This window comes from Mastigoproctus giganteus, chromosome 6 (genome assembly GCF_048544385.1).
Source record: "Mastigoproctus giganteus isolate SK-2022 chromosome 6, ASM4854438v1, whole genome shotgun sequence".
Lineage (NCBI taxonomy): Eukaryota > Metazoa > Arthropoda > Arachnida > Uropygi > Thelyphonidae > Mastigoproctus > Mastigoproctus giganteus.
The window spans coordinates 216,181,409-216,242,356 of record NC_143580.1 but is presented as its reverse complement, the minus strand read 5'-3'; the positions used below and the strand labels follow the sequence as shown (position 1 = coordinate 216,242,356).

At 36.5% G+C, this 60,948-nt stretch overlaps 1 protein-coding gene across 1 annotated transcript; it reads right to left on the bottom strand.

Moving 5' to 3' along the window:
- Positions 1-4,124: 4,124 nt before the first annotated feature.
- On the bottom strand, positions 4,125-36,906 carry LOC150084963 (signal recognition particle 14 kDa protein-like). The gene is made up of 5 exons (XM_090375672.1): positions 36,451-36,906; positions 35,364-35,436; positions 24,923-25,044; positions 18,931-18,963; positions 4,125-4,446 (listed from the first exon to the last, which is right to left on the bottom strand). The coding sequence occupies exons 1-5, from the start codon at positions 36,472-36,474 to the stop codon at positions 4,363-4,365; spliced, it is 336 nt and encodes a 111-aa protein (XP_090231798.1). The 5' UTR covers positions 36,475-36,906; the 3' UTR covers positions 4,125-4,362.
- Positions 36,907-60,948: the final 24,042 nt, after the last annotated feature.

Below are 60,948 nucleotides of genomic sequence, written 5' to 3'. Positions count from 1 at the left end.
AATGTATGAAGAATGCTAGGCATTTGTGAACTAAATGTTCACATGTTGGCAACACTGCTTTTAGTAATTTGTTTCTTGACCTTGAGAGCCCCGTGCAGTAGTGCAATATTTCCCAAACTGGGGTCTGCAGACCAATTCCAGGGATCCGCGAAATGGACCGTCTGTAACTGGTCAAATTATGTGTATAGCAAATTGATAAGGTTATTACACACTGGTGGACAAAAAACTGCATCACTTTTTTGAATTTTGCAAATAATGTTTTGTGCTGCATTGTGGGTTGCAGAAATGTTCGAAATGCATTTGTTATTGAATATATATCTCTGAATGAAATCCAATAAAAAGACTCCACCTGATATACCTAAGAGGCATATCTTCCCAAAGGGTAAAATGCGTAATTAATAGAAATATGAGAAATCATGCAAATGGCAATCAACCAAACAAATTTTATTTATGTTTGATTGACTGCCATTTGACAAAACCCCAATGTTTTGTTGTTCCTCCTCAAACTGCAATTACAGCCTTGCAACGATCTGGCATAGAATTAATCAACTTCTGGATACACAGTTGCCCGATTTTGTGGTACCACACCCTTACAATGCTCTCCTGTAGCTGAATCTTACTTGTTGGCTTCTGAGCAATTTTAGACGATATTATGTACCAGCAATTTTCCAAAGGGTTCAAATGTGAACTGTTGCCAGGCCAGTCCAACACTAATGCCAGCATTTCTGAGGTATGACTGCACCTTAAGGGAGAAAAACGAGGGAAAACATTGGTGTAAGTATGTTTTAAGTGAGACAAGAAGATAAACTCATCGTCAAATCTAAATAGCATAAGACTTACCAATTTTGCTGAGTCCTGTTGAAAAATGCAGTTTTGGATGTCTGTGGTGATCCCTAATAATGGGTTTCAGGCACTCCTCCAAGATAGCAGTGTAGGTTTCTGCGTTCACTGTTCCATTAATAAACTTAATTTGCCCTACCCCTTTGCTTGTTATGCATCCCAAACCATCTGACCGGCGGGCAGGGAACTTTACAGTCTGTGTTATGCAGTCAGGATTTCATGCCTCCAATTTTTGTCTTCTGACATTGCTTCCCACCCAAGCAATGCAGGTTGAATTTCTATTCGTCAGAAAAGATGACTGTCCCATTGCTCTTTTGTCCATGAAATGTGTTTTAGCCCGGCAAGTCACTTCTTCCTCATTTGTTGGGTCAACAAAGGCTCCTTCTTGGGCCAATAGGAATGCAGACCACATTCCGAAAGCCATCTTTCAATAGTTCGTGCACTTGTTTCAACACCAGAGGCCATCTCAAAGTCCAGTTTTAGATCAGGAGCAGTAGCATGGCATAGCCGTTTCAAATATTGATCTTGGGAAGGCATAGTCACTCTCTTACGGCCTGATCTAGGTCTTCTCCTCACATCACCGGTTTCATGCTTTAATTTCAGCACACGAGATACTATTGACCGGTGGCAGCCTATTTTATCAGCGATAGCACAAGCATAGAACAGAGCAGCAGCTACACTTTTTCTTGGTGTCAACAACGTATGGAGCCATGCTTACACCTCTGCAACACAGGATACTAATGAGCATGTATACCTTACAACACTATTTATAGAAACAGCTGATGCAATACCTTGCAATTACTCTCCGATGCAATAGAAGTGTTATCTGACACAATATCTTTGTTTTGCAACAAATAAAATGACTAATAAAACAATATCTTATACATTTAACTACAAATGTTACTTTTTTTAAGGTGATGCAGTTTTTTTTTGTCCACTATTGTATATTTAAGTAAAAATAATAAAACAGTTGCTTTAAACATAAAACTTGGAATTTTCTTTTCAGAAAATCCACTGTTCATATCTCACACACAGAGAGAGAGAGAGAGAGAGAGAGAGAGAGAGAGAGAGAGAGAGAGAGAGAGAGAGAAATATGCATATATATATATATATATATATATATATATATATGCATATAACGTGCATATGTTATATATAGGGGCCTGCAAACTTTGATTTTTGAAAGGATCTGTAGATCTCAATAGTTTGGGAACCACTGCAGTAGTGTTTATCAGAATGAGCTCAGTTTATTTTTGAGGTTATGTCAAACTTGTGCTGTAAAGACTTCACATGAGTGTTTGAACAATCCAAACTTATTTTGTTATATTTGTAGAAGTTATGTCCTGTAGCAAAGATGACGTTACATAATTTGTAAAAAAAAATGTATTTTGGAGTGAAATTCTGTGATCAAAATAAACAATGGGCTCCACAAAGTTTGCCAAACCTATGTTGAAGCATTGAAATTGTGTAAAAAGGCTATGCAATTCCAATGCCTACAGATCACTATGATGATTGTTACATTTATTTAGTTAATGTAGAGGGATACAATGCAAAGAGTAAAAAGGGCATTGTGTATCCTAATATTCCATCTGCCATTAGACCAGTCCCACATGTAAATAACCTGCTGATTCCATGCCCTCCATTTACATTGGCAAATGCAGCAGCAGAGAGTGCTGAAAGTGAAGCTTCTGAATATGAAACAAGTCTACACATCTGGAGACAGTCCAGCCCTCAACTGTTTTCACAGCATGAACTCAATGATCTATAAGAGATTTAAATTTACCAAAAGAATCTATAGAACTCCTTGGTTCTAGGCTTAAGTCAAAAAAATCTAGCACATGGGATGTTTTTCTCATGGTGCAGGGAACAAGAACTAGTCCCTTTTCTGAGGATTATTCTATCATTTTTTTGCAGTAATATAAATGATTTAATGAGCTATTTAGGAATTAGTTACAATCCTACATAGTGGAGATTTTATTGAGGAGTCTCAAGGATGTGTTGCTCCACAATGGAAATAAATATGGGTCAATTCCAGTAGCTCACCCTGTGCATTTGAAAGAAACATACTTGACAAATATAAAGTATAAACATGGCTGGTTGGTCTGAGCTTGACTTTAAAGTGATAGGCATGTTACTTGGATAGTAATCTGGCTACAAAATTGCCTTGTTTTTTGTGGAGTGGAACATGCAAGGAATAAGCATTGGGATGTCAAGGTTTGGCCAAAGAGGGGGCAGTTTGTTTGGATCAAAGAACATAATTTATGAACCACTGGTAGACTCCAAAACTGTCCTACTTCCACATCAAACTGGGTTTGATGAAACAGTTTGTGAAAGCAAGAAGGTCCCTTCTTCAACTACCTTTGTATTAAATTCCCATCGATCATCCAAGAGAAGCTAAAACAAGATATTTTGTTGGACCTAAAATTTGCAAACTGATGAGGGAACTATGAATAAATGAAAAACAGACATGGATTAACTTCGGGTCTGTTGAGAACTCAGGGAATAACCAGGATCCAGACTACAAGAATATAATTGAAAATATGTTGGGAAACTTCAAGAAGTTGGGCTACAACATGAGCGTCAAGGTACATTTTTTACACTCCCATGTTGACGACTACTTTCTGGGAAGTTAGTGAAGAATTGCTTTCTTACATCATATGCCTCTAATGCTATTGCTAAGAACAGGGTGAGAAGTTTCACCAGGACATTAAAGACATGGGGATGAGGTACCAAGGGAGGTGATATGTCAATGTGATGGATGACTTGCTGGATGCTGAAGTACTGAAAAGTAGGATCTGCAAGAAAATCAAAGAAACAAAAATCTGACCCATCACAGATCAGTTCTTAAAATGAGAGAGAAGTGTTTGATGAACTTTTCACCACACTGCCCTTTTTAACAGTTTTCAACATGTATTTAAATATAAAAGTCTGGTAAAAGTAGCATTTTGTTATAATTTCAGTGTACAAATTCTGCCAAAATTGATAAAAATTTGTGAAAACTCATTTTCTTTGGTGATTTTTAAAGAAACCTAATGTGATGGAAACATACTGAAGTCATTTTGAAATCAGCATTAGAAAATGATTCAGAAACGCCCTTTTCTGAAAAAACTGAATTTTTTTTCAAAATGCAGAGTAGTGATATGTCACTTCAGTGAAATTGTCAATTAGGGAAAGAATTATAGATGCATTGTAGAAAGGTGAAATACTTATGTTCTACATAAGGATTCCAGTGGAGGATGTTGAACTGTATATTGAATTATTGCATCAAAATAGAATATTCAAACTACAGTTCCCATTGGTTTATTTAATAGATGTAGAACAATTTACAAAATATGGCTTCATTTAGTTCAGTACAAGGATTAAAATGCTTATGAGAAAACTGGATTTCGTTATAGAGAATGCTCATATGAGAGATATTTAGGCTGTATTAATTATTTACATCACAAATCTCCACTTCCAATTTATAAGATTTAAAAACAGGTCTGCCAGAGAGAGAGAGAGAGAGATATAAGCCTCCATGTTTTATTGTGTAGCTTTTGTCTTTGCAGCTTTCTTTTTATCTCGTTTCAAACCATCGATATTTCCTTTCAAGACACTGGCATATGCCTGCAACAGAATTAGATATACAATAATTAAATACTAATAGAATGAAAGACATAAAAAAAAAAGAAATTGTTTATGGCAGAATACTAATTTCAATAGAGGGTAAACCAGCTGGGTGGGGGGACGTCATTAATGGAGTTTGGAAACAACTGAACTACTGTATTCTTTTATGCAGTATTTTCAGTTATAACAATTACAGTGATTATTTAAATTTAATTAAATATGTCTTTTGTACTTCTTTGCATCTACCTTGAAACTAAGTTTCAAGGTAGATGCAAAAGAATACACAAAGGTCTGGAGATATTAGGAAACCCTCGATAACAGCCACATATGAACAGCTGCTTAAAAATTGAATGAGAAAAGTTTGCCGAAAGTACTTATAGCCATACAATCTATCATAATGAACCTTTTATCTATATCAGGGGTGGCCAACAAGTCGAACGCGGCTTTAATTTCAGTCGATCACAACGAATTTTAAATACAGTATATATAAAAAATAGATTAGTCAAAATCTAAATGTTATTATGCGCCCCACTGTTATTAAAATCTGTTGAACCACATGACTACGCTAGGCTTGTGTACATTGTGGAGAGCATAGTGTATGCGTCGAATTCTTATTTACCTTAATATTAATAACTGGACGGTACTTATACGTTAATTTAATACCCTTTGATTTAAAATGAATAGTACGAAAAAGAGTAAAACGTATCATTTAATGATAAAAGAAACATTTTTGATTTCCAATGCTTCCGTGGCTATACCCAAAAAAGGAAATTTAGAAAAGCACTTCAACACACTCCGTGGTAAATACCAATTGGATTTTCCACCGAATAGTGACCTTAGAAAAAATAAATTACAACTTAAATCCAGATTATTCGCACAATTTCTTCATGAAACCTAATTAAAGCAGTAACAGTAGCATCATTTAAAGTGAGTCATCTTGCAAAAAAATGCAAATCATTTGTTGATGGTTAATTCATCAAAGATGCATTTTTAGAAATAAGATTCTCTTTTTGAAAATTTTAAGAACAAAAATGAAATTAAAAGTGCCCTTCAAGATCTGCAATTATCTCGAAATACTGTGATGCGATACATCGAAAAAAATGAGTAAAAATGTGAGCGAACAATTGTGTGCTCACATTGCTAATTGTGTCCTTTTCTTTACAACCAGATGAATCTACAGACATCAGTGATACAGCTCAATTGCTTGTTTTTTTGATGATTCTGCCACTAGAGAAGAACTGTTGAGTGTGGTTTTGTTAAAAGAAAACTTGAGGTCTTGATATCTTTAACGCATTCAAAAATTTTATTGAAAAAATTAAATTACCACTAGCTTGTATCAATAACAATAGCTGGAACTAAAGCGATAACAGAGAATCTTAACAGATTCATCACATTGTGCCAAAATTATGATGAACTCCCAGATTATTTTGAGTTACCACCGTATCATCCACCAACAAGTGTTAGCCAGCAAAGATTAAATACTAAAAGTGTTATGGACATAGTTTTCAAAATCATGAATTCCATCAGAGGACAATCTCTCCAAAGGAGACTTTTCAAAATGCAACTCAATGAAAATTAACCAGATCTGACATTACACACAGATGTGAGGTGGCCGAGTCATAGTAAGTTTCTACAGAGATTTAGAAATTTGCTGAACGAAACTAAAAAATTTGTTGATCAAAGGGGAGATGATTATCAGCAGCTATAATTTGCAGCAAATATATTTGGAATTACAAGGAAAATATAAAAATGTGGGTGACATGATTAGTAGTATTTCTGCATATAAATATCAATTTTTGGCAATGGCTAAGGATCTAAAAGAATATTCGATTATGGGTAAGTTGCTACAATTGATAAAGGGGTGGTTGAGTGGAAGATGACGGGAGTGGTAATCAATGGACACTGCTCTTCGTGGATAAATGTTGTTAGTGGAATTCTCTAGGGTTCGGTGTTGGGTCCATTGTTGTTTTGTATATTTATCAATAATATTGATGAAGGTATATCAAGTTTAATGTCCAAGTCAGCAGATGATAAAGGTTGGCCGGGTTATTAACAACAGTCAAAACGGTATGCTACTCCAACTGGATCTAGATAAGTTTGGAAAATGGGCTGAGAAGTGGCAACTGAAGTTTAACATTGACAAATGCAAAGTACTGCATATGGGTAGCGATAACCGAAGAGAAATGGAAGCGGAAAGTGAAAAAGACCTGGGCATAATTGTGCAGCCAAATATGAAGTTCGCTGAGCAATGCAGATGGGCTGCCAGTACAGGTCATAGAGTCTTGTCAATGATATATAGGAATTTTGCTAGCAGGGATAGGAAGGTGATTATCCCGTTATACAAGGCAATGGTCAGGCCACACCTAAAGTACTGTGTACAGGTCTGGAGGATTCATTTTAAGAAGGTTGTAGAGTTGCTAGAACGAGTACAAAGGGCAACAAGATTGGTGAAGGGAACAAAAGGGGTGCTCTTATCAAGAAAGGCTTAAGTTCTGCAAATTTCAGTGCCTGGAAAGTAGGCACCTGTGAGGTGATCTGATTGAGGTGTATAAGGCCTTGAATGGGTTGAGCAAGCTGAATGCTGTTGGGATTCTTCTTCTTGCTCAGACTAAGAACCTGAGGGGGCACAGTTTCAAATTGAGGAAAGATAGTTGTAGAATAGATGTGCGGAAATTTGCCTTTAGCCAGCAGGTAATTGACTGGTGGAACAGGCTTCCATCTTTTGTTGTGGAAGCTAATAGCCTAAACAAATATAAGGCTGAGCTGGACAGGCATTTGGAACGAATGGAGGGGTGAAATAGGAGTGTTTTTTTTTTTTGTCTGATGCTGTATAAGCTTGCTTTCTTGCATTGTATGCCTCTATTAATGCTAAGTTTGGGTGCCTTTTTATGGGAGATTAACTTACCATTCACTGATTGCAAGTCACTGGTAATGTACAGAAAATTGTGTGGATAGCATATCTGTCAGAAAGAGTCAAGGGATGCAAAAAATATCAAAAATAACAGTATCTAATAGCGGATGTTGAGAAATGAAATTTTAGTATATAGTAATGGTTTAATTTCAGAAAAAGGATTACTTGGACTGAGGAGCTTCTTGAAACCTATCAAGAAGAAAGAGTTCAAGAAGACTACCAGGGAAAGGGAAAATACAATTGAATTATGGACAATTTAAGGCATAAAACTAAAAGTGCATTCACAAGGATGAAAAGTTGATAGAGGGGAGGAAGAATCTTGTTAAAAATAAACTATTAGACAGGTGAAGTCCGAGTATCAGAAATCATATTAGCCATAAGAGCCAAGCACTAGGACACTGTAAATATGAAGGAAAAAAAAAAAAAAAAAATGGGGGAAACGAATAGAACCTTTGCTTGTTGGAAATGACACAATCATGGCTAATTAGTGGTGAGCTAAACAGATTTTTTGCATCAATCCTAACAGTAGAAAATCCCTTTTATCATGGGGGATGGGAAGAAAAGGGGGATACTACACTAATAGAACTGAGCACCACAGGATATGAGATATTGATATACAAGTGTCTGGGGGGGGGGAGAAATTCAGCCAATACACATAGGGGAACCAAGGAGGAAATATAACTATAGACCAATGTTTAATCTCAGTTGTAAGGAAAGTTATGGGCAAATGTGCTTTACAAGCTCATCCTGTGGATATATAATATACTGAATGAATTACAATATGGCTTTTCTAAGGAGAAATATTGACCAATCTGATTAAAAAAAAGCTACAGCAAACTTTTCAGAGAACTGCTCGGATATAATGACGTGTGGCACACAGTTTGCCAGCATTATCTTGTGGTCAGCTCCATCGAAAGTGTGCAACTGTGAGCACAGTAAACTGATCAATTGCACTTAACAATATCATTTAACTGAAAGAGTTTGGGCCTTAATCTACATAAAGATTTCACTTAACAAAAAGGTTAGTGCAATTGCATTATGCTTTTTCATAAGTGAATTACCAAATTGGTAAGATGGCATCGTTTTTTCACATATTGTGAATACCTTCACGAATTGTCTGCTATTGTCAATAAGTTCAGCTTTTTCTGAGAAATACAGAAGATAGGTGTATTAAATTCCTTTGATAGGAAGTTAGATAAAAATAAGTATTAATAAACAGTTAAAATAAACATACATTGATAGCTGTCAGGCATAGGTTGCCTTCAGTCAAAAAAGAGCAACCTATGCCTGAAAGCTATCAATGTATGTTTATTTTAACTGTTTATTATAACTTATTTTTATTCGTCTTCCTATCAAAGGAATTTAATACACCTATCTTTTGTATTTCTCAGAAAAAGCTGAACTTATTGACATTAGGAACTCTGAGACCATAGGCCTTTTCCATTTCATTCCCTGGTATTGCACTACCTCGAATAAGTAACGCTTCACCAATGGAGAAGACTACCGTTACTTATTCTCAGCAGATACCCAGAATGGCCATTTCAAGGCTATTTGGCCTATCATCGGTGGGTGGGTACCCTGTGTTATTATAGTGACAACCCAGTTATGAAGTATAAACTCCACAATATGAGAGATGCCAGATGGTGTGTCTCAGATTTCACTTAACAAAACGGTTAGTGCAATTGTATCATGTTTTTTCATAAGTGAATTACCAAATTTTGGTTGTCACTATTACAACCCCAGGGTACCTACCCAAACCGGTGATAGGCCAAATAGCCTTGAAACAGCTGTCTGGGTGGTGGTGGTATCCGCCGAGAATAAGTATCAATAGTCTTCTCCATTGGTGAAGCGTTACTTATTCAAGGTAGTGCAATACCAGACAACTCATGAAGGTATTCACAATATGAGCATTGATAAAAACGATGCCATTTTACCAATTTTGGTAATTCACTTATGAAAAAACATGATGCAATTGCACTAACCTTTTCATTAAGCAATATCATTTATAAATAAAAAAAAACAAAAACATAAGACTCAAAATATGCTTATCATGCTACCAAGAATCAAAACTGTTGCCATCAATTTAAGGAAAAAAGTAGGTATCCCATTCATCGGTGGCATTGTACATTGAACTCATCAGGAGCAGGCTCTGGTAAACATGGAATCCCAGGTACTTACTTCGAAGAAGCAGAGTTGGGCTTTGGTAATTGCAATTTCTGCTTAATATTTTAAAGTATTCAATAAAAGTCTGATTCGTTCCAAAATGTGTCCTATTGCTACTACTTTGGTTATTGAAAAACTCTCCATTCACAGACTATTCAATTATTTTTAATTGAGCGCAGAAAGAGGAACTATAGGAAATTTTGGAATTAGTGAAAGAAATAAAAGAGGTGAAAGACTTGTGGAATTTGCAGAATCTCAAGGAATGTCAGTAATGAACACTTTTTTCAAGAAAAGGGTGAACAGAAAGTGGACATGGAAGAGTCCAAATGGATTAACAACTAATGAAATCGATTTCATCCTCACTAACAGAAGATATATTGTGAATGATGTTACCGTCCTGAATAAGGTAAATGTTGGAAGTGATCACAGAATGGTAAGATGTACACTTGATATAGATGTAGGAAAGGAAAGGAAAAAACTGACTCGAGTAAATAATACAAAGGTATTTGAGATAACAGAGGAGGAGAAAAAGCAGTATGTACTGGAACTTAAGAACAAGTTTGAGCTTCAGCAGACTGCTCAAGACCAAGATATCGACGAGGAATATTACAACTTTCTGAAAGTGATAAAGCCCAAGAAACCTATAGGGAAACAGAAATCCAAAGAAGAAAAAATTAGTCAAGAAACACTTGTCATGATGAACCAAAGACGACAAATGAAGAGCAAGAAAAACACTGACAGGGAGAAAATTGAGTATACTGAGTTATGCAAAGCCATTAGAAAGAGACTCAGAGAGGACATAAGATTTAACACAAGAAAAGTAGAATAAGCATTAAGGGAAAACAAAGGATTTAAATCAGCAGCCATGAGGAGTAATACAGAAAGACAAATGATACTGAAACTGAAGAATAGCGATTGTGTACTTATAAACAGCAGAGAAGGCATAATTCAAATAGCAGAAGACTACTATAGAGAATTATACAAGGAGCGAGGGAATGATACCAGCAGTGGGGAACATGGATTGCAAAGTAGCAACACATACGACATACCCGATATTCTTCCTGATGAGGTAGAACATGCATTGAAGAAAATGAAGAATCGGAAAGCCCCGGGGGAAGATGAAGTTACTGTAGAGTTGTTAAAATTGGAAGGAAGAGACATAACATAAAAACTGGCAAGGCTCTTCACAAAGTGCATTAGAAAAGGTGTGATGCCTAAGCAGTGGAATAATGCAATCATAGTTTTGCTGCATAAGAAAGGAGATAAATCAGAAATTGGAAATTATAGACCAATTAGCTTGTTATCCCATATCTACAAGTTGTTCACAAAGGTCATTACTAACAGATTAGAAAGAATACTTGATGAGAATCAACCGAAAGAGCAAGCTGGCTTTAGGACAGGATTCTCAACTATGGATCACCTTCACGTAATATCACAGCTAATGGAGAAAGCAAATGAATATAAAACACCATTATGCCTGGCATTTGTGGATTATGAAAAGGCATTTTCATAATCCACAATTTGGCTCCTTGTCTTTTCATAATCCCAATGTGGATTATGAAAAGACAAGGAGACACAATATCTCCGAAGCTGTTTACTGCTGCCCTTGAGGAAGCTTTCAGAAGATTAGACTGGTCGCAGAAAGGAGTCAATGTGAACGGAGAGTACCTAAACCATTTACGATTTGCAGATGACATTGTGGTCATAAGCCACGATCCCAAAGAATTAGAGGAAAATCTTAATCAGTTATGCACAGTTAGTAAGGATTTTGGACTAAAGATGAACATGGCTAAAACAAAAGTAATGATGAACAAGTATGCCACAGAAAGGGGAATAATGATTGAAGGAGCAGTAATTGAAAAGGTGGAGTCATATACTTATCTGGGACAAGTTATTAGCTGTAATAATGATAAATGGCTGGAAGTCAAGAGAAGAATAAATTTTGGATGGATAGCATTCAGGAAATATAGTCACATACTGAAGAGCAATATCCCAGTTTGTCTGAAACGTAAAATAATGAACCAATGTATACTCCCCACCATGACTTATGGAAGTGAAACTTGGGCACTCACCAAAAGAATGGAAGAGAAGCTAAGAACTACACAGCGAAGAATGGAACGAATTATATTGGGAATCAGACTGTTAGATAAGAAGAGAAACACATGGATTAGGCAGCAAACTCAAGTAAAGGACATTCTGATCAAAACTAAAGAACTAAAATGGTCTTGGGCAGGACACATAGCTCGAAGACATGATGACAGATGGACTAAGAAAATAACAGAATGGTACCCAAGAGGAGCTAGAAGAAAACCTGGAAGACAAAGGCGGAGATGGATAGATGAAATTCATGAGTTTTTGAGTAGTAAATGGATGGCCAGTGCTCAAAACAGAAGGAACTGGAAAGTTGCTGGAGAGGCCTTCATCCTGCAGTGGATTGAAAATGGCTGATGATGATGATGATGTATCATTTTGTTAAGAGCTTCAAAAAATGTTCTAAAAGGTACTTGTCAAACTCTGCCCCCTCACTCCCACTTAAAATCACAGCAAGAGTATCTATTTTGAGAAAAGTATATTATGTTCTTTTCGAAAATAAAGTTGAAATGGGAGACATACAACTATCGATCATGATTAACAGTAAGAGGGTTGCTTTTCTTGCCATACCTCGGCACAATTCTCAAAAGGTCTCCCTGTAATGTACCATGTTACAGGGAGGTTACACAGGAGCCGGAACAAGAAACAATTTTGATATTACCTACCTAGACTTCAGCAAAGCATTTGCCAGTTCTACACGAGTGATGGCTGTGCAAGCTACAATGTACTGAGATTACAGATAAGATCCTGAGATGGATTGAGAGATGGCTTAAACACAGGAGGGCAGAAGATTGTAGTCATTCTTAAGTGGGCCAGAGTTATTAGTAGGGTTCCTTATACCAGTAACCCTGGTTCAAGAGTGCTAGGGTCACTCTCATTTCTGACCATTTATCTTGAGTGATAGTGATGAGGGAGTGATTCAAATTTGTAATGAAACAATTGAAAGAGTGGTCAACAATGAAAGCCGAAATAATATTCAGAATGATTTCGGATAGTCGAAAAAATGGCAGTTACAATTTAGAGTCACCAATTGTAACATTCTACATTTGGGAAATAACCTAAGAATAACATACGCTAGGTTGGCAGGGCCAAATGGGGAAAAATAATTTGGTATTATGACATATGAAGGTAAGCAAACAAGCTTCTCAACCATTGCATCTAGGAGAAGGTAGATTATAGTTCCATAGCTGCCAAATATCCAGATTTTTCTCTCTCTCTCTCTCAGGGTAACTTGGAAATTTTTTTTTTTTTGGCTGGTGCAGCATAAGCCTCAGGCTTCCTTGCACTATATGGCTAATAATAATAATAATTTATGATGGAAAATCAATAAGATTTTTCTGCCTTTTTTTCACAAAAAAAATAGCAAAACTGTTAAACTTGGAATTTTTTTATTTTCATTAACAAAATGGTTGTCAGTTGTGCTAATCTACATTGCAAAACTGGAACATGCTCTCTGTGATGTGTGACCATTTCATTGTACTTGTGTGGTTTGAAGCTAATTATCTTTTAGTAGGATGCCAAAGAAATATGAAAAAATTTCAGAAGACATACACAAGATTTTCCATATATTGTAATGTCTGGGAAAGATAGCAACTTTTGTGTACTATATGAGGTATGGCAATAAAATTCCCGGACTGGTGAAATAAATAATACACAAAGTATGAAGGAGCTCAGAAATGGTTTTATTATTATTCAAATTAATTACCACCTGATCAAATGCACTTATTACACCATTTTAAAAGTTTCTAAAAAGAGTCAGTGAAGGCATCCAAAAATATGATGTTCAGTTTGGCAGTTATGTTATGTTTTTCTTTTTTTTTCAACATCCTGAAATCTCTTCTTTGAGGGCAGTTTTCATCTTCACAAAGAGGAAGAAGTCTGCTGGTGCTAAATTGGGAGAGTAGGGTGGATGGTTGATCTGTACAAAGCTACATTTTGTCAGAAATGTCTTCACAACAAATGTGAATGGATGGTGGCACTGTTGTGCAACAAGAACCAGTTGCTTTTCTCTCCAAATTGTGGACTCACCCAGGAAATGCACTATAGTAGTCTTTGAAGCCTGTACATAGAACAGCACTGATTCTCTCCCTTCAAGTACAAATTGCCTGTGAATCACACCATGTGTGTGTGTGGAAAAACACGATCAGCACTGTCTTGATCCTGAACTTCTGTAAACAAACCTTTTTGGGTCTTGATGATTTTGAAGTCCACTGCATGCTCTAACACTTCATCTCTGGATCGTACTGAAACACCAAAAACTCATCTCCAGTGACAATACACTCAAGGAAATTAGGATTATCTTGACAAGTCTGGATGAAGTCTTTGCACAATGACATTCTTTGTTGCTTCTGTTCATCTGTGAGGCTTTGCAGCGCAAATTTTGTGCAGACCTTCCTTTTCCCTAAAACTTCATGCAAATATGAAGAATTGTCTTACTCACATCCAACTCATCAGCCATCATTCTGAGGGTCAAATGATGATTTCTTGCCACAATTTTCCAAACTTTTAGAACTCCTCATTTTGAGAGGTGGACAGATTCCCACTTCTTGGATTATCACAAACATCCTCACGTCTGTCCGTCTGAACCACTTATACCATTCAAAAAACACGCAGGTATGACAATGTTTCATCATCATAACCAGTGTTTAATATTTCATATATTTCTATTGCAGATTTTTCCACTTTAAAACAAAATTTGATATTCATTCATCATTCCACTGAAAAATTGTGACATTGAACATTAATGCTACTAATGAAACTAGTTGTTACTTGAAGACTGTCAGCCTGCTGGACAATCTACGTACCATATCTGTTGGAGGAAGTAAAAAATGCAACATACCACATCAATTTACTTTCAAACCCATCGAACATGACATATTGATTAAGAAATATTGTTCAAGGTTTAGGTCTAAATGGACGTCAGATGAACTAATTACACTCATGGCAGAGAAAAAAACTGCATGGGATGAATATAAATTATCAGGTGACACAGAAGCCTATGGCAGATATAAGCTAGTCTGTAATCAAGTCATACAGGAAGTTAGGCAAGCAAAGGCAGATTATGAGAAATCTTTGGCAAACAATGCTTAAAAAAAACAGCAAGGAGTTTTTTACTTATATAAACTCTAGAAGGAAGGGAATGAATCAGATTGGTCCATTTGCTATCGATTGTTCAACTGTTGATGATCCTACTCAGATAGCTGATAAACTGAATGCGTATTTTGCATCTACATTCACACATGAGGAATTATTAAGGGAGGAAAATGCAAGAAGTTTATCAAACTGTAAGAGGGTGCATAATGATTTCATAATAACTGAGAGTAAAGTGGAGGAGAAATTGTTCAAGTTAAACATAAGAAAGGCACCTGGGGTGGATGGGATCTATCCAGTTATATTAAAGGAAACTGGCAAAGGAAGTAAGCAAACCCTTAGCCATAATTATGACAGCTTCTTTGGACTCAGGGGAGGTTCCCATGGACTTGAAGTGTGCAAATGTATCCCCAGTTCACAAAGGGAATCTAAGGGTGACACGAGTAATTACAGACCAGTTAGTTTAACTTCTGTTCTGGGGAAAATAATGGCGTCACTTGTTAAACATGCATTGCAGAATCATCTAGACAAGAGTGCAGTAATAATTCAGACAGCATGGGGTTTGTTAAGGGAAAGTCTTGTCTGAAAAATTTCACTGGGTACTATGATATGGTTACAAAGGAACTGGATGCCAAAAATAATTTTGATATCATATACTTGGGTTTATGGGAGAGTTTCCTTGGACTCAGGGGAGGTACCTATAGACTGGAGTGTGCAAATGTGACCCCAATTCACAAAGGAGGATCAAAGGCTGACACAAGTGATTATAGACCTGTGAGTTTAACTTCCATTCCAGGAAAATTAATGGAAGCACTGGTTAAAGAAGCACTGCAGCATCATCTAGACAAGACTTCAGTTATAGCTTGGATACAGCATGGTTCTGTTAAGGAAAGTCATGCCTGACCAATTTGATTGGATACTATGATGCAGTCACAAAAGAACTGGATGCAAGGAATAACTTTGATGTTATATATTTGGATCTCAGAAAGGCTTTTGATACTGTTCCACATGGAAGACTGCCGCACAAATTGGAGCAGAGTGAATTGGAGGCAAATTGCTGCTATGGATAAAGGGATGGTTGAGGGAAAGAAGACAGAGAGTGGTAATCAATGGACACTGCTCATCGTGGACTAATGTTATTAGTGGAGTCCCTCAGGGTTCAGTGTTGGGTCCATTATTGTTTTCTGTGTTTATAAATGATACTGATGATGGTATATCAAGCTTAATGTCCAAGTTTGCAGACAACACAAAGGTTGGCAGGGTTGTTAAGGACACTGCTGACGGTATGCTGCTGCAACAGGATCTGGAAAGGTTGAGCAGATGGGCTGAGAGATGGCAAATGAAGTTTAACATTGACAAGTGTAAAGTACTACATATGGGAAACAGCAACCCCAGAGCAACGTATCAACTCTGTGGTACTACACTGACAGTGGTAGAGAATGAAAAGGACCTGGGGGTAATTGTGCAGGCAGATATGAAGTTCTCTGAGCAGTGCAGACGGGCTGCAAGAGTAGCTCATGGTACCTTGTCAATGATATACAGGAATTTTTCTAGCAGTGATAAGGAGGTGATTATTCCCTTGTATAAGGCAATGGCCAGGCCACACCTTGAGTACTGTATACAGGTCTGGAGGCCTCATTTCAGGAAGGATATAGAGCTGCTGGAACGAGTGCAGAGAAGGGCAACAAGATTAGTGAATGGAACAAAGGGTTGCTCTTATGAAGAAAGGCTTAAGTTTTGCAAATTATAGTGTCTGAAGACTAGGCACCGGCGAGGTGATCTGATAGAGGTGTATAAAGCCTTTAAAGGTTTGAGCATGCCCAAAGCCGATGGGATTCTTCCTCTTGCTCAGAATAATCACCTGAGAGGGCATAAATTCAGATTGAGGAAAGACAGATGTAGGATAGACGTGCAGAAATTTGCCTTTAGCCAGCGGGTAGTTGGTTGGTGGAACAGACTTCCATCCCTTGTTGTGGAAGTTGATAGCCTAAATAAATTTAAGGCTCAGCTGGACAGGTATTTCGAACAAACAGACGGGTGAAATGGAAGTGTTTTTTTTTTTGGCTGATGCTGCATATGCTTGCTTTCTTGCATCATATGCCTCTACTAATGCCAATGCTAATTTCAGGAAAGCTTTTGACACTGTTATGCATGGGAGACTACTGTACAAATTGGAGCAGTGTGGTATTAAGGGTAAGGTGCTAAAATGGATAAAAGGGTGGTTGAGTGGGAGAAGACAGAGTGATAAGGAGATACTCAATGGATGCTGCTCTTCGTGGACCAATGTTATTAGTGGAGTCCTCCAAGGTTCGGCCCACTGTTGTTTTGTGTATTTATCAATGATATTGACGAAGGTATATCAGGTTTAATGTCAAAGATTGCAGATGATGCAAAGGTTGGCAGGGTTGTTAATGACATGGCAGTGTGCCACTGCAACAGGATCTAGAAAATTTGGGCAGATGGGCTGAAAAGTGGCAAGTGAACTTTAACATTGACAAATGCAAAGTACTGCATACAAGTAGAAGTAATGTACCAACTGTGTGGTACTACACTTAGGGTAGTAGAAAATGAAAAATATCTGGGAGTAATTGTGCAGTCAGATATAAAGTTTTCTGAGCAATGCAGACAGGCTGCCAGAGCAAGTCATTTGGTATTGTCAATGATATACACGATTTTGCTAGTAGGGAAAAGGAGGTGATTATTCCTTTGTATAAGGCAATGGTCAGGCCATATCTTGAGTACTGCATACAGGTCTGGAGGCCTCATTTTAGGAAGGATGTAGAGTTTCTTGAGCATGTACAGAGAAGGGAAACAAGTATGGTGAGGGGAACAAAGGGGTCCTCTTACCAAGAAAGGCTTAAGTTTTGCAAATTACAGTAGCTGGAGACTAGGCACGTGCGAGATGATCTGATTGATGTGTATAAGGCCTTGAATACATTGAGCACACTGAATTCTGATGGGATTCTTTCGCTTGCTCAGATTATGAACCGGAAGGGGCATAAATTCAAATTGAGGAAAGACAGTTATAGAATAGATGTGCAGAAATTTTCCTTTAGCTAGCAAGTGATTAATTGCTTGAACAAATTTCCATCTGTCGTTGTGGAATTTGATAGCTTAAATAAATTCAAGGAAGAACTGGACAAAGGTTTAGAAATTGGGTTCTTTTTTTTTTTTGGCTGATGCTACATAAGCTCGTGTGGTTGCTTTCTTGCATTACATGCCTCCATTACTATTATTACTATGACCAGAGCAGCAGCAGTCCATGGAATTCATTGCCACACCTCACATCTATCTGTGATTTTTCAGTATGAAGTGATGGAAAATGCAGTGTAATCAGACATTTGTAAAGAGATGAACATAAGACAATGTGCACATAAAGAAATGTAACACTGGATGTAGTATGTCAGAGTGGTAGTGATGTGTGTCAATGTTTTTTGAATGTTTTATCATAAGAGCATAATCTTCCTCTGAGTTGTTCCTCTCATACAAATGCATTACTCAGAATTATGTTTTATTTTTTTTTTGTGATAGAACATAAACAGCAGGCACTGCAAGTGTCTGTTGTTTGTGGGAAAAAAGAGGTAATGGCTCTTTAAAATGCTATAGAGAGTTTTAAAGAGCTTTAAAATGCTATATCTTTAAAATGGCTCTTTAAAATACTATTTTTGAATGCTATAGACAGCATTAATTAAAAATTATTCCAAGATGTGGACTTAACTTTAAAAAAAAAAGAAGTCAAATCAAAAGTGACTATACAGGATGCAACATTTTGTTTCTTCAGAAAACCTGAAAGCATGAGGGATTCTTTTAAAAAATTTCTTGTACTTAGCGCTGAATCAAAATTACAAGACCCTAATCATGACTTTAAATGAGTCCTTATCTTTGCAGGTTAATTCCAAAATATAACTACAGTTAAAAAAACACTGTTACTCCGCAATATTTACCTGAATGAAGAGCATCATTTTCAGGGAACTATACCAACCCCTTGATGACATGCAAACTCTTTCAACATTTCCTTATATCTGAACAAGAGGAGTCAGATATCAAAGCTTTTTTATTATTATTATTATTATTATTATTGTTATTGTTGTAGTTATATCCTAATAAAATTACACAAGTTTGCATGTGGAGGAATACAGGAAATCAGAATAACCATTATATAATATTCTAAACATAAAAAAAAAAAAAAAAAAGATATATATATTTGTCTGAGCTCTGAAGAATCTTACCATTTGAAACTTGTTGATATCTTTACTTGATACCTATTCAAGAAATAACAATCATATGCTTTTTATCTTTCGTACAAATTAACTATTAATCAAATTTTTGATGTATCACTCTAATATTTTACCACCCCATTGAACAGTTAAAATATGAAGGAATACATGTATCAGTGATATTGATAATGAAAATGGCAACTGAAATTTAATATTGATAAATGCAAGGTACTGCATTTTGGGGAGTAATGCTGGAATAAGATACTATTTGAGCAGCACTAAACTCAAGGGTGTTGCTAAGAACAAAAGGCCTATGAGTAAATGTACACTTAAATAGAAAGAATGCAAGAATATTTGCTGATACTATTGAGGCAATGTTAGGTGGGTCAAAAAACTGCAAGTTTGGAGGGATTCACAGACTAAAAGATTAACGGTAGCCACAGGCAGAAGCGAAAGTGATTCTTGCACTGCTTCTATTGTAATGAGCAGCAGCCTAGAGAGCAAGTTGCTGGGGATTTCAAGAGCTGCTGGGAGTCATCATGGAGAGTAAATACATGATCTGAATGTTAGGGTAACTAAGAGTAAGAACAAGGGCATGTATACTTGCATGTACACTAATGCTAGAAGTACAGTAAATAAAATTGATGAATTTGAAGTGCTGATCAGAAGATCAAAGGCAGATATTGTTGGGATATCAGAGACATGGTGTCACACAGGTATAAGCAGTGCAGAATTGGAATTTGGGGAGTACAGAATTGGAATATGTGTACAGAAAGGACAGACAGGGTAGGAAGGGAGGAGAGGATATGCTGTTAGTTAAGAAACACAAAATCTAAGGAAATGCATCCAGTTGACACTGGTGGACAGTGCAATGTTGAGTCTGTTTGGTGTGACAAACACTGGAAAAGGGAAAATGAGAGTAGGAGTATGTTATAGGCCTAATGATGCTGAAGAGTACAATGAACAGTTGTGCAGAGAAATAGAGGGCCAGTAAATCAGAATGCCTTGTAATGGGGGATTTTAAGTCCAGATATTGACTGGAACTTTAGTTGGTCACTCACACTCTAGCAAGACTTGTGGATTTATTGGAGGATTGTTTTCTACGGCAACATGTTTAAGGGACAACCAGAGGGAGTAATACCCTTGATATGATTACCAGCAGTGATGACGCATGCATTAGGAATTTGCAGATAAAGGAACCACTAGTTGACAGTAATCACAATGTACTGATGTGGGATTTACTTAAAGATGTAACTACAATCAAGGGTAAAGGGAAGGGTTTTTGTTTTCATAAAGGTGACTACAGAGGTCTCAGACAGTTTTTAAATTCTATGGAGTGGGATGAACTGATGATGTTACCTACGTTGAATTCTAAATGGGATGCCTTCAGGGACTTAATTTTGGAGGCTACTAGGTTTTTCATACCAACTAAGAAATACTGTTCAAGATTCTTCCGCATCGTCCGTATTTGGGTGACTGGCTCGAACCCCGGTCAAATCAAGAAACGTGTGCTACGCACTGCTGCTCCTTCCCACCTGGCTATGGAGGCACAATGGATGTCGGATGAATTAATGAGGCTCATGGCAGAGAAGAAAAATGCATGGGATGCATATAAATTATCAGGCGACACATAAGCCTATGACAGATATAAGGTAGTCTCTAATAAAGTCACAAAGGAGGTTAGGCAGGCAAAGGCAGATTACGAGAAATCTTTGGCAAAGGACAAAGAAAAACAGCAAAGAGTTCTTTACTTATGTAAAGGTGCCTCCGTAGCCAGGTGGGCAAGAGCAGCAGTGCATAGCACACGCTTCTTGATTAGACTGGGGTTCAAGCCCATGACCACCAAATACGGAGGATGCGGAAAGATCAGGGAATGACCACCGCATATCCCCGGAGCAATATGGCCTTAGCTGCTAATGCTCTTAAAAACCAAATAACAAACAAACAAACTTATATAAACTCTAGAAGGGGATGAATTAGATTGGTCCACTTAACGTAGATGGTTCGATTATTGATGATCCTGCTCAAGTAGCTGATAAACTGAATGAGTATTTTGCATCTACATTCACACATGAGGGGTTATTCAAGGAGGGGAATGCCAGAAGTTTATCAAACTCTAACATGGAGCTAAGTGATTTTGTGATAATTGGGAGCAAAGTGGAGGAGAAATTGTTGAAGTTAAACATAAAAAAGGCACCTGGGGATGATGGAATCTATCCATTTATAATGAAGGAGGTAGTAGCAAGGGAAGTAAGCAAACCCTTAGCCATAATTATGAGCATCCTTAGAGTCAGGGGATGTTCCCATGGACTGGAGATGTGCAAATGTATCCCAAATTCACAAAGGGTGAAACAAATAATTATAGACCTGTTAATTTAACTTCTGTTCCGGGGAAAGCAATGGAGTCACTGGTTAAAAGGTGATACAGGATCACCTAGAAAAGATATCAACAATAGTTCAGACACAGCATGGGTTTGTTAAGGGGAAGTCTTTTCTGACCAATTTGACTGGATACTATGATGTGGTCACAAAGGAACTGAATGCAAAAAATAATTTTGATATCATATACTTGGATTTCAGGAAAGCTTTTGATAATGTTGCACATGGAAGACTGCTGTACAAATTGGAGTGGTATGGCATTAAGGGAAAGTTACTGCAATGGATAAAGGGATGGTTGAGTGGGAGACGGCAGAGAGTTGTAATAAATGGACACTGCTCTACATGGACTAGTGTTATTAGCAGAGTCCCACAGGGTTCGGTGCTGGGCCCATTGTTGTTTTGTGTATTTATCAATGATATTGATGAATGTATATCAGGCTTAATATCCAAGTTTACAGATGATATAAAGGTTGGCAGGGTTGCTAATGACACTAAAGATAGTATGCTACTGCAACAGGATCTAGTTGATTGATTGATTTTATTGACACAAAAACAGGATCTAGAAAAGTTAGGCAGAGGGGCAGAGAAGTGACAACTGAAGTTTAACATTGACAAATGCAAAGTACTGCATATGGGTAGCAGTAACCCAAGAGAAAAGTATGAACTCTGTGATACAAAACTTAGGGAAGTGGAGAATGAGAAAGACCTGGAGGTGATTGTGCAGTTCTATGTGATGTAGAGTTGCTAGAATGAGTACAGAGAAGGACAACAAGATTGGTGAGAGGAACAAAGGGGTGCAATTATGAAGAAAGGCTGAAGTTCTACAAGTTGCAGCATCTCGAAACTAGGCACCTGCCAGGTGATCTGATTGAGGTGTATAAAGCCTTGAATGGGTTGAGCAAGCTGAATGCTGATGGGTTTCTTCCTCAGCTTAAGAACCTGAGGGCACACAGATTCAAACTGAGGAAAGACAGTTGTAGAATAGATGTCTGGAAATTTGCCTTTAGCCAGCAGGTAGTTGATTGCTGGAACAGACTTACATCTGTTGTTGTGGAGGTCGATAGCTTAAATAAATTTAAGGCTGAACTAGACAAACATTTGGAGTGACCAGATAGGTGAAATGGGAAGGGTTTTTTTTTTTTTTTTGGCTGATGCTGTATAAACTTGCTTTCTTGCATCATATGCCTCAATTAATGCTTAACGTATAGTATAATACAAGGTTTTCTGAAGTGCAAAAAAGGCTGCTAGAACAGTTCATTGTGTTCTGTCAATAATATACAGGAACTTTGCCAACAAGAAAAAAAATGAGGTGACTGTCCTGTTGTATAATGCAAACTGGTTAGGGCACATCTGAAACAGTGCATACAGTTTAGGAAACCTCATTTTAGGAAAATGCATATCAATCTATTGGAAAGGTTGCGGAGAAGAGATAAATCTGGATATAAATAAAGCAAATGGAATAACTGATAATGTTATTTAAGTCTAAATGTTTGTAATTTGTTTATAAATATCTCAAATGGTTTCTTGAGAATCGAAGCATTTAGTTTTTGTGTTAAAAGCCATCTAGTTATAAAATGTAGTTATAACAGAACAGCTATGTAAGAATTGATGAATTCCCTGTCTAAATTTCATTCATAATCGAAGGATAATTTTGGTGTGTTTGTGCATTCATAGCAAGCCTGAGATATTAGAAAACTACGTGGAAGCAAGGACAATTACACTTGCCCACCTGGCTATGTATTATTCTCATGGTATACCCTACCCTCCAAAAAGTTCCCAGATGTGGCAGTTTTGTGTTGATGTCACAACTTACCTTAACAGCATACGAGTTCTACCTGTGACCATTACAACACACTCCACCCTCCTAGGCAGGCTTTCCACCAACAAACAATAGGCTCTAGCAGATGTCCTCTTGCAGAACAGTGGCCAGTTGAACTACCAATGTGGAATATGTTGGTCTAGTCCTCACCAACAATTTAAGTTAATTCCATAGGGTTCAAACTGGAAGTCTGCTGGCTATTACAACTTTTGTACATTCGTGTCTATGGAGCATTCTCAAATAGCACCAATGACCATTATCCCATTGAAACAAATGTGGGTCTGTACCAAAGAATTGCCACATCATAAGGAACATGGAACTGTCCAAAGTGTTAGGGTGCATCTGTGTTCATGGTTCCCAACACAACTAGAAAAGATTCCAAGCCATACCATGAGAAGCAGCCCACACCATCTCCTCCAAACTTCACAGTTGACACAATGCACTCTGGCAGCAGACATTTTTCAGGCCCCCCTCTATACCTGCCTGTCTGATCGAAATGGGATGCAATGAGATTCAATCACTCCACAGAACCAAGTTCCACTGCTGTATGGACCAATTACAGCATTTGCTGCATCATGCAATGAATGAAGCTCTCTCTCCCAGCAGTCACATGGAGAGAATTTCCGTGGTCTTCCTGTGTTCGTATTGTCATACTTTTATTGATAATATCATTGATAGTCAACTTCTAGTGGTAGAGGCCTATTTTAAGATATATACTAATCTGAGTCACTTGTTCATTCGGGAATTCCCACTGGATTATAAAAAAAATAACTTGTGTTAGTAATAAATAACACAAGTCATTTACAGTAAACAATACTATGAGAAAGGATAAATTCATTAGTGGTTTTGAAATTGATGCTGTTGAGAAAAAAAAAAACTGAGTTCAGAAGAAGCCATTAATCAAGAAGACTACTGTAGAAATATAAATACCAATTATCACAAAACATTTGTGGCAAATATAACTAATTGTGGCAACACAATTAGGGTTATATTTGGCGAGGGTGCGATTCTGCTACCTGAATATACCAAGATACCCAAATATTCAAAATAATTTTCTGCAACTGTTTTGTGCTAATTGGTACTTATTTTTCTATAGTAGTCTTGGACACATAGCCATGTTTATCTTTATGGTAAAACAATTTTTTTTTTTAAATATTAATCTAAGAAAGAAGTTTTTTAAAAATTGTTAGAAAAATATTTATAACATTACTCTATTTTTAGTAATTCTACTGTAACATGTACTGTACTGTAATATGAAAACTATACCATTGCAGTATTATTATTTTCAAATTATATTTAAATGAAAAAAAAAAAAAAAAAAAAAAATATATATATATATATATAGTATTTTTTTTAAAAGTACTATTTTCTGATAATTTATAAAATTGTAAACTTCTGAATGGAATCCTCTATTTATTTATTTATTTATTTTTTTTTTGGTATGTGCATAACCTGTTTGAAAATGCAAATTAGCACAAATTTTTCTTGTGAAATTTCTCATATGAAGTATGTACTGGAATATGTTACTTCCTGGTTCACCAAAATATCTGAACCCACTTGCATGTAGGTACATTTATTTTCTTGCTTGCAGCTAGTTAGTCTAAATTTTAAATAGCTGAATTTTAAAAATGCTTACACAAGACAAGAATATAATAAATATACTAAGCTTTACACACACACACACATTAGAAAAATATATATAAAATTTAGCTATAATAGGCCTTTTTATTTTAAATAATTAGATTCAAAACAGTAAATAAAGCACTATGAACTACTTTATTACTACAGGTAATGAATTCTGCATACCACTGTACTGATTTTTCTGTTTTTAACCTGGGCTCGAATCAGACATTTATATTCTGTCGGCTGTGGAAGTGTAGCAGAAATATCCTTAGACGGATGTGGCTTAGGTTTTGTCCTCCCATCATCTATTCACAAAAAAAAAAGTACAAACATATAATGAATATGCCAAAGGATATTATAATGAATTGAATTTTAAGTAAATTTCTTTATTCAAGAAAAAAAAAAGTCTTATTAAAGCATAGATGTAATGTCTACTATAGGATGTACTCATTTTCTCTTATGATGAACACATCAAATATGCAATGACATTCATTAATTCATTCTATATTTTGCAAAATATCAAAAAACAAAGGAAAAAATTATTGTTGTTAACTGGAACAGCCAATACAAAACTTCCAACAATTTAATGGGACATAAAAACAGTAACAAAACCACTTCATATCTGACTGTATCCACCAGTTTCAAAGCATGAATAAGGCAAATGAAAACAAGATTTCAAATCTCTCAATGTAAATTACATTGCTATCTATACTATATATTTAATACGGAAGCCATTTTCTTTTGACAGTCAGTGTGAACAATAGGCTTAACCGATCGAGCTGGAAGTGGTCTCAAATTGAAGATATTTCTTGCTAGGTGTGCAGAAAGTTGTTAAAATTTAAAAATTCCGAATAGTTTTATTTTACAGAGCAGGCCAGTTTTGTACTACAAACAAGAATAGTTCAACATTCACTTCATAGATGGAGCCACAGGAAAATGTTAACTGTTAAACAGTTGTCTAAGTTGATAAGGCATTTTTTTCTGATTAAACAATTTTCACTTAACTATTTAACAATTTGCACATTTGTGTCCTTTGTTCCAAAAAAAAAAAAATAAAATAATAATAAAACTCTGCTACCAATTGTGAAATTTTTGCACTGGATTATAAAAAAAATAACTTGTGTTAGTAATAAATAACACAAGTCATTTACAGTAAATGACTGTAAATGACTTGTGTTATTTATGGGTACATTAGTAAATTAGTACCCATTAGTAAATGGGTACAGCTAGCTGTAGCCATTGTGTATGATAGGCCTAACTGATTTGGTTTCAAACTGATATTTCTTCCTAGGTGTGCAGAAACATGGGAAAATATAAAAATTCCAAATATTAAAAAATCCGAATAGTTTTATTTTACAGAACAGGCCAATTTTCTCTACTAGCACTGACTACCTTAAAATAAAGAATAGTTTTATTTTACAGAAATAAGAAAGGATTCGATATGTACTGGCTTACCTGCTTACGACCAAACACGGTCTACATTTCTTTAGGCCAGCTAGAGAAAAACTGCTACCAATTGCAAAATTTTCAAGGGGTACTAGTACTACTAGTATGGGTATAAATTTAGGGTAATAGTAACTATATTCTTCAGCTTCTACTGAATGTCTTGTATGTAGAGGGAGTGCTGTACCACGAATGATGTGATAAAGGGCAGATGCAGCTGTGGGCACAATGGGCATGGACCCTCCCAACTCTGACCTTATTTATGTAGCAGTGGGTGAGAGTTGGATTGTGAGAATAGTATCCTGACATTTCTTCTTATCTTCATATTTCCTGATAAAAAGTATACAATTTATTAAAATGCACATAAGCACTGTAAAAATAAACTATTCTCATAGTAATGCCAACAGTTACAGTAGCTTCCCAATTATCTGGGTTAGTTGAGAAATAAATATGCCCAGATAACCTGTAAAATGGAAAATTCCTACAAAATGGAAAATGGTAAAATGGAGTATTGTTAAACAACATAACAAGTGATTAGTACATAATAATGCAAGTCTGCTTCAATTTAAAATAACAAATAGACAGGAACGACCATTTGGCCTTAAAGCGGGGACCCTGTCCCCACCCCCACCACAAGTTACCATCCCCACCATGAGGAGGTAGGTCATCCTATCTAGTGAAATGGTCAACATTCATAAATGCCTTTTATGAATTTGACAAATATGTGAAATATCAATGGATCTTGACATAAGTCCACCACTGTGGACTGTGAAATGGTGAGCTTCCCTCCCTCTAGCCTTGCTCAGAGATCATACAAGGCATACTCAAACACAATGTGAAGGCCAGTTTCTGGCTCTCCACAAGGGAAGAGATCTGTGGTAGCAAGCCCCAAATGGAGCAACCACAACCCTCAGGCCATGTCCGGTCAGGACAGAGCAGACAGCCAGTCCAAAAAGGAGCCAAGGCCTTTGCTTGCTCAAGGTACAGACAGAGGGAATAAAGGCATGCAAATAGTGTCTTTTCTCAGTAGTCCATTGAGTATGATCTCTAATTCATCACTGATCTGCCTCCACTCAGCTGTTATTTTAAAGGCTTCATCCGTCCACCCAACTGGGCATGACCAGATGCCGAATACCAGTTTGGGAATTCCTCTCTCAGTACCTTAGGTGGGCCTGAGCAACCTGCAGATCAGCTGGCTTTTTTTTTTTTTTTTTTTTTGGTTTTTAGGAGCATTAGCAACTAAGGCCATATTGCTCCGGGGATATGCGGTAGTCATTCCGTGACCTTTCCACATCCATCCTCCATATTTGGTGGTGACAGGCTCGAACCCCGGTCTGATCAAGAAGCGTGTGCTACGCACTGCTGCTCCTTCCCACCTGGCTACGGAGGCGCCCAGATCACTGGCATCTTGCCAGCTAATACACAAAGCATCAGTTGCAACAGTTCTACAGGCCTTGGTTATACCAAAAAGAGTAGGTCTCTGTGCTGAGAGAAGGATCCATTGGACATGAGTGTTAAACTTTCTCTCCCCAAGCTCCAGCCATGTAAGTCAGGATCAGGACAAAGATGTTGTCATAAAGGAGAAGAAGGGCCCTCCCTTTATGCCCCAATCCACATGGGTGATACGCTGGAGCTTGGCATATGTCCGCTTCACCATTCTCCCACAAATAATTAGCAATACATTCATAAAAAAATAATTTTTTTTATGACTGTATTTTTAATCTCTTGTTCAATAATATGCCCTAATGGTGAAAAAAGGTTAGGTTACCTCCACTTGAATCCCATGGGAGCTTGAACCCCTCCCAAAATGGAGGGGGTAACCTAACCTTTTTTCTTTAGAATCATGTAGACTAGCGCATAAATTGTTTATTAACAAAATATTATTTTTTTTATTTTACTGTACTTTTATTTTTAAAGACACTTGTGCGAATACACACGTATCATAACGTCAATCAACACTTCAACAGCTATTCACTATATATATATATACATAGAAGCTTTCTTTCTTTTCTTATATTATTTCCTAACCTACCATTTAAGGTCAGGTTACGAAATATAACGAAAAATAAAGAAACCTTTTCCTTTTTTTTTTTCGTAACCAAACCTAAATCAACAGTATAGTAAAAACACTAATGAACTCCAAAAATCTGCTTTTAATAATGAGAAAAAAACATAACGAAGAACATAAAAATGAACAGAACAAAACTTTTATTTAGTTTCCATCAAAAAATCAACCAACATTTTATTTTCCCTACAAATTTCTTCCATCTTTAAAAGATTCATCGTTACTATTACCTGTTTACCATTCATTACAAAACTATTATGCACTGTTCTTTACTCATAAATACACATTATAATGCCAACCAATGACTACACAGTAGCTTGTCCTCTGTCACGCCCACCACCAATCATTTCATCATTTGCCATGCCTACCTGTCAATCAATATATCCTTCTCGATTTCGGCTCGAGACCGATAGCACCTACCGTCTGTTTACCGAGCGAGCAGCGCTACAGTCCGGTGTCAGGAAACTAATTTTCCGTGTAAGTTATCTGACGTTTCTCGTCGTTCTCGTGTTGGCTTTCTTTACCTTAGCCCAGTTCCAGTATAATCATATTTGTGATGTTATCTGAGTCACTAGTGATGACTAAATCAAGATTATTCCTGTCCCTTTTACTCTGTCCTTTCTGTCCACATGCTGATTTAACTCTGGGCTATTAGCATCAATGATTCGTTTTTGTTTACAGCTTGGTATACATATTTATTTGTTTTTTTTGCTGGTGTTGAGGTTAGCTTATGTGCATATGGCACCACCTTTCAATAAAATTTTGGGTGTTGTTCTGATTTACAGCTCAGCCCAAAAGTAAGTGTTTGCTTTTAGCTATGAATTTCAGTTCTACTTTTCAACCATTGTTTATGAATTTTCTGAATGTTTAGGATTTTGGCATGTTGTTATTTCTGAAGATTTTCAAATTGTGGCACATTGATGGGTTCTTGCAAATATAGGTGGTAACAAACAAGTTAGGAAGATAACTGCTTAAGATTTTAGAGCATCTTGTCCCAAAAATAGCCTGTAAGCTTAATGTATTTTAATCATTTAATGGAATTTTCTGTTTCTCATTTTTATCACTAAATAACCAACATTTTACATGTATATTATGCTTTCACTACACAGCAATCACAACATTGCCATCTGTTTCTGCCATCTTCTGAATAATTGAACATATAAAATATATACTATACTTTTCTTATTCTAGGCTAACAACAACCAGAAGTATCATACTAGAAAGGGAAAATAAAAATTTTTTTCTGCAACAGCATAGATCTCTTATGCAGAACCAGTGAGACATTAGGTGACAAAAAAAAAGGGTGACAAAAAAAAAAAAAAAAGTATGAAAATAAATATATACAGGGGTATTTCTATTTTTATAGTTATGACAAAATTCGGGTGTGCCTTAGAGAAAAAAATACCTGGAGTCGTCACTGTGCAGAGCACTTGACAACTTCATAAATTGCCTTAGTATTGCACTACTTAATGAATAGTATGTCTCTACTGAGATACAGACAGAGCATTTTTGTTTTTTAATAAAAAAAAGCTTGGTTTTTATTTGAAGTATTAGTACTAGCCATATGGTGCAAAGCTAGGCTTTTGCTGCATTGGCTGAAAAAAGTAATGTAATACCAAAAACTATAAATTCTGGGGATCCCCTGCTAGATTTTCATATGGCTTTCACATATTTTAACAATACCAAACCAGTCACCAAGCCCCCAAACCCCTTGTGTCTCCCCATTTGAATGTGAAACACTTCTACCTTTGCGAGTTGCATTGATATTGCCCTGTTTGAAACAGCATTTCCTGAGACAGAGAAATGCTGTTTTAAGTAATGCAAGATCAACAAAATTTATGCCTTTTAAATTTTTTTTTTTTTTGTTTCCTAAGACAAACCTTGGCTTTTATTTGAAGTATTAGCCATATTAGTATTAGTAATGGCCGCATGGTGCAAGAAAGCCTTCCCTCACCCAAAGGTACTATCCAGATGACCTTTGAATTTCCCCAAACTGTCAGCCTCTACCACCTATGTAGGCAACCTATTCCAGTAATTTACAACTCGCTGGCTAAAATAAAACTTTCTGCAGTCCAATCTAAACATTTACCCCTGTAACTTGAATTTATGTCCCCTAGTTCTAGAATCATTTATAATCTTGAAAATTTCGTCTTCATTCATTTTACTGATGCCTCTCAGAGCCTTAAACACCTCAATCAAATCTCCTCTGTTTCCAAACTCTGCAACCCACATATTCGATTCGAAGTCTTTCTTCATAAGGACGCCCTTTTGCCGATCTCACCAGGTGAGATACCTGTCTTTGCACCCTTTCAAGAAGCTCGATGTCTTTCTTTAGGTGCGGTCTCCATACTTGAACATAGTATTCCAAGTGTGGTCTAACAAAAGCCTTATATAATGGGATTATCACGTACCTATCTCTACTTGCAAAAGTTTGATAGGACATCATGGGCCTTCCTTGCAGCCTGTTTACAATGCTCAGAGAATTTCATGTTTGACCGTATAGTAACACCCAAGTCTCTTTCCTCCAGTACTGGGTTTAGTTGAACTCCACCAAGTGAATAAGTTATTTTGGGATTACTGTTTCCCAGGTGTAATACCTTACACTTTGTTGGATTAAACATAGCTGCCATTTTTTTGACTATTCCTGAAGTCTATCTAGGTCTCTCTGAAGAAGCTCAGCTTGACAGTGATCATTAACTACTCTACCAATTTTAACATCATCTGCAAATTTAGATATCACACCCTCTATCCCCTCATCAATGTCGTTTATGAAAATTTAAAAACAACAGTGGTCCTAATACTGATCCTTGGGGAACCCCACTTCTTACATCAACCCAATCTGAGCAATAGCCATTTATCACAACCCTCTGCCTCCTGCCCAAAGCCATCCTGCTATCCATCTAAGGATTTTCCTAGTGATTCCAACCTGTTCCAACTTATAAAGCAACCGCTCATGTGGGACTGAGTCAAAAGCTTTGCTGAAATCTAAATAAACAATGTTGAAATTATTCCCTAAATCCAGCTCGTTAGTGACCCTTTCAAAATAGCGAACCAGATTTGTTAAACATGATTTTCCCTTTACAAAACCATGCTGAGTATCCTTGAGAATTTCAATTCGATCCAAATGATCCTGAATTCCACCCTTGATCATTGCCTCCATGATTTTCCCTACAACTGAAGTCAGACTGACAGTTCGATAATTTCCCACTTCACTCTTAAAGCCGCCCTCATGTATGGGAGATACATTGGCACTTTTCCAATCCAAGGGAATCTCCTCAGAGTCTAGTGATGCTCGCATAATTAGCCTCAATGGTTCAATGCATTTGCAGCCTCCCTTTAAGATTATAGGGTATATTCCATCAACTCCAGGAGCCTTTCTGGCCTGTAGGCTTGAAAGTTTTTTCATTAAATTATCTTGCGAAATTTCAATATCATTAATTACATATTTTTCAACTTCACTCCCACAATTTCTCATTGCTACAAAAGGTTTTCCATTTGTAAATATCGATGCAAAATAACTATTGAGTTCATCTACAGCGGCAGCTGGTGTATTTAATATATCCCCTTTCCCTTACGTAAAGGTCCGATCTGGTTTGTCCTTCTCTTCTTGGCATTTATATATGTGAAGAATTCCTTATCTCCCCTCTTTGCTCTGTTTGCTAGTGATTTCTTATAAACTGCCTTTGCCTGTCAAACCTTTCCTGTGGCTCTATTACAGATAATCTTGTAGCTGTTATAGGCTTCAGTACTTTTTATTGCTCTGTAACCTTTCCATGCCACCTTTTTCTGCTTAAGTAATGTGGCAACTTCACTATTCATCCAACTTGTAACCCTCCTCGTGGAGTATTTTTTTAATGGTAAATACGCATTCAAGGCATCTGTGATTAATGTTTTAAAAGCATACCACAGTTCAATTGTATTCATTCTCTGTGCGATATCTACCCAGTTAATAGAGGCCATGTAGTACCTTAAGGCATTGTAATTTCCTTTTCTGAAATTAAAACCCATTCCTTTGCCTTTTACTACTGCTACCTCTCTCATCATCATCATCCACCGTAGAACTCCATGATCACGTCCTGCTACTGGTTCCTCTACTGTCAGCCCTGTTATGTCATCTGATTCATGGGTGATGATGAGGTCTAGGATATTCTTTTCTCTAGTACTTTCACTGACATGTTGATACGAATAACAGTCATCTGGTGCAAGGGAGCCCTAGGCTTTTGCTGCACAGGCTGAAAAAAAAAATAAACAATAAAATAAAATAGTAATGTTATATGAAAATGACTTGTATAGACATTGAAGTGCTAACCACATGGGGGTTTATGCATGGTTCAAAATAGAAAATTTTACAAAAGACAATGTATGTTAGGATAATAGAATTCATGCCATATGAGAGATCAGAGATTATTCCACTTACAGAAAGATTTCTTCAAAAAGACACACTTGGTTTAGATGGACTTCTTAAAATATATTAGGCACTATAAAGGTAAGCAGCAGCCATTATCAATCCACTGCAGGATGGAAGCGTCCTCAACAATTCATGTTGTGGGAAATGAACCATAATCTGCCAAGCTGATCCAGTGCAGGTTGGCAGATCGACCATATTTGAGTAGACAGGGGCTTGAACCCCAGTCTACTCAAAGAGCATGTGCTACTGCACTCCTTCTCATGACCACTCAGCTGTGGAGGCCTTCTTAGGCACTATACTAGAGTCCATCCATTTATTTCTACTATTGTGCAATAACAATCTATCTTTTTGATTCAGAATGTGTTTAAAAAAATTAGGTACTTTACCTTTGGCCAACAAGTTGCTTTATTACACTGAATAAATTATGTGTGCTGATGACTAGATACATCCAATTGCTTCTCTCACATGACCATTCAAAGAGTGTAAACATTATTTCATGCGACCAGTGTGGGTTAATTTCCAGTCACTATTTTAAATAATAAATAAATTTCTATTTTATGTTCAGGATGGCAGAGGCCAGAAGAGTTTACAGCTTCATTTTAACTTTCTATTTTAGCTAATTTACCAGCAAAATGGCTAACAATGGGCTGTGAACTTTCTGTGGCAATATATGGGGTTGATCTTACAATGACATCTACATGTGACCCCAAGGACCACAGGTAGCCCCTTACATCACTTAAAGAAGTGAGCAGTGAAGTTCTCAATAGTTATTAGCACAAGGTTTGTGTCAAGAATCTATTTTTTTAAATTTTTTTCTAGAGCTTTCTAATAAATTCTCTGCAATCCCAGCCTTCCAAACAGGCAAAATTCCTGCTACATTTCCTAGTGCAGCAATGCTGAACCTTTCCCCTGGCATGTGCCAAAACAAAAATATAACAATTTTTATGTGGCATAGAGAACCGGCTAAAATTAGTAATATAAAACAGACTTTAATGATATTTAAAAGGCTGATACTCAAAAAAGTTTTAATGAGACTTTCGTTGCTGCATAATTTTGCACATGATTACACCTTTTTACTACTATATGTGGTTCAGAGGTCATGCAAAAAAAAAAATGGGTGTGTAATAAAATTTGATGACAGATTTAAGGCTTTGAATGGATTGGGCAAGTTCAATGTTGATGGAATTCTTCTTGCTTAGACTATACACAGGGCCAGCCACAAACGTGTTCAACGGGTTCTGTCAAACAGGACCCTGTGTCAAATGGTCTAAATAATAATATCATCTGAATCTTTTTCATATTTCTATCAACGAATCAAACCTTCTACCGTCTTAATGTCTAGTTACCCACATTATCATCAATCCAAGAGCCCTTGTGCTAGTCAACTTCAAAATCGCTAGGAGCATAGCATATACGTCTTTCTCAATGTGTATGTTTCGTTTTAAATCAAACATCAGACGTTATTAAAAAATGTGTAATTTTTATATTATACTCACTTTCAGTAATATCTATATTGTTTTTAACTTCTGGAGGTAAGGGCCCCACAAATTTTGGGGCCGGCCCTGTACACACATGAGGGGGCATATATTCAAATTGAGGAAGGAGCATTTCAGGATAGATGTGTGGAATTTTGCCTTCAGCTAACAGGTAGTTGATTGTTGGAACAAACTTATATCTAGTGTTGTGGAAGTGGGTAGTTTGAATAAACTCAAGGAAGAAAAGAACTAGACAAATTATTGGAGGGGATGGAGAGGTGATATGCAAAGTGTGGGATTTTTTTTTTTTTTTTTTGGCTGATGCTGTATAAGCTTGTTTTATTGCATCATTTGCCTCTACTAATTGGAATTGCTTTATTACCTTTTGAGATGTTTTGCTGGAGAACATCGATCAACTGATCATCATTCTTCTCTTTCTTGGTGATTCCTCTCTCCCTCTCCCTCTCTCTCTCAGGGAATTTTTGGCTGGTGCAACATAAGCCTCAGGCTTCCTTGCACCATACGGCTAATAATAACTGAAGAGAAAAAGAATGAAGTCCTCAGAGTAGCTGAAAAACAAAGAACAATCAAGAAAACCAACCATAATAAAGAGGAAGATGTGGTTCCTAGGACATCTCTGGAGACACGATGATTGGATAGTAAGCATACTAGGACAGCTCGAAGAGAAAAAAAGCAGAGGGCGACCAAGAATAAGACCGCTTGATGACATGCTCCAACTCTCAAGAATGAACTATAGGGAAGCAAAACGAAAAGCCCCAATTCGGGTTGAGTGGAAAAAAAAAAACATCTCTATGGTGGCAGGCAGGGCTTGGCCCTTAGAATGACGATATTACTTTTTAATTGGGGTTCTTACAATTCTGGAAGAAAATCAGAATGAGATTATTGTAAAACATTTTGGGTTATCTTTGGAGGGTTTAAAATGTTAATAATTTATAGCCATTCAACAATTTTTATATTCTCATATCCTCCTACACACTATTTTCTACGCAATACAATAGTTTCATACTTAGCAGGTGAAATGTGGAAAAATGAAGAGTGTCTCAGCCAAAAAAAAAAAAGATGTCTCTATTCTCCATGCAAATGAGATGGAAGTGAAACTACAATTTTAATTGTAGTAATATTAATAAATATGTATTTAATCTGTTAAGATGAATTTAATTTACATCTTTAAATTATTCCCGCCACCAATCCTCATAAACTAAGAGCGCTTACATCTCTTCATTGTCATGTACAAGGTCCCATTATTTCTGCTACTTATAAACATTCTCGTCAGCTCACTTAGAAACTGAAAATGAAAAGTATAAAATCTAAATCTTAAAACAATAAGCAATCTTAAATTTCCCAATTTAAGATTGCTAATATTTATAAAAATATTTCTAACAATTTTAGTAAAATAATTTAGCAAAATTTTATTTCAATATTACACATTCACAAATAAAAATTAAACATTCCTGCATTCAAAAAGAAATAACTTTGAATGCCATTTAAATCTTGTTTCTATATTACAAGAGTATATTTAATAGCAACTACAAATATTTATTTATAAATGGAAATAATACTTCTGAGTAGGCAAAAGTTGTTTATTTTGCAATTTTGCTGTTCTGAGATAACTTGGGAAGATAACTTGTTCATATTATAAATCAACTTCATTACAGACACCCCCCCCCCCAATGCAACTTTGATTTATAAAAACTTGTTTTGCATTTTGTTTTCTTTAATATGGTATTTTAAGCTCTTTTATTTTAAATATAATGTAATTATTATTATTAGACTATTATTGTTAGCAGATTATTAGTAGGTTGTTTGTAATTGAAGCCTAGGCTTACTTTTATAAATTTATATAAAAATATACACCTCTGACGCTTGAAATTTTAATATTTTAGAAATTTTTTATGTATTTGTATGAAAAATGCTAAAAATTAAATTGGATAAAATTTTAAATAAAAACCATAAATATCAAATTAAAATATGGCTTTAAAAATCTGTACAATTTATTTTACAATTATGATTAGAACTTGATATAGTAGTTAAAAAGGACATATTATTTATGATTTGCATCACCGAATATTGAATTCTTAAATTAAGTTTTCGTTATTTATTTGGAGGGGGGGGGGGGGGAAGTAGTTATATGTTTGCCAGTTTTGACCAAATAACCTAGATCATTTGGTCAAATTATTTGATATTATATTTTGTTTTGATAACTTTATTATTATTTAAGTAGACTGGTTATAACTGAAGTGCAGATTTATTTTTATTTTTATATATTTATTATTTAGCAATTAAAATGCTATTTACTTACAGAGTCATTCTCCAAAAGGACCATTTCATAGCTTAGTCAAGAATACGGATAACAGATGTTAGGTTAACTATCTTCTCAACGAGGTGACTTAAAACTAGTGTACAAAAAAATACACCTAATAAAAAACGAACATCCCTTTAATCAACCAGCCATCCGCCTTTTAATTAAATAAACCTTATTGCTACAAACTCTTTGACGCCAACGTCCACCTGTACCAACGATACCAACTACGCCTATAATAAACAAGGTCACCATAACAACGTGTAGTAACCCTGATACGTTATTCAAATAACATCACGTAGACAAAAGCAATACGTTTTCTAAGTACGTGGGGCAAGAGTTAAGTCTTTTAGTAATTGTACCAACTGTACAATTACTAAAATCCGTGAAGAAGAAAGTAAGATACAGTAAAATCCCGATATAACGAACTTCTCGAGTGCACGACAGGTCAGTCACTGCTACTCGCAACTTTGAATCAGAAGGGGTAACAGATTCCAAAGACTGATCAACACCCCCCCCCCCAAAAAAAAAAAAAAAAAACAACACTCGGGACAACTCCAAAGGAAGTAAAAAATCCAGAAATGAGCCAAAAAAATTTTGGTTCATTTGGTTCATCATAACCCAATACATGTATTAAAGTGTCCAGATTGCCAGAAAATCTAATATTTCTAAGGGGTCGGTACTGACTGTCCTCTATGAACACTTAGCCATGTAAAAGGTCAGATCTTGCTAAATGAATGCTCACAATCCTTCAGAAACGGTGCAGGGCTCTCAAATAGTACGGAAAATTTATACATGCATGATGCAGATCTGCAAGAGTTTCAAGAATTATAAACGCAGATTCATCAATGGGAACAGAAAAGAAAACAGGAGCCCGTGAATTGGAACACCGTGGGCCATAACTGTCCAAAAATTTCAATATATATATATATATACACACACACACACAACCCCAGGGATTCATATCTAGTGAGTATGGGCTTGGCACACCCAGGGTACTGAGCTGGATATCATCATTCTTCTCCTTTTCTCTTTCTTGGTGATTCCCTTCTACCTCTCTCTCTCTCTCTCTCTCTCTCTCTCTCTCTGGGTAACTCAGGAATTTTATTATTTCTTTTTTTAATAATAAAAGGGAAAGTTACCACTATTGATAAACAGATATTTGGGTGGGAGAAGACAGAGAGCGGTTATCAACGGGCACTGCTCTTCGTGGACTAATGTTAATAGTGGAGTCGCTCAGAGTTCAGTGCTGGGCCCACTGTTGTTTTCAGTATTTATTATTGATGTGAATGAAGATATATCAAGTTTAATGTCTAAGTATGCTGATGATACAAAGATTGGCAGGGGGTTATAGACGGTAATCAATGTAAGTACTCCAAGAAGATCTAGAAAAAATAGGCTGATGCACTGAGAAATGGCAGCTGAAGTTTAAAATTCACAAATTTAAGGTTCTGAATATGGGTAGCAGTAATCCCAGATTAACGTACCAAGTGTGTGTGTGTGTGTGTGTGTGTGTGTGTGTGTGCGTGCGCGTGCGCGCGCGAGTAGCACAGTGGTATCGTCACTGTCCTCCCCACACCAGGTGGAAAAGGCCCGGGTTCGAATTCCGTCGATGACGCGAGGAACTTTAATGGGCTTTTTTCATTCCGTGGCTGAGTTAGTCGGTCTCAGGCGTAGATAGCAAGGTTTTCCCCCATAAACTGGGGTTTTTCGCCCAGCAAAACAGGCAAATCGACCAGAGAACAGACGCGATTTGCAGACATAACACATAAACGGGTATATGTAATCATTTACGGGAAGCCCTAATATAATAATTGGAATTTGATTTTATACCAACTGTGTGATACTACTACACCCAAGGTATTGGAAAATTAAAAAAAAAAAAAAAAAAAAAAAATAGTGGGGTAGTTGCGCAGTCGGATATGAAGTTCTCTGACCAACGCATACAGACTGCCAGGACGACTCATTTCAATGATATACAAGAATTTTGCTAGCAGGGATAAGGAGGTGATTATCCCATTGTAGAAGGAAACTATCAGGCCACATCTTGAGTGCTGCATATACCAGGGGCTCACATCTGGCTTGGCACACCCAGGGTCCTTAGCCAAATATCATCATTCTTCTCTTTCTTTGTGATTCCCTCTCTCTCTCTCTCTCTCTCTCTCTCTCTCTCTCTCTCTCTCTCTCTCTCTCTCTCTCTCTCTCTCAGGGTAACTCAGAATTTTTTTTTTTTTGGCTGGTGCAGCATAAGCCTCAGGCTTCCTTGCACCATATGGATAATGAAATTATCGTTGTTATTATAGACTTTTTGCTTTTCTGCTTTTACTAACCCCTGGCATTGCTGCTGTGAAGGGTCTATTGTATATACCACGTTTGTATACAATAAAGATTATATATACTTGTCGTAAAAAACAATTTATCACAATATATTTTTGGTTATTTTTATAACGTGCGCCTATTTTTGGAATCAATAAAATGCGAATGTGCAAATGGTAAGCGTCAAATTGGAGATTGTTTACTTACTTGTAGGGGCAAGTGGGGCAAAAACCGGGTACCTAATCTTATATCAGACAGTTTGCTTTCAGTGTTTTATGTTAATATGTATGTGTGATCTTGCAAGACTTTAAAGAATAGCTTAACAATAATATACATATTATTACAAAAATATTATTTAATGAAATAATTATCTTTATTTAAATTGTGAGGTGAGTTAGAAACATTTTATGTAACATAATTTACAGTTAAAAATAATCTATCGACAATAATAAAATAATCAATTTAATAATCTAAAAAAATAATTAATTCGCATAATGTCATTTGCAATATTGTAATAAAAGCAACAGTCAATAATTATTATTTACTAAAATTTCAAAATTTTCGTTTTTACATTTTTTTTTACTTATCTGAAATAAATTTTGCTTAGGATTAAAAATGAAGAGAATTTTTGAATGCGGATATCAAATGAGAAAAAAATAAGAAGTTATTACAGGCTCATTTATCTAGTTTACATAAAGTTTACACGAATTTTAAATCCTCCAATCAGGGAGAAATAATATAAGAGCAACAATAATAATAATAATAATTACACAACACGAGAATTCAACTGATCATAGAGCAGCTTTGATCACATATTTATCAAGAAAAGGTGGATCCAGTTTAGATTCAAAATTAGATAAACAAATTATATTTTGGCAGAATGAGGATTGCCATTTCGAGGCGATGACGAGGAATTCAATTCACCTCGAAATGGAAATAAATTTTCTCGGATTATTAGAACTAATTGCTCAATTTGATCCTTTTCTCGCTGATCATAGTCTTTATGGCAATTCTGGATCTGGAAAGCCATCATATTTGTTTAAAACGAGATGTGACGAAATTATTAATGGCTAAAAAGTTAGAAAATCTATTTTTGAAGATTTAAAAGAAGCTGGTTATTTTAGTTTGCCTGTTGATTCTACGCCTGATCTGTCACATATTGATCAATTAGCTGTTATTTCAAAACATGTATGTCCTCGCGATGGTCGTCCCGTTGAACGATTTTTAACATTCATTCCGATAGAAAGCTATTCTGAAAAAAATTTAGCCAATTTGATACTTGGTTATACACTGAGTGGAGAGAAATTATGGGACACCTACCTAGTAACGAGTAGTAGTAGTAGTAGTAGCAGTAGTGGCATGTGATGCAAGAAAGCATGTGTATGAGCTTATGCAGCATCAGCCAAAAAAAAAAAAAAAAAAATCACACCATTCCCTCCACCTTTCGCCCGGATAAGGGTAGTCACACGGCGAAGCATTGAGTCTACTATTTCACAAAAGAGTTCCACAGGTATTTCCATTCATGCTTGCTGCACCGCTGTCCATAATTCCGTCGCATTCCTGGGTGGAAGATCCAATGCTCGAACGGACCTTTCCACAGCATCCCAAAGATGCTCCACAGGGTTCATGTCTGGTGAACGGGGAGGCCATTCCACGGTGGTAAAATCTGTGGAATGCTCTTCGAACCATGTTCTAGTCACCACGGCTCTGTGCGGAGGAGCATTGTCCTGTTGGAAGAGTTCATTGCCCTGTGGGTGCAAATTGACCATGAAGGGATGCAGATGATCTGCAAGGATGAATGCGTAACTTGGACCGTTCAGAGATGCGTCTAGACGTACCATAGGTCCCAACGTGTGCTAGTTGAACACGTCCCAGACGATTACCGATCGTCCACCTGCCTGAACCGTTCCTTGTTGACATGACGGGCGCATAGTTTCCGCCAGATACTCACCCTTTCTTCCGCTCGAAATAACTGGAAACAGGACTCATCAGACCAGGAGACCCGTCTCCAATCATCCAAGGTACAGTGTCGATGTTCCTTCGTCCAGTTGAGGCGTAGAGTCCTGTGTCGTGGTGTTAGCAATGGGACTCTGGTGGATCGGCAACTCCCATAACCTATTGCGGTTAAAGATCGCGTGATGGTCTTGTTTGAGACGTTTCTGGCACCTCCCTCGTTGAAGTCGGCGGTAATTTATGCCACTGTCGCTCTCCAGTTGGCAGACAGACGTCGACGGCCACGTTCATCCACCACCTTTTGCCCACAGCGCTGTCCACGATGAGACGTTATTCCGGAAATGACGTATTCCCGATACACTCTTGATACTGTCGAACGGGAACAGTGCATTTCTGTACTACGTCCGCGATACAGTGACCCCTGCGTCGGGCACCCACTATCATCCCTCTTTTAAAGTCGGTTAACTCACGACGTTTATCAATACTGACATCGAATTGCCGTCTACGTGAATGCAGTGTACCTATATACCTGCCAAACGGTGGGTTCGTCTACTAGCGAGAGGGGTGACAGAGCTGCATTGCCAGGGAACCAGGTATCCCATGAATTCTGTCCTTTCAGTGTAAGTGTATAAAACTGACAGATGAAAAAAACTAGGAGCGTATATTTAAACTGGAAAAGGATGGTTTTAGAATAGATATGTGGAAATTCACATTTAGTGAAAGGTTTAAGGAAGGTTTGGGCAAATTATTGAATGTAATGGGGATTTTATAGGATTTTATTTATTTATTATTATTATTATTTTGTTTATTTTTTGTTGTTGTTGCTGGTGTCACCTTTGCTTTCTTGGATCATGTTACTAATGCTAATACTAATACTAAAATTTATTAAGATGCTAATAATTCATTAGTTTTTAATGAACGAATATTTAACAAATTAAACTCAAATACAGTAATCAAGGAAAGCTGGCGGGGAGGGGGAAGCTAATACAGTTTAATGGAGAATGAAGAGGTAGAGATGCGTTACTGAATCATTTATTCGATCTGCATTCAAGTGAATAATTATCACAGAAATCTTTACCGTAATGTTTTTTTTTCCATACAAATAACATATGACGATTTGATTTTTTGTTATAAAATAAATTACAGAAAACATTTATTTTCTTACCTAAAAAAAATAACGAAAAGAAATTTCACCTCACAAATATTCAGGAGTCTACCATGTTTCTCCTGACCACCATCTGGCCTTCAGGAAGATTTTTTTTTTTTTTTTTTTTTTTGTTTAGCTGCCATGTAGAGGTCGCTACTCTCTGAAATTTTTTGGGGTTACAGGTTTGCGATTTACATATGTGTCTAGTACTGTTGCTATAGGATGCATTGTACAGCTTTAACATGTGCGAATTGTTCTAAATTAAAGAAAAAGGTATCTTTCTTTCGATTTCCTCTGGATGAGAAAAGGTAACTCTCCTCAGGACACTTTTAATAAAGAAATACTTTATGAATGAAATAATTACATCACGAAATAATTACATCATCTGTCAAACATGAATGTGTCCTGAGCTGGATATCATCATTCTTCTCTTTCTTGGTGATTCCCTTCTACTTTTGACTCTCTCTCTGTCTCTCAGGGTATTTTTTTTTTTTTTTTGGCTGGTGCAGCATAAGCCATAGGCTTCCTTGCACCACGTAGCTAATAATAATGAGCGGAAAAAGTGTCTGATCAGAAACGCATAACACATCTATAATCTAATACAGTTATGAGGGAGAGGAGTTACCATTTGTAGAACAGATGTTAGTAGTACTGATCGTTCTCTTAGTTAATGAACATTCTGATTTTATTAGACTAGATCATTGTAATAGCAATATCAAATGATGTATTGGAACAATCTTACAGCTGGGCATGATGTGGATAAGATGAAAAAAAAAAAAAAAAAAATCCCTACCAACATCATCTCCATCCTCCCAAAATTTCGCACATTCAATCGAAAAACATGATCGGAGCAAAAATACACAGATACTTGGAGTACATGTAGCATTGAGCTTTTAGACTTTTTTTTTTATAATACAAGTACAAAATATGTAATTCTTGATGACTAAACCAGAAAGTAACCTTTATCCAAATTATTCTAAGATAATAAAATAAACAAGATGGAAAAAAGCAAAGATGTATACTATATGTAGTAAACACAGGAAGTTATTTGTTCTGTGTTATTGCAATTAATGAATATAAAAAAAATGCTTTGAGCAGCTAGATGAATGGATGGCTCTAACCATCCAATACATGACAAGTTGACAACTGTGGTAAAACTACCATAATGTCAGCTATGCCAGCATGAAGTAATGCTGGCATAGCTGACATTATGGTAGTCTTACTTGGTATAATTGTTAAACCAGGAATGCAAGTGATTTTCTTTTCCTCATACATGTACTTGCCAATGTTTGTAATTTGGTTTTTAGGAGCATTAGCAACTAAGGCCATATTGCTCCGGGGATATGCGGTGGTCATTCCCTGACCTTTCCGTATTTGGTGATCACGGGCTCGAACCCCGGCCTAATCAAGAAGCACATGCTACACACTGCTGCTCCTGTCCGGCGCCTCTGTAGCCTGGTGGGAAGGAGCAGCAGTGTATAGCACACGCTTCTTGATTAGACCGGGGTTCGAGCCCCTCACCACTAAATACGGAGGATGCGGAAAGGTCAGGGAATGACCACCGCATATGGAGCAATATGGCCTTAGTTGCTAATGCTCCTAAAAACCAAATAACAACAACAACAGCTGCTCCTGTCCACCTGGCTATGAAGGCACCGCTTGCTAATGTGGTTAAAGGTTACCCTATTTATAACTTTAAAAATTGACAAAATATAATTCAAAATTATTCACTTTTTTATGCTGCCTTTGTTTTTAATCTTTTTTGAATGCAAGTGCAAAAAATTTTATTTTTTTTATAATAAAACAAGTTAAACTTTTTTTTTTGAAAATAAAATGCCTCAGTACTTTAGATATGTTTTTAGGTACTTGATGTTTTTTATTCTTCTGCCATGGTGAAGTAATTAGTTATGTTATGTATATTTAACTAAATTGTTATTTATATTTATGTATATGTACTCTTATAGTTCATATTATAAAATGTAACTATTGACAGGAGGATACCAAACAAGTACTGTTTTTTTAAGAAAAACTTGTGCTTTAAGAAAAGCACAAGTCATCAAAGCTAGCACTCTTTTTCTTAAAGAAAAAGAGTGCTAACTTTGATGATTGGATGCAAGAGGTAGGCACTAATTTTAAATTCACATGCATATATAAGGTGCAGCAATCAAGTTCCTGGACTAGTGCTGTTGTGGTCATGTTCAATGAATTTGAAATTAAATGGAAGTTGTATTTGTAGTTCAAACTTCCTACAACAGATAGTGGTACAAAGATTGTCAGTAAGCTGACAGGTTGCAAGTAACAACCAATTTCATTAGTAGCATTAATGTTCTGTGTCATTATTACTCAATGGAGCAACAAGTGAATATCAAATTTTGCTTTAAGCTGGGAAAATCTGCAAGAAATGTAATGATGAAACATTAATGTTATACCATTCAACCATTGTGTTTGAATTGTATAAGCGGTTCAAAGGCAGATGTGTGGATGGCCATGATGACCCAAGAACTGGGTATCCATCAACCTCTCAAAATGAGGAGAGAGAGTTGCAAGAGTTCGGCAAATTGTGGCAAGGGATCGTTGTTTGATCCTCAGAATGATGGCTAATATAAATAAGGAAACGATTTGTTAAATTCTGCATGAAGATTTAGGGAAAGGGAAGGTCTGTGCAAAATTTGTTCCACACACAGCTTCACTATTGACTAGAAGCAATGAAGAGTGTTATCATGTAAAGACTTTATCCAGATTTGTCAAGAGAGTCCTAATTTTCTCAACTGTATTGTCATTGAAGATGAGTGTTGGGTGTTTCAGTACAACTGTGAGGTGAAATATCAGAGCATACAGTGGATATCAAAATCATCACCAAGGCCTAAAAAGTTTTGTTTACAGTAGGCCAGGATCAAGACAATGCTGATAATGTTTTTCAACAAACAGATTCACACGTAATTTCTATCAGGAGTGAGTCAATGCTCAGGTACCTTAAAGACTATTGAAGTGCATTTCCCGGTGTGATTAGCAATTTTGAGAGAAAGGCAGCTGGTTTTTGTTGCATGACAATGCCTCTGTCCATTCCACACTTGTTAGGACATTTATGATGAAACATGGCATTGTGCAGATCAATCATCTATCCTATTCTCCCATTCTAGCACCATCAGACTTTTTCCTCTTTTCCAAGATGAAAACTGCCCTCAAAGGAAAGAGATTTCAGGATGTTGAGGACACAAAGGAAAAAAAGGCCAGGGGCTCATATCTGGTGAGTATGGGCTTTGCACACCCAGGTTCCTGAGTTGGATATCATCATTCTTCTCTTTCTTGGTGATTCCCTTCTACTTCTTTTACTCTCTCTCTCTCTATCTGTGGGTAACTCAGAATTTTTTTTTTTTTTTTGGCTGGTGCAGCATAAGCCTCAGGTTTCCTTGCACCATATGGCTAATAATAATAATAATAATAATAATAATAATAATAAGTAATCACTAAACTTAATACCTTCTCTGGATGCCTTTGCTCTCTCTTTTCAGAAACTTTTAGAATGGTTAATAAGTGCATTCAATCAGGTGATGAATACTTTCAATAAAAATAAGAGATAACTACCATCAGGGGTAGAGGGAAGGGTTTTTGCTTTTGTAAAGGCGACTACAGTGGTCTGAGACAGTATTTAAATTCTATACAATGGGACCAACTGATGATGTTACCAACAGCAAATTCAAAATGGAAAGCATTCAAAGAATTTATCTTGGAAGCTACTAGGCTTTACATACCAACTAAGAAATATTGTTCAAGGTTTAAATGGATGTCAGATGAACTAATGAGACATATGGCAGAGAAGAAAAATGCATGGGATACATATAAATTAATGGAAACCTATGATAGATATAAGCTGGTCTGTAACCAAGTCACAAAGGAGACTAGGCAAATAAAGGCAGATTATGAGACATTTTTGGCAAAGTATGCAAAGAAAAACAGCAAAGAGTTCTTTACCTATGAAAACTCTAAAAGGAAAGGGATGAATCAGATTGGTCCACTGGATATTGATGGTTCAACAGTTGAGGATACTGCTCAGGTGGCTAACAAACTAAATGAGTATTTTGCATCTACATTCACACATGAGGAGTTATTCAGGGAGGGGAATGCCAGAGGTGAATCAAACTCTGACAGTGAGCTAGATGATTTTGTAATACTGAGAAGAAAGTGGAGGAGAAATTGTTGAAGATAAACATAAAAAAGTCACCCAAGGTGAATGGGATCTATTCAGTTATATTAAAGGAGGCAGCAAAGGAAGTAAGCAAACCTTTAGCCATAATTATGAGAACTTCTTTGGACTCAGGGGAGGTACCCATGGATTGGAGATGTGCAAATGTGACCCTAATTCACAAAGGAGGATCAAAGTGTGACACAAGTAATTATAGACCTGTTAGTTTAACTTCTGTTCCAGGAAAATTAATGGAGGCACTGGCTAAAGAAGCACTGCAGGATTATCTAGACAAGACTTCAGTTATAGCTCGGACACAGCATGGTTTTGTTAAGTGGAAGTCTTGCTTGACCAATTTGATTGGATACTATGATGTGGTCACAAAGGAACTGGATGCAGGGTATGACTTTGATATCATCTATTTGGATCTTAGAAAGGCTTTTGATACTGTTGCACATGGAAGACTACTGAACAGATTGGAGCATTATGGCATTGGATGCAAATTGCTGCTATTGATAAAGGGATGGTTGAGTGGGAGAAGACAGAGAGTAATAATCAATGGACACTACTCATCGTGGACTAATGTTATTAGTGAAGTCCTTCAGGGTTCAGTGTTGGGTGCATTGTTGTTTTCTGTATTTATAAATGATATTGATGATGGTATATCAAGCTTAATGTCCATGTTTGCAGACGATACGAAGGTTGGCAGGGTTGTTAAGGACACAAATGACAGTACGCTGCTGCAACACGATCTAGAAAAGTTGAGCAGATGGGCTGAGAGGTGGCAAAATATTGACAAATGTAAAGTATTATTACATTATTACATCAGGCAAGACTTCCACTTAACAAAACCATGCTGTGTCCGAGCTATAACTGAAGTCTTGTCTAGATGATTCTGCAGTGCTTCTTTAAATGACAGTACGCTGCTGTAACATGATCTAGAAAAGTTGAGCAGATAAGCTGAGAGGTGGCAAAACATTGACAAATGTAAAGTATTACATATGGGAAGCAGTAACCCCAGAGTAACGTATCAACTCTGTGGTACTACACTGAAAGTGGTAGAAAACGAAAAGGACCTGGTGGTAATTGTTCAGGCAGATATGAAGTTTTCTGAGCATTGCAGACGGTCTGCAAGAATAGCTCATGGTGTCTTGTCAATGATATACAGGAATTTTTCTAGCAGGGATGAGGAGGTGATTATCCCCTTGTATAAGGCAATGGTCAGGCCACACCTTGAATACTGTATACAGGTCTGGAGGCCTCATTTTAAGAAGGATGTAGAGCTGTTGGAATGAGTACAGAGAAGGGCTACAAGATTAGTGAATGGAACAAAGGGTTGCTCTTACGAAGAAAGGCTTAAGTTTTGCAAATTACAGTGTCTGGAGACTAGGCACCTGTGAGGGTTTTTTTTTTTTTTTTTTGTTAGTTGTTGGCACATCAGCTTCTGTGGCTATAATGCACCTCCCAAAGTTTTTGTATTTTACTGTGATCCAAGCCCGAGGCGGGATTCGAACCCGCGACCTTTGGGTTGCCAGGCAGGCATTTTATCCACCTGGCTAGCCCGGCGTATAAAGCCTTGAATGGTTTGAGCATCCTCAATGCTGATGGGATTCTTCCTCTTGCTCAGAATAATCATCTGAGAGGGCATAAATTCAAATTGAGGAAAGACAGATGTGGGATAGATGTGTGGAAGTTTGCCTTTAGCCAGCAGGTAGTTGGTTGGTGGAACAGACTTCCATCTTTTGATGTTGAAGTTGATAGCCTAAATAAATTTAAGGCTGAGCTGAACAGGTATTTGGAACGAACTGAGGGATGAAATGGGAGTGGTTTTTTTTTGGTTTTTTTTGGGTGATGCTGCATAAGCTTTCTTTCTTGCATCCTATGCCTCTACTAATGCTAATGCTAAAAATAAAACCACTATTGAGCTCCTTCACTTTTTGTTCTTTTTATTGTATCAGTTCGGAAACTTTATTGCCACACGCTGTAATTATTGAGACTAGGCTTAACTTGGTCCTGAATTTTTACTTTTTGCATGATAAGTAACTAAGATTTGGATTTTTTTTTTTTGCAAAATTAAAGGAAACACTTTTTTTGAAAGTTATTGAGAGTTTCAGCTGCGTGGACTGAGTAGAAACAGTAGGACATTGCTGAAAGTTGTGTGGGGTCTAGAAGACCCCACTTAATCAGATCTTGGGTAAAAATTTTATCACAAATTACAGCTCAGATTGGTTTGAAGTATAGAAGAGCTATAAAGGAAGGAGGGTGAATTGAAATGATCCCCATATGTTTGCCAGTAGGTTAACAGAATATAACAATACAAAAAAAAAAAAAAAAAAAAAATATATATATATATATATACATAATAAATAAATTAGTAAGTTGAATTTTATTAATTATTATAAACAAAAAGTCCACAGAAAAATCCAAAGGCATTTTTCATTCTTTTGATTTGGAAATCTTTTGATTTCCAAATCAAAATTTTGGAATTCTTTTGATTTGGAAATCAAAAGAATGACAAATGTTTTTGAAAATGCTTTTCCATCCATATCCAAAACGATACTTAGTAAATCTCCTAGTCATCATTTCTATTATATGATTTTGACCTTTTGTTTTTTCAATTATATTAGTTCAGCTTGTTCTCTTTCTTTGTTTAGCTAAAATTGCATTTTTGTAAGTAATATAATATTTAATATATTGGTTCTAAAGCTTATCTATACCACCACATTATCCCAATAGTAGTGGCACCTGGTCTGATATACTCCTCAGTGAAATATCTATTGTACATTAATTATACAACCAATTGTGCATGTTATATAACCAACAAAAATCATATGAACTCTTCTGGGCTAATAAGGCTTCATCTGTTGGTTCCGAATAGACTGATTCAGAATGAAATCCATATCAAGTTAATAGTCAGTTTGTATGGTCTTGTATAGTGAAGGCATCTGATAATTAAAAATCTCATAATTTATTTGCCTAAGGCACCAATTCTCTATTTGTATTTCTGTAATATGCACATAATGTGTACTGTTTAAAGATTGCTAAGATGATTTAAAATATTAAATTTACTCACTTTATTTTAATTATATAACCTGTCAATCATAAGATAAAATTCAGAAATGGTTTCATTTTTTGAGTATGTTAAAATTTATGAAACTTATTTTTTTTAATACAAAAAAATCAGCGTTAATTTTTTTTTCTTGTCAGGTGTTATGAATGGTTATCAAGAGCAGGAAGGTTAGATCTAAAGGAAAAATCACCAGCAGAGCTACATAAAAGCCACAGATTATGTAGTTCACATTTTTCTTCAACACAGTATATGGGGCCAGATCGTAAAAGATTATTACCCAATGCTTTGCCAACCATTTTCAAAACCATACCTGGTAAATCTAGTCATAATTTATATCAGTTAAACATGCTATTTTTTGGTTGTTAAAAATAACATTTTGGTATTGTTTAACATTATGTTTCTAAAACTTGTCTTATATACAGCCACATTAACTCAGCAGCAGTGGCACTTAGTCTGACAGACTCTTCATTGCTTCATTGAAATATCTATCGTGCATTAATTGCTTGTTCAAGATTAATGGTTATAACTGTACCTACCTTCTTAATTATACATACAGTCTTACTTGGGTAGTTTTGGAAGTGACACATTGTTTGCTTGTAATTATGTGAGAAGGGTGTGTGTGTGCCATCATTTTATTATTATTTTTGCTTTTTGTTTTATGTAAACTAATGTGGCTTTTCTCATCAGATAATTGGCACTACTGTTTATGGAAAATTATATTTATATACTGTTCATTTTTATGTAAATTATTATATAAAATGGTGTTTGTCTTGTCTGTTATTTTTAATTAATTTATATATTTTACAATTTATATATTATGATGGCACTTTAAATTGCAGTATATGAGTGCATATTAGAGTGCATATTTAAAATTATTATTATTATTATTAGCCATATGGTGCAAGGAAGCCTGAGGCTTATGCTGCACCAGCCAAAAAAAAAAAAAAAATCGAGAGGAATCACCAAGAAAGAGAAAGAGAAGAATGATGATATCCAGCTCAGGACCCTAAGCCCATACTCACCAGATGTGAGCCCCTGGGGTTAATACCTGACAAATTTGCTGTTCATGATTTATGCAGTGCTATCTAATGAAAATGCAACTTAGTTTGCAATACAACAAATTTTATTTTAAAAAATACAGAATTTAATTAAGGAAGTGCTACCTTGCTTGTGTTGACATGCATTCCTTTAAGTGTGTTGATGTTCATCAATGTGGTGATTGCAGTGATAAACTGCAATCACTGCATTGATGCAACTACCAGAGTATTCAGTGGTAAACCTTGCTCTCGAATGCACCACTCAGATAAAAAAAAAAACTTGGAGGTGATGGATCTAGTAACTGGGGAGATCATAAGCCCTGCAAAATAAGATGGTCATCAAAGAACTCTGTCAGTCAGTTCATTAATGCCCAAGGTGTGCGTGCGTGCGTGTGCGCGCACACTTGCTCTGCTATCATTCATTCTCTTCAAACATACTGATGAACTACCAAATATTGTCCTGGTTCACCTCAGTGGTTACCATCTCATTAAAGAAAACCAACTGTATAATCATCCTCTGTGAGATGTGAGGGTCATGCTTTTTGTGAGTATCAGGGCCTTTCTGATATTGCAGAAGAATTTTCCTATGGACTGTATTTGAATGTTTTGGCTGTTGATGTTACCATCCAAATAGAATTATTCTTCATTTGAGAAAAATAGGTTGTCCAGAACATTACAACAAAACCAGTTACAGTATTCTGCTCTAGCTGCTTCATCAGACCTTGTGAACTTGAGCATAATCTGAATTTAACATACAAGCATCTAACATTTTAAAGGCCCTATTGCACTCCCACATGACAACTTACTTGTCATTGAATCTTTCTCAGGGATTTTTCAGATCTGAAAGGTTCTTCATTGGTTTCCTGAAGTTTTTCATCCATCAACTTGTGGTTATGTTTATGCATAACAAAATGGCTATGTATAACAAAAATATTATACAGTGCAACAAATTATTGTTGTGTTTGGTGCAAGTCTGGGTATTTATTACTGAATGTTCCTTGGCATTCAAAAATGATTTAGGTGCAAGATTGTTCCAAAATAAACTCATATTCTTCTTGGGAATACCCATGTTATGCACTGCACTAATAAATATTTTCTACCACTTCACTCCATATATGATGACATTATGAGTGTTGTGTTTAGATCTGTAACTAGGGTGAAGGAAGCAGGGTGGGCACCTGTCCCAGATGCATCAGAACCAGGGTGAAAAATCTTATGATTTAAAAAAATATGTGTGTTTATATTTAATAATTGTTATAGTAGACTCTTCATTATTTGCGGACAGATTAACCAGGTTGTTGATTAATTGGGGTCTCTATGGCCCATGGAAAACTAAGTCAGTCCAAGTTGGATAACAAAAAAAAAAAAACTTGTGGATCCATTTCAAATGTTATTTGTTTACATTTTGTAATGTTCCTGTAGACAAGACTCTTGAATTTCTCAGAAACCTCATCCCCACCTTTGCTTTCTGCCTACTAGCTCGTTTTAGTCATATTTCAGTAACCTCAGTGTTACTACTCTTATCGGTTAATTTTAACGTTCTTCTTCAAGTTGTTTTTATTTGGATCTATATGTATCCATCATGTTAAATGCAGGATTGTTCTTTCTATTGAATGTAAACTTCAAGAAAAGGTGCTGAAGTGTTGACTCCATGTAACAACAAAGACATACTACTCTTTGCTGACAAGATGATGCTTTGGAATTTATATAGTACTATTCTCAGGAAGGCAGACCAAGGGAAAGGGCAAACTTAACCTGTAACTAGTCACAAAAAATTTGAAATTCCTCTGTGCACACAAAAATTTGAAAAATCAGCAAAATATAATTTAAAATTGTTTATTTCTTTGATGTCACCTATTTTTTCTGAACAACTGTGAAAATTCCTGTTTTATACTAAAAACATATTTTTAATTAATTTTTGAAAATTAAAATTCCCTTTAGACCTGTCAATGAGTGAATGAACATTTAAAAACCATGTCATTCAAAATACACTTTGATTAGAGGAGAGTGTGTCAGTAACAGGAGTGTTTGCTGTATGAAACATGAAGTGTGCATGTCAAAGTTTGATTCCAGATGATGCATCAATGTCACAAAGCCAGAGAGCATTACCAATTGGAGGAATGTGCACAGCAGTAAAGAGAGCATGCTATCAATAATGCTACTGATAGCTTACTCTCTTCCCTAGGAACCTAAGAAGAGGCATTCTGTATACGTAAAGTTTTTTTAACTTTTAATTTAAACTAATAATTATTTACCATATATATTCCAGCATATAAGTCAACCTCTGAAGTACTAAAAAATAATCTGAAATTTTAAATGAGCTTACATGTTAAGTCATCGTTTGCAGAGATTGAAATACAATACCAAACGGGCAACAAGAAATGGCTTGGTTATACAATCAAAGCTTCCCACGTACACTATAGCATCAGAACCTATACCTATGCTCATAGGTTTTGGTTTCTGACCTACATACGAGGAGTGGTACAAAAGTAATTCCTCCTATTTTTTTCCTCTGGAAATTTAATTGCTACAACTAGGCCTTTTACATGAATTAATTCTCAATCATTAATAATACACTGTTATTTTTCCACAAAGTCACCATCATTTTCTGTGCACTTCCACCATCTCTGAGTCAGACTCTGTATTCCAATCCTGTGAAAGTTCTTACTCTTGCTCCAGAGGGTTTTGTGAACACTGTGCTTGCGCTAGTCATCATCCACAAAATAGATTCTATGGAGTACATCCTTCAGCGGGTCGAAGTTGGGAGGTGCAAGTTCTGGGCTATGAGCGGGGTGAGGAAGAACAGTGCACCCATGTTTTGCAATGGCCTTTTTGTGCTCATGTGTCAGCATTTTTGGGACTCGCCAGGCACAAACCTTGTTATAGCCTAGTTCCTTTATGATGGTTATCACAGTAGATTTCCCTATACCTACTGCATCACACAATTCACGTGTTGTCATTAGAATTAGCATTAGCTGAGGGATATGATGCAAGAAAGCAAGCTTATAGAGCATCAGCCAAAAAAAAAACAAAAAAAAAACTTCCCATTTCACCAATCCGGTCACTCCAAATGTTTGTCTAGTTCAGCCTTAAATTTATTTAAGCTATTAACTTCCACAACAACAGATGGAAGTCTGTTCTAGCAATCAACTACCCGCTGGCTAAAGGCAAACTTCCACACATCTATTCTACAACTGTCTTTCCTCAATTTGAATCTATATCCCCCTCAGGTTCTTAATCTGAGCAAGCAGAAGAATCCCATCAGCATTGAGCCTGCTCAAACCATTCAAGGCCTTATACACCTCGATCAGATCACCTCACAGGTGCCTAGCCTCCAGATGTTCGCGCCTCCATAGCCAGGTGGGCAGGAGCAGCAGTGCGTAGCACATGCTTCTTGATTAGACCGGGGTTCGAGCCTGTGAGCCACCAATTATGGAGGATGTGTAAAGGTCAGGGAATAACCACTGCATATCCCCGGATCAATATGGCCTTAGTTGCTAATGCTCCTAAAAAAACCAACAACAACAACCTCCAGCTGCTGCAACTTGCAGAACTTAAGCCTTTCTTCGTAAGTGCACCCCTTTGTTCCTCTCATCAATCTTGTTGCCCTTCTCTGTACTCATTCTAGCAACTCTACATCCTTCCAAAAAAGAGGCCTCCATACCTGTATGCAGTACTCAAGGTGTGGTCTGACCATTGCCTTATACAAAGGTATAATCACCTCCTTGTCTCTGCTAGCAAAATTCCTATATATCATTGACAAAACTCCATGACCTGCTCTGGCAGCCCATTTGCACTGCTCAGAGAACTGTGTATGTGTTATGGATGTTTAATGGCACATAAGCTAGACTGGCTATAGTGCGCCTCTCAGAGAACTTCATATCTGACTGCACAGTTACCCCCAGGTATTTTTCATTCTCCACCTCCCTTAGTGTAGTACCACACAGTTGGTACATTTCTCTTGGGTTACTGCTATCCATATGCAGTATTTTACATTTGTCAATATTGAACTTCAGTTGCCACTTCTCAGCCTGTCTACCTAACTTTTCTAGATCCAGTTGCAGTAGCATACTATCTTTGCTATCATTAACAACCCTGCTAACCCTTGTATCATCTGCAAACTTGGACATTAAGCCTGATATACCTTCATCAATATCATTAATAAATACATAAAACAACAATGGGCCTAGCACCTAACCCTGGAGGACTCCACTAATAACATCAGTCCACGTAGAGCAGTGTCCATTTATTACCACTCTCTGCTGTCTCCCACTCAACCATCCCTTTATTCATTGCAGCAACTTGCCCTTAATGCCATACCACTCCAATTTGTACAGGAGTCTTCCATGCAACAGTATCAAAAACTTTCTTGAAATCCAAGTACTGTATATGATATCAAAATTATTTTTAGCATATAGTTCCTTTGTGATCACATCGTAGTATCCAATCAAAAAAGTCAGACAAGACTTCCCCTTAACAAACCCATGCTATGTATGAACTATTACTGCAGTCTTGTCTAGGTGATCCTGCATCACTTCTTTAACTAGTGACTTTATTATTTTCCCCAGAACAGAAGTTAAACTAACAGATCTATAATTATTTGCATCACTCTTTGTGAATTGGGGATACATTTTCAGATCTCCAGTCCATGGGAACCTCCTCTGAATCTAAGGATGCTCTCATAATTATGGCTAAGGGTTTGCTTACTTCCCTCGCTGTTTCCTTCAATATAACTGGATAGATTCCATCTGCCCCAGGTGCCTTTTTTATGTTTAACTTCAACAATATCTCCTCCACTTTGCTCTTCCTTATTACAAAATCATTTAGCTTCCTCTTAGAGTTTATTAAACTTCTGTCCTTCCCTTCCATACAGAATTCCTCATGTGTGAATGTAGATGCAAAATATTCATTTAGTTTGTTAGCTATCTGAGCAGGATCATGAACAGTTGAACCATCGATATCAAGTGGACCAACCTGATTCAATCCCTTCCTTCTAGAGTTTACATAAGTAAAGAACTCTTTGCTGATTTTCTTTGCATCCTTTGCCAAAGATTTCTCGTAATCTGCCTTCAACTGCCTAACCTCCTTTGTGACTTGGTTACAGACCAGCTTATATCTATCATAGGCTTCTGTGTCACCTGTTATTTTATATGTATCCCATGCATTTTTCTTCTCTGTCACATGTCTATTTAGTTCATTTTACATCCATTTAGGCCTAAATCTTGAACAGTATTTCTGAGTTGGTATGAAAAGCATAGCTTCCAAGAATAATTCCCTGAAGGCCTCCCATTTAGAATTCACTGTTTTTAACATCATCAGTTGATCTCACTGTATTCAAAAACTGCCTGAGACCACTGTAGCCACCTTTATGGAAGCAAAAACCCTTTCCTTTACCCCTGATGGTAATTATATCTTTAAGTAAATCCTAATCAATACACTGTGATCACTGCCACCTAGTGGTTCCTTTATCTGCAAATTCTTAATACACGAATGATCACTGTTGATAACCAGATCAAGAGTATCTATCTCTGGTTGCCTCTCGAACATGTTTCTGTAGAAAACAATCCTCCAATAAAGCCACAAAAGTCTTGCTAGCGTGTGAGTGACCAATGCACAAGTTCCAGTCACTATCTGGAAAGTTAAAATCCCCCATTACAAGACATTCTGATTTACTGGCCCACTCTACTTCTCTGCACATTTGTTCATTGTAGTCATCAGGCCTATAACGCACACCTACTCTCATTTTCCCTTTCTCAGTATTTATGTCCACCAAACTGACTCAACATTGCACTGTCCATTCATGTCAACTGGATGCTTGTTTGTTTGTTATTTGGTTTTTAGGAGCATTAGCAATTAAGGCCATATTGCTCCGGGGATATGCGGTGGTCATTCCCTGACCTTTCCGCATCCTCCGTATTAGGTGGTCACAGGCTCAAATCCCGGTCTAATCAAGAAGCGTGTGCTACGCACTGCTGCTCCTGCCCACCTGGCTATGGAGGCGCCCAACTGGATGCATTTCGTTAGATTTTATGTGTTTCTTAATTAACAGCATAGCCCCTCCTCCCTTCCTACCATGTCTATCCTTTCTGTACACATTGTACTCCCCAAATTCCAATTCTGCACTGCTTATATTTGTGTGACACCATGTCTCTGATATCCCAACAATATCTTCCTTTGATGCCTTGATCAGCACTTCAAATTTAATTACTATACTTCTAGCATTGGTGTACATGCAAGTATACATGTACCTGTTCTTACGCTTAGTTACCCTAACACAGCCCATGTATTTATTTGTTCCATGATGACTCCCAGCAGCTCTTGAAGTCCCCAGCAACTTGCTCTATAGGCTGCTGCTTGTTACAATAGAAGCAGTGCAAGAATCGCTTTCACCTCTGCCTGCGGCTACTGTTATTCTTTTAGTCTGTGAATCACCCCCAAGCTAGCAATTTTTCAATCCACCTAACACTGCCTTGATAGCATTAGAAAATATTCTTGCACCCTTTCTAAGTGTATCCCATCCCTGCAGAAGCAGTTTCTCTTGTTAGCAAGCACAGACACGCTGAAAAAAATTCTACCCCACGAGCCTTGCACAATCTCTCCAGGGCCAAATTGATTGACAAGGCTCTCATCATGTACTCCCTCCTATCATGTCTGGGCAGAATTGCAGACACTTTCAAAATCAACCCTAGCTCGCAACTTTTTCAACATTGACCTATACTTGTTAAGTAAATCTGCAGATCTCTTACTCTTAAGGTCATTAGTGTCAATGTGTACAACAATATCACCTTTTATGCCATTAAAAGATTATATCTGCTCTACAATGTCATCAGCTTTTGCTCCTGGCAGACATACCCTGGTCTTGTTCCTCCTATCCTTTTTGCATAATATATTCCCCATCTCTCTGACAATAGAGTCACCAACAATAACTAATTCCTGTTGGACCGGTGCATTCTGCCTTGGAGATTGCTGCTGTTGTCTGATGCATAGGAGTGAGCTCTGGTGTTGAGTTAGGCAGCTGAGAGCTTGATGGGCCCCTCCTATTAATTTCCTCGAGGGCATCCACTCTACACCTCAGACTTTCATAGATACCCATCAGAATGCTGATGGGCATCTATTAAAGACATCCTCCTTGGCTAGATCATATCCTGTTCTAGACAGGTCTGCAAACATTTCACACTTCGTGCATTTTTTTAGACTGTCATGCGTTGGAGAATCGCCCCCCTTGGTTCTTCCCTGAGCCACAGCACTCTGGTTAATCTAGGAGCATTGCTTTGCTGCTCTAGTCTGGATCATGATTCCATTTAAGTACAATTTAATTGACAATGAAATTTAATAAGATTAATAAATTTTACTGATTAATTGATAATACTATACTATACTAAGCTAACAGATTTCTAATACAGTGCTACGTGTTTCGTTATTATTATATTATTATCCATATGGCACAAGGAAGCCTGAGGCTTTTACTGCACCAGCCAAAAAAAATTCCCGAGTTACCCTGAGAGAGAGAGAAGTAGAAAGGAATCACCAAGAAAGAGAAGACTGATGATATGCAGCTCAGGACCCTGGGTGTGTCAGGCCCATACTCACCAGATTTGAGCCCCTAGGGTTAAATCTAGTTAAACCTTACACTATTTAGTTCGGGATATATGTTGGATATATGTCGTATAACAATGGCGGCAAGTTACGAATGGTAAATCTACAGACATTAAGTATTAACTTTCAGAATTGCTATCTAAATTCAAAATAAACCAAGGAACTTGACTAGAACTATAAGCTACTTATAGAAAATAATTTAATATAACAATTAAGTCAATAAAATGGCTAGATATAATTAAAAACTTAGCGTTCGCCGGAGCTACAAAATCTTGTCCAACATGTGGATTGGATACCCTTACCGATCTTACTAATGCAGCAGTCCTCTGATCAGCACGTTAATACGGCTCTTGTTGTCTGTTGTCACTTTACATAGTGATGTTACTGGCCGGCTGCTTTGGGGCTTGTCAACAATGTCACTTTCTCCACTCTTCAAGTGTCTTATCCAACATCTAATTGTACTCACATCTACAGTATTGTCACCATAAACATTTTTGAGATGCATATGGATTTTGAGAAGTGTCACTTCTTCCTTGGCAAGAAATTCAATCACCACCCTTTGCTTGATACATATATCTGTAACATCCACCATTTGGAACTATCCATGTGCTGCATTCACAAGACCAATCACAGCGCCACTCAGTATGTTGAAACTAGAGACCTTTAGTGACCACTCAGTAACATGTGAAATGATCTACAGAGCCATGTTTGAAAGCAAAAAATTTATGAAGCATTACTTTCGTACTGGTCCTTGTAAGTGACTACCTTTATGCTTACAACTTTCATTATAGTTTATTGTACAAAGTAATGAAATGTCAGAATGTAAACTTTTAAAAGAAAGACCAGAAATAAGTGAATTAAAATATAGGTAGCTACATAGGGTGTAGATTACTGTAAAAAAAAAAAAGTCAAGTTATAGGTCAATTTATATTTAAAGCAAAAAATAGAGGTTGATTTATATGCCAGAATATATGTAGATTTCAGCACTGTTAACATTTACAGGTTTTGTATTTATGTTTAAATGTAAAATAAATTCTGCATATAATAAAAATGTTATGACATTTCTTTAGTGTCAGCTTTAAATCCTGTTTTCTTAAGGTTGGTCAGTGTTTTCAGTATGTTGTCAAGGTCTTTTGATTTAGTTGCTATTGTCCATTTCAAAGTTAGTTAAGCAAAAATAAGTTGTTGCAAACTCCACTTGCTCCTTTGCTGACCTAGGTGAATGTGGCTAGTTTCCTTAATAGAAAGTTGATTATCTTCCAAAAGTAAAAGAGGAAGAATATTCTTTATATTGATATTTATTGTTGTGTATGTATAAATGGGTAATACAGTGAAGCAAGCAACTTTCAAAAACTATTACTTACTATTGAGAATAAATACTGAATATTTCTTTCATTAGTAAGCTAGTAATTTTATATAATTAAGGCATTTCTCTAGTAAATTAAAGACAATTACTTATTTACACTTTCAGGAATAACTCCAGCTGTTTCCGAAATCAGTCAGAGTTCTCACCTAAATAGTCTTTCAGAGCATGACTATGGTCTAAAGATGCCACCCCCATCACCAGAATATAATTCTGAAACTACAACAGCCGTAACGCATAAATCTGATGATTCTCTAACCATACAAGAAGCTCCAGAAGCTCCAAGAATCCATTCAAATGATTTTGAAAACAGTCACAGTTTATCAGACCTTAACAGTTTCTCACATATTAACACTGGTCTAGTGATATCGTCTTCTACATCAGGAAATGGTATTGAACTAAGATTACTTGAATCATCTAAATCAGATGTAGTCAAACGATTACATCACCAAATAGACAGTTATGCATTGGCAAAAGCTAAGGAAAGAATACTGAATCTTTCCAAAACTGTAAAAAAATGGCAAATGAGGTATGTACGTTGTGAGACTAGGCTGAATAGACTGAAAGCTGATTTTTCTCATCATCCCCCTTCTTTAGAAGTCTGTCTCCTCCGTATTAAAAAACTGGTGAATCCACAGTTTTTTCAGTTATTTAAAGCTCAGTTAAGGTTACAAAACATAAATAAATATGGAAGACGATGGGATGACATCACTAAAGAATTTGCTTTGAAGTTGTTTTTTAGTGGGCCAAAATCATACCGTATATGTAGCAATTATTTCAGTTTACCATCAAAAGGTTCATTGTTAAGGTGGATGCATAATTTTCACATGCAGTCAGGTATAAGTCCAGTTATAATTAACATGTTAAAACCTGTGGTTAGCCGATTTTTAGATGCACAAAAATGTATTGTGTTAACAATAGGTAAAATGCCTATAAAAGAAAGACTATATTACAACCGAAAAAAAGATCGAATTATTGGTTTTGCAGATTTTGATAATGAAACTCAGAAAATGTTGGCAACACATGTGTTACTATTTGTTGTGAATGGTTTAGCAAAACAGTGGAAACAATGTGTTGGGTATTATTTCTGTTGTGATGAATCTCCAGAACTTTATTTAATTCAAGCTTTAAATAATTGTTTGAATGCTCTGAATTCTATTAACTTAAGAGTCATCGCAATTGTTTGTGATGAAAGTTCCAGTAGTCAAGTAGTGTTTGAAACGCTTGGAATAACTTCTGAAAATCCTTACATTGTTTGTGGAGAAACTGGAAAAAAAATAGCCTTTCTTTACAATACTCCTCATTTATTGCAAAGCTTCTGTAAAAATTTCAGAGAATATGATATATACATGCCAAGTAATAAACTGGCTTCTTGGAAACATTTGGAAGATCTTATGTCACTTACAGATCCCTTACGTTCGAAACTGGTTCCGAAATTAACTCGCAGATGTATCAGTAAATCACACTTCAAACATATGAAAATCAAACTGGCTGTTCAAGTGTTTAGTAATTCAGTTGCTGTTGCTTTGGAAACTTTTGCTGGGGAAAATAAAATTCCATCAGAAGCTCTACATACTGCTGAATTTATAGAAACAGTAGATAAATTATTTGACACATTTAATAGTACTTCTGTCCGAAAATGTCATCCAAATAAGTTACAGTATGCTTTATCACACCAGTCTGAACATTTTGATTTCTTGAATAAGATGAAAATTTGGTTTGCAAATTTAAAATTTGATTCACTTGATCAACCAGCGTCACTCGAAGGCTGGAAAATAAATGTAAATTCTCTGCTGTTAATATGGGAAGAACTAAAGCAACTTGATTTTAAAT

Coding starts and splice junctions, on each gene's coding strand:
- LOC150084963 (XM_090375672.1), bottom strand. CDS start 36,474: ATGGTCCTTTTGGAGAATGACTCT. Junction 25,045..35,363: donor GTACATGACAATGAAGAGAT/GTAAGCGCTCTT, acceptor TTTTGTGAATAG/ATGATGGGAGGACAAAACCT. Junction 4,447..18,930: donor ATATCAACAAGTTTCAAATG/GTAAGATTCTTC, acceptor ATTCTGTTGCAG/GCATATGCCAGTGTCTTGAA.